We start from the raw sequence: 72,089 nt of genomic DNA, 5'->3' as shown, positions 1-72,089 counted from the left end.
TTGGAGAAGACTGTTGGGCCAAACCGGAAGGATTGGAGCTTGCGTTTAGATGATGCACTGTATGTATATCGCACTGCCTATAAAACACCTCTAGGGATGTCTCCATTTCTACTAATCTACGGCAAGCCGTGTCCCCTACCTGTGGAACTGGAGCACAAAGCGCACTGAGCTGTGAAAACATTCAATTTGGACTTAGATGCTGCTGGGATGAATATGAAGCTCCAACTGAATGAACTTGAGGAGATACAGAATGAAGCCTATGAGAATGCGCGAATTTACAAGGAGAAAATGAAGGCATTTCATGACAAAATGATTCGGGGAAAAATATTCTCAATTGGACAGAAAGTGCTACTATTCAATTCCCGTCTACGATTGTTCCCTGGTAAGTTACGGTCTAAGTGGATTGGGCCATTTGTTGTCACTAATGTTTTTCCCCATGGTGCAGTCCAAGTTAAAAGCTTAAGGAACGGCGACGAATTCAAAGTGAACGGGCATCGTTTGAAGCTATACTATGAGAGTGATGTGGGGCAGATTGTGGAAAAAATCTCACTCAGTGCCATGGGCCCTATCCAAGCTTAGAAGGAAGTTTCTTTCGGCTACAAGACGTTAAAGCAAGCGCTTCTTGGGAGGCAACCCATGTTTTGCGTTCTTAAAAACCTTCCCTTTTCTGCAATTTTATTTTACCATGATTGTCATTTTTATTTGTTGCTTGTTTAACTGTTTTTTGTGTGGGTTTATTTTTGAAACATTGACATATATGCAAGGTATTTTACATTAAAATTCGTTGAAAATGAACAGGAGGCAGAAAAATACAAGAGAGAGCCTTCACAAAAGCTGCTTAGGATAAGTCTCAGTAGTCGGCGGAGCATCAGCAGTCGGCGGAGCCACAGAAGGAGGAGGTATTGGAGGTTGATCATTTGGAGCTTCACTATGCGGTACAGCCCCAGAAGACAAATGCAAATGCTGTTGGAACAAACCCACAAACCTCTAAAGATCAAGTAAAATCTGACCATCAGATTCCTGCATCTGGTCAATCTTCCTCTTCATGTTTGTAGCATAGTTATGTGCAAGCCTGTGCAACTTTTTATTCTCATGCTTGAGCCATCTAATCTCATGTTTGAGACTCATCACTTCAGCTGCCAATGATTCAACTTGATGGGTTCGAGCAAATAGACGTTGGGCCATATTAGACATAGAACCTGCACACTGCACACTGAGAGCTAGAGAATCCTTAACAGCCAACTCATCAGACCGTTTGGAAAGTAGTCTGTTATCTTTGGGAGTGACAAGGTTCCAGGCCACCACCGCAGCGGTCATATCATTCTTCATCATCGAATCCCCAACGGTAAGAAGACCAGTAGGGGATATGAAAGATAGGCACCATATGTTGTTTGGAAAAGGCATGGATGCCTCTTCACCAAGGTTCAAGTCAAAACGACGGTCGGAGGGGCCAGACATTTTCAAAGGTGTTGAAGAAAGAAGAGGTCGGACAAATCGAGATCTTAGAAGTGCAATGAAGGGAGTTTCTACGAGCAGAAATTCAAGTGTACTTTGAAACGAACTGCTTATCCTCTATAAAAATCAGCACTCGACGGGATTTCAGAGATCGAAAAGGCGAGCTCAGAAATCGAAGAGGCCAATTCAAAAATCGAAGAGGCGCTAGCTTTCTCAAAAGCTGGGCTTGCTTAGAAACCACGGGCTGTCATCTATTCCAGATTTGTCCGCACTTATCACATGCAACCTCTGCACTCGACGGAGCTCAGAAATCGAAGGGGCAAGCTCAGAAATCGGAGAGGCATTTGCTTTTTCAGACGTGTCAGCATCTGTCACATGCACACTCAACTTGCAGAAATCACGGGTAATTTGTCGAAGCGCCGATTTCAGATATCGAAGAGGCATTTGCTTTTCCAAACGTGTCAGCATCTGTCACATGCACACTCAGCCTTGCAGAAATTACGGGCAATCTCTCGAAAATTTCTGGTGACATAGAAAACACGTGAAAATTACTATTCAATCATCCAACGGTTGCCAACAAGAGTGAAAGAATAGTACCGGTTATTAATTCATATAAATGTCGACCTTCACCCTCCATTGCAAGGCAGACATACATAACCCTTCTTCATCTCCGAGAATGCCTTCCCAACAAAGCCTCTCAAGTCACTCAGTGTTCCTTATTCCCTGGGATACCTCTGCAAACAACCCATCAAAAGAAAAATTATTTCATATCATGAAGGTTGAAAGCAAGAGTATCTCATATCATGCTTTCTCCCTGTCCTTCTCTTTGTCGTTGTTTTTCACCTGTGGGACAAGGAGAAAGAGAGCAATCAGCCAGCACTTGGTATCAATCTTCCGATCTGGAACTGACTGCCTGGAACCCCTTCATGATTGCTTACCTAGCCTTGCTCTCGAGTACTCATTTTCAACATCTTATGCTTCTTTAAGCTACCACATCTGCCTGAGGAACAGATAAGGGAAGTGAAAATGATACCTCGAAGCATGTGGAGACAATGTGCTAATTCATCCTCAGCTAGGGACAAGGAGAAAGAAAGCAAATGGTTGGCACTTGGAAAGATTGAAAAAAGAAACGGACCATCACCTCTACCTCGTGCTTGCCTGCCGTGCAGAAGAAACAAGCAGAGAAGAATGCAGACTGCATAACCAAGGAGCTCTAATATCCCTCGCTCAGAATTCCAAACCAATTCGAGATCAAAGCTGTGGAAAGTCAACAAGATCATCTATCTCCAAAACCAGATTTGCGTTCTTACACTCTACTCTGTCTGGTTTTTACTTTGCTATACTTGTCATGTTTATTCGTTGTTTGTTTGTTTGCTTGTTTTTGTGTGAGTTTATGCTTGAAACATTGAGGACAATGTTTGATTTAAATGGGGGGGTAACCAAGTTGTTTTGCATAAAATTCGTAGGAGTTTATCACCCATTACTTCTAGTGTTGTTCCTTGCTGTTTTTAAGTGTTTTTAAGCTGTTTTGGAGTGTTTTAGTGTGTTTTGACATAAAAATCCGAAAATCTCATAAAAATTTGAAAAATTGTTTTGAAAAACCCAAAATGAGTTGTTTTTGTATGTTTGTTTGTGTCTTAGGGTACCTTCCAACACAATGATGAGGATTTGGTTTTTAATTACATGACTGTTAAAGAGTGTTATGAACATGGATGAAAATTTGATTTACACTTTGGGTATGCTTGGTTGTGGTTATAATTTATGAATCACATGCAATCATAAAGGAAAAATCAGTTTTTGTAACATGCTTAAAGGAAGGAACTCAAATGGACGCTACAACCTTGTGAGACTTGAGCCTAAACGTTTATTTGGAGAGTTAATAATCTGTGCACCATTGTGTTCTAAAGTCGTTGTATGATCTCATTATTCTTTGCTTGATTGCTACTTAGAAGGCATTTCATCATTTAGTTCCAAATGCTAGAACTCATGCCTATTTCATTCAAATCATGCTATTGATTTGCATAACACATATTCAAGATGAAGTTGTGTAGTGACCACCAAAGTCAAATTGCCGTGCCCCTATTTCATTATATGTTTAAGTTTAACCCCGTTGAGCCTTGTTAAGCCTATGCTTTTTGTTAACCCACACTATCCTTACCTAGCCTAGTTTTAGGACCATCCATACCCTTATTCTTAAAGCATAGTAAAGCATGACTTAAAATGAACTCATTTTTTATCAATGTATTGCAGAAAGCAAGTGTGGGGGAAGTGATTCTTGTGTGTGTGTGTGTGCCAAAGTCCTTAATAAGGCACAGGTAGAAAAGAAAAAAGAAAAAGAATTGAAAAGAGTAAAAAAAAAAGAAAAAAAGCTCTAAAGTGTTGTTTGTTAAAGAAAGGGTCCAAAACATTGAATTTGGCCCTAAGTGTTGCATGAATCTTCCCTTTGTATTTAAAAGTTGATTCTGCATTCTAAAGTGATTTCCAAGTGTCTATTTCATTGCTTTGCTTGCTATCGCTTTAAGAACGTTTGTTATTCCCATCCTTTCTTTGTTAGCCATTACCCCCAAACCCTGTTACAACCCTTGACTTCAATCTTGAGTATTGTGTGGTTCAATTTGTGGAGTTCGAAATTGTTATGAGCATATGGTGTCACTGGTTCTCGCATCTAAGTAGTAGCATTCCATTCATGAGATCATATCTAAACATGCTTAATAACTCCAGAAAATTGCTTTCTTTGTTATAACATATGTGAGTCCTAGTCTTTCATGTTTACATCAATCTTCTCACATATACTAGTGTAAGGTGTGTAGTCAGAAAATGTGCGTGAAAATAGAGAGTATCTTGTAAGGAATTGAGCAAATTCTCTAAGGCATGTTACTACATTCAAAACATTGTTTTAATTGGTTAATTGTGAACTAGTAAGTGGTGACTGTGATTAAGTGTGTGCTGAAGTGTAAAGATGACCAAAATCTGTAGGAATGATGATTTTTAACATGTCATGTTTCATTAAAAATCCCTGAGGCAAAGGTTGGAAGGTCTAGGTTGTGTTTTGTTTGTTTTGTTTGTTTTGTTTTGCTCGAGGACTAGCAAAAGCTAAGTGTGGGGGAATTTGATAGGAGCATATTTATGCGACTGAGTTAGCTTGTTCTCATGCATTTATGTTGTGATAGGAGCATATTTATGCGACTGAGTTAGCTTGTTATCATGCATTTATGTTGTTATTTCTTAGTTAATTATGTATTTTAAGTTATTTTCGTGTGTTTGTAGGTCCATAGGCCTTATAAAGCAATAAGATGCATTTTGGTGCATTTTGGAGCAGTTTTGGGCTTGGAATGGATAGCACATGCATGGAGCAAGGTGGATGGACAAAATTGAAGACTAAAGAGGCTAGGAATGTGTTAAAGAGAAAGAGGAATTAATGTAAAAAGGACAAAGAGCTCAGCCACAAAGGGGTGTCACTCCACCATTCACCTTTCCATCATGCCATGCACCACCCTTGTCTCCTTCATTATTTCTGATTTCATGCATTAAAACATTGAATCATTGCACTCAATTGCTGCACATTTCTTGTCCCCTTCACCCATCAGATTTTATACAACTTTTACCTCCACTACATGCACTCATTGATGCATCATCCACCACATTTGGAATCCCATGCCTTGCATCATGAGTCTTGTTGTACCTTTGACTCATTTCTGCACCATTCCACCTCCCTTTCCTTTCTCTACCATGTGCACAATCATTCATGTTCCCTAGCTGTAACATCACTCCATTTTACCCCCCATGCTTTGCATCATCACTTCACTTTCACCTTTGAATCATTTCAAACACCACTCAATGCACTCATTGCTGCAACACTACTCCATTTTATCCCCCATGCTTTGCATCATTACTTCATTTTCACCCTTCAATCATTTCAAACACCATCAATTTCCCTCCATTGCCGTGCACTTCCTCTATAAAAGGAAGTGTGTGGCAGCCATATAGCTTAGTTTTTGCTTGATCATTCATCCCCATTTCAATACAACCTTCATCAAAACACATCCATTCATCTTTATATCCATTCCTCCATACAAATAAACCTTCAAACACTCACCAACACCTTGTGCCGTAGCAAAGCAAGGGAAGGAAAGTGCTTGGACGTGCTTGCTGTCCAACTTGGATTGTTGGAGCATTTAGGTGTTTTCTTTCTTTTGTTTCTAATGTTTAAATTCATTTCCTTTCGTTTTTTTATAAATATGAGTGCCTAAACCCCTCTTGGCTAGGGGTGATTTCAAAGCCATGATTATGTGTGCAATATAATTTGATAAATTCCAGTTATGAACTCTTGAATCATGAATGCAATTGGCTTAACTATTTGATTGATAACTTATTTGAATTTGTTAATTAATGGTCGACACTTAATTGACACGCATAAATCCGTTGCTAGAATATAAGGAAGTTTCACATAATCGTTACAAACTTATATTCACATGTAGTGAAGGTCACTTATAAACGATCGCGTTAAGTTCAATTCCTAGCATGAGTGATATGATGTCATAGTTGCAAGTGCTTTGTCAATGCTTATGATTTTCATTAAACGTAATGATCTTTGATTGTATCTCTATTATGATGTCATGTAGGGAACTTTTAAAGAATGTTTTGGGTTGTCGAATGATGTCATCCAATCCAATAAAACAAGGAAAATCTGAGATTTAACTAGTGATGTCACGGTTAATTTGGCGCATTGTCATTCATAATTCAATGAAGTAGTAACTGGAAATCAAGTTATTTGCATACATGTCATGTGTGGAGAAAAAGCCTCTAGCTAGCCCATCCATCATCTTATTTCTCAAATTTATTTTACAATCTATCTAATTTTTCATACTTGTTTGTTTATTTCAACTTCATCCAAATCAAAACCCCCCTTTTAGTTTCTTGTTTCAAAGTGTTTCAAATCTGTTTTAGTTTGTGTTTTTAAGTGTTTTGATTCAAGTAAAAGTCAATTTTCATCCAAAATCATTCCTAGTGTCTAGTTTAAGTTTATTTGGTTGTTTTAAGCTATTTTGAATATTTTAAGTTTGATTTGAGTCTTGTGAGTCTTGTTAAGTGTTTTTAAGTTTAGTTTTATGTTTTTGAGTCAGTTTAGAGGTTATTAGCAAGCCCTCTTAATCCCCAGTCCAGAACGATCCCTACTTACATTTATACAACAATTTGACAACAAGAGGGTTTAATTTGTGTGTTAAGATAATTTTCGCATCAATGACTAGTTATCAAATCACATCTCAGAGTTCATACCAATAAAATACATAATTTACATAAAACACATTCCTACGTAATTCGATTCGGAAGATTCGCATCACGGATTTCGATTCGTTGCTTACAAAGATGCACATTATACTTCTAGAACAACATCCTAAAGTCCCATTATGATCCAACAGTCGGATCTCTGACAATTGCCAAAACCAAGTGGCGGTTAACCTTTTATTTTATGAACTTACAAATCCAATTCGGAAAGATCCGTATATCAAATTCCATATCCGGAAGTTCCTACATTCTTCAAATATTATGTACTAAAATGTAACAAAGTTTGGTGACGATCCAACGGTTGGATCGTCGATTCACCTGAATACCTAATAACATATCGTAGCGAATTTAGGTTCCAATGATCAACCTACATCATTCAAATATCAAAGTTGAATTCAAGACATTTAACATAGCCTAAAAATATTATTGGCAGCCCCCTGGCCACGCGCCGCCATGGATGGCGGTCGCCCGTCCCGACTCGCCGGAAATTTCAACTATTTCTAAAAATTACCAAAATTTATAGAATTGTAGGTCTCACTGAGTGGAGCAACTTTCATACCTGTGACCAAGGCCAATTAGGCCAGGAATAGTTTCAATTTCATTCAAACCCGTCGGCACCCTAGAAGTGGGTGGTTCTTGATTTGACTCCATACAAGCTCCGACGTCTCCAAGGTTGATTGGGCTTTGTTTCTGGGTTCATGGAGGGTCTATTGGTGGTGGCGATCTAAGGAAATTGTTTCACAAATAGTGATTCGAAGCCAAGAATCACCCAGACCCGTTGGTGGGTTTTCTCCAATATTGGGACTAAAACTCGTCGATTTTGGTTACAATTAGCTGCTAGGATGTTGTGATGAGGCTTGGTGGTGATGGGAGGTTGAAGAAATCTAGAAATTTGGGCGGAAAACCATCAGAAAACACTAAGGGAACCGGGTCATCGTGCTGGTCAAAGGAACCCGGCCCGTTCCCCTCATTTTTCTTCTCCCTCATTTCCCTCCTTTCTCTGGTTCCTCATTCGTCACCTCATTTCTCTCTCCTTCTCCCCTTGGCCGAGTCTTTCCCCTTTCTGTCCAGAAACTCTTCTCTTCCTCCCTTTCATTTGCTGCCCTCAGGCAGCTTCCATCCCTCATTTCTCTTTTTTTTTAATTTTTTAATTTTTTATAACCTTATATAATAATATAGTTTGAATGCAAAAATATAAAGAAAGATATGAAATAGTAACATACCCACCTTGGATCGTTATAGAAATATTTCGTACATGTCACTAAACGTTGGTCCACGAAGGTCAATACCCTCACCTCTAAGGTCTTTTTTGTAAAATCACGCTTCTAAAATTTATGAAAATGTAAAATTTGGGACGGGATGTCACATGCAACTATAAAAAGAAGATGGTGGGACCATCTTAATTAAAATCGTGCAATTAAAATGATGTTGGGAATAGAATTGTCTTCTTCCTCGCAAGAGGTGCCGCTGCAACAAAAGATTTCCAAATTGGGGGCCCTAGGTAGGCGCCTACTCTGGCTACCAACAAAAGATTTCCAAAGTACATAGTATCTAAGTTGGCTATAAAACTTAAATTGCTTTGAAAATATCAAATTTCTGTGGATAAAATATGTTTGGAAACAAATCCATACTGTTTTGGTAAAATATAATTCAACAGGGTATTGAAATTTTAGTGCAGTTAATTTCATATCCGGCTTAGATATACTGTATTTAGTCATTTCAAATTCAACTCAAACACATTTTGCATTTTATTTACGGGTTTTTTTTTTCATATAATCAACACACTTCTATGAAAGAAAAAGTTGGTAGTCTATTTGGGTTATAGAAGAGCTCACAAGTGATATGTTTTATTCAGAAAGCACTTGAAATTTGAAACAAAATTTGGACTTGCCTGTAGTTAAAGTGATTCTTATAAGGATGCGGATGAGCAAAGGTTCTCTCTAGAAAAGCATTTCTAAGAGCAAGTCCACCCCTAAGGACTTTGCGCCAGCACCCAGAGCATTTATCCACTCAAGTGAACAGTAACATACTCCAATGAACAGTAATAGGCCAAGGCATCTCCACCCCTAAAAAAATTGGCTGGCACCTAGTGAAAAAATGCGCTGGCACAAACGATCTCCATCCCTACAAAATGCGCTGGCACAAAGCCCATTTAAAATATTTTTAAATTTTTTCTAAAAGAATAAAAAAATAAAATAGTTTTAATTTCGAATAGGATTTTTAACCAATCTCGTCACACCACGTGTCATTATCTAAACGTACTATTTTGTGAATAGATTTCCGCTAAGATTTTCAACCAATCCCGACACGCCACGTGTCACTTCAGTTTTACAATAATTTAGCCAAGATTTCAATAAGATTTTCAACCAATCACGTCATGCCACGTGTCATTATCCGAACGTACTATATTGAAATGTGGTGTAAAGGTGGAAGATGAGGGTTAGGTATTTATAGGAAAAAAATTAACATTTTTCAAAATTTTCTGTAATTTTTTTAAAATTTTATGTATTTTTTAATAATTTTTCTGTATTTTTTAATAATTTTTAATGAATTTTAATATAGTTAATTAATCTGGACCGTTGGATTTGAAAAATATTCAAATACAAGAGCCAGGGAGTTGCCACGTGGCCAACGGTCATATTTCTGACCGTTGGGCCTTTTTTTTTTTTTTTTTTACTTTTTTGTGAAAAAAATGTGGACCGTTGATCTTTGATCCAACTGTCTATTTTAGAAGTAAAATTTAAATTTTTTTTACCGTTGGAAATCCAACGGAAGAAAGGGAACCACGTCGCCAACTCGGGGGGGGGACTGAGTGCGCCTGCACGCTAGCCCGCGCTCTGCATTCCTGTCGGGCACTCGCGCCACGCCTCCGTGAAGCGTACCGCCAGGCAAACAGCCCAGCTTCTTGCTCAGTCTCTTTTAGGCTGGTCCAGAGCCCAGCTCGGGCTGGGTACTAGTCAACTTGAGGGGGTGGACTTGGTTGACAGGGTGCTGGCCTTGTTTTTGTGCTGGGTCCTGGGCAAAGTCCACTCCGGTCGACTTGCTCTAAACGAGTATGTCGTTTCAAAACTTCAATTAATAATCGTAATGGTACCTACCCCAATTTTTACTCTAATATGTCACTGTTGTTGTAAATAGTGGGTATGTTTGCCCACATGTGTATAGTAATGTGTATAGTAAATATTCACAAGTAGGCCTGGCAATTCCTGACACGACACGACACGACACGAAATTAACAGGTGTTCGGGTCGACACGATAACGAAACGGGTCGTTATCGGGTAACCCGATAAGCACCTATTAAGATAACGGGTAGGTTCGGGTATACACGTGGGTAACACGATACATGATAAGCAGAATATTAATTTAATAATTTTATAACCCTAAAATACTATAATAATTATATATATTAATTTAACAATTTTATACCCCTAAAAACTATAATAATTATATATATATATATATATATATATTAAATTAACTATAATAATTATACCCCCAAAATATTACTATAATAGTTATATATATATATATATATATATATATATTAAATTTTAAATTAAATTTTATACCCCTAAAAACTATAATAATTATACATACAAAATAAATAGATTTAAATCTCCTTAATAAATAAATATATATACACACACACACACATCATTGAACTTCATGGGATACGAATTATACGAAACTAATTTCAACGATTCAACCGTCAAACTTGTTTGTATATGCTTTGAGATCACATCAGCAAAAAATTACAAAAAACAAACATTCACAGATCAAGTAACGAGACAAAACTTTTCGACGATTCTAAACGAAAAATCACGATTTAACGGTTATTTTAACTCCGATTTTGATAATTTTTTACAGCTACACTCCTTGACCCTATATGAATACAATGAATGAATTCAATCTTCAATTTAAAATATTTACAATAGGGGATACCACAAAATCTTATGTTATACTAGATGAAAGTATGAATAAACTTTTAAGTGTTAGTGAATCTATTGTTTTGATAGGATACGCATTCTACGAAACTAGTTTCAACGATCCAACTGTCAAACATATTTGTATATACTTCGAGATTGCATATGCCAAATTTGCAAAAAACAAACATTTAGAGATCAAGTAACGAGACAAAACCTTTCGACGGTTATAAACGAAAAATCACGATTTAACGGTTATTTTAACTCTGATTTTGATAATTTTTTACAGCTACACTCCTTGACCCTATATGAATACAATGAATGAATTCGATCTTCAATTTAAAATATTTACACTAGTGGATACTACAAAATCTTATGTTATACTTAATGAAAATATGAATAAACTCTTAAGTGTTAGTGAATTTATTGTTTTGATGAGATACGCATTTTGTAAAACTAGTTTCAACGATCCAACCGTCAAACTTGTTTGTAATAGTTATATATATATATATATATATATATATATATATTAAATTTTAAATTAAATTTTATACCCCTAAAAACTATAATAATTATACATACAAAATAAATAGATTTAAATCTCCTTAATAAATAAATATATACACACACACACACACACCATTGAACTTCATGGGATACGAATTATACGAAACTAATTTCAACGATCCAACCGTCAAATTTGTTTGTATATGCTTCGAGATCGCATATACCAAAAATTGCAAAAAAAAAAACATTCAAAGATCAAGTAACGGGACAAAACTTATCGACGGTTATAAACGAAAAATCACTATTTAACGGTTATTTTAACTCCGATTTTGATGATTTTTTATAGCTACACTCCTTGACCCTATATAAATACAATGAATGAATTCGATCTTCAATTTAAAATATTTACACTAGTGAATACCACAAAATCTTATGTTATACTTGATGAAAGTATGAATAAAATCTTTAAGTGTTAGTGAATCTATTGTTTTGATGGGATACGCATTCTACGAAACTAGTTTCAACAATCCAACCGTCAAACATGTTTGTATATACTTCGAGATTGCATATGCCAAATTTGCAAAAAACAAACATTTAGAGATCAAGTAACGAGACAAAACCTTTCGACGGTTATAAACGAAAAATCACGATTTAACGGTTATTTTAACTCTGATTTTGATAATTTTTTACAGCTACACTCCTTGACCCTATATGAATACAATGAATGAATTCGATCTTCAATTTAAAATATTTACACTAGTAGATACCACAAAATCTTATGTTATACTTAATGAAAATATGAATAAACTCTTAAGTGTTAGTGAATTTATTGTTTTGATGAGATACGCATTTTGTAAAACTAGTTTCAACGATCCAACCGTCAAACTTGTTTGTATATGCTTTGAGATCGCATACGCCAAAAATTGCAAAAAACAAACCTTCAAAGATCAAGTAACGGGACAAAAAATTTCGACGGTTATAAACGAAAAATCACGATTTAACGGTTATTTTAACTCCAATTTTGATGATTTTTTACATCTACACTCCTTGACCCTATATGAATACAATGAATGAATTCGATCTTCAATTTAAAATATTTACACTAGTGGATACCACAAAATCTTATATTATACTTGATGAAAATATGAATAAACTTTAAGTGTTAGTGAATCTATTGTTTTGATAGGATACGCATTCTACGAAACTAGTTTCAATGATCCAACCATCAAACATATTTGTATATACGTCGAGATCGCATACGCCAAAAATTGCAAAAAAACAAACATTCAGAGATCAAGTAACGAGACAAAACTTTTCGACGGTTATAAACGAAAAATCACGATTTAATAGTTATTTTAACTCCGATTTTGATAATTTTTTACAGTTACACTCCTTGACCCTATATGAATACAATGAATGAATTCAATCTTCAATTTAAAATATTTACACTAGTGGATATCACAAAATCTTATGTTATACTTAATGAAAATATTAATAAACTCTTAAGTGTTAGTGAATATATTGTTTTGATGAGATACGTACTTTGCGAAACTAAGTTCAACGATCCAACCGTCAAATTTTTTTGTATATGCTTCAAGATCGCATATGCCAAAAATTGCAAAAAACAAACATTCAGAGATCAAGTAACGGGACAAAACTTATCAACGGTTATAAACAAAAAATCACGATATAACGGTTATTTTAACTCCGATTTTGATGATTTTTTACAGCTACACTCCTTGACCCTATATAAATACAAGGAATGAATTTGATCTTCAATTTAAAATATTTACACTAGTGGATACCATAAAATCTTATGTTATACTTGATGAAAGTATGAATAAAATCTTTAAGTGTTAGTGAATCTATTGTTTTGATGAGATACGCATTTTACGAAACTAGTTTCAACGATCCAACCGTCAAATTTGTTTGTATATGCTTCGAGATCGCATATACCAAAAATTGCAAAAAAACAAACATTCAAAGATCAAGTAACGGGACAAAACTTATCGACGGTTATAAACGAAAAATCACTATTTAACGGTTATTTTAACTCCGATTTTGATGATTTTTTATAGCTACACTCCTTGACCCTATATAAATACAATGAATGAATTCGATCTTCAATTTAAAATATTTACACTAGTGAATACCACAAAATCTTATGTTATACTTGATGAAAGTATGAATAAAATCTTTAAGTGTTAGTGAATCTATTGTTTTGATGGGATACGCATTCTACGAAACTAGTTTCAACGATCCAACCGTCAAACATGTTTGTATATACTTCGAGATTGCATATGCCAAATTTGCAAAAAACAAACATTTAGAGATCAAGTAACGAGACAAAACCTTTCGACGGTTATAAACGAAAAATCACGATTTAACGGTTATTTTAACTCTGATTTTGATAATTTTTTACAGCTACACTCCTTGACCCTATATGAATACAATGAATGAATTCGATCTTCAATTTAAAATATTTACACTAGTGGATACCACAAAATCTTATGTTATACTTAATGAAAATATGAATAAACTCTTAAGTGTTAGTGAATTTATTGTTTTGATGAGATACGCATTTTGTAAAACTAGTTTCAACGATCCAACCGTCAAACTTGTTTGTATATGCTTTGAGATCGCATACGCCAAAAATTGCAAAAAACAAACCTTCAAAGATCAAGTAACGGGACAAAAAATTTCGACGGTTATAAACGAAAAATCACGATTTAACGGTTATTTTAACTCCGATTTTGATGATTTTTTACATCTACACTCCTTGACCCTATATGAATACAATGAATGAATTCGATCTTCAATTTAAAATATTTACACTAGTGGATACCACAAAATCTTATATTATACTTGATGAAAATATGAATAAACTTTAAGTGTTAGTGAATCTATTGTTTTGATAGGATACGCATTCTACGAAACTAGTTTCAATGATCCAACCATCAAACATATTTGTATATACTTCGAGATCGCATACGCCAAAAATTGCAAAAAAACAAACATTCAGAGATCAAGTAACGAGACAAAACTTTTCGACGGTTATAAACGAAAAATCACGATTTAATGGTTATTTTAACTCCGATTTTGATAATTTTTTACAGTTACACTCCTTGACCCTATATGAATTCAATGAATGAATTCAATCTTCAATTTAAAATATTTACACTAGTGGATATCACAAAATCTTATGTTATACTTAATGAAAATATTAATAAACTCTTAAGTGTTAGTGAATATATTGTTTTGATGAGATACGTACTTTGCGAAACTAAGTTCAACGATCCAACCGTCAAATTTTTTTGTATATGCTTCAAGATCGCATATGCCAAAAATTGCAAAAAACAAACATTCAGAGATCAAGTAACGGGACAAAACTTATCAACGGTTATAAACAAAAAATCACGATATAACGGTTATTTTAACTCCGATTTTGATGATTTTTTACAGCTACACTCCTTGACCCTATATAAATACAAGGAATGAATTTGATCTTCAATTTAAAATATTTACACTAGTGGATACCACAAAATCTTATGTTATACTTGATGAAAGTATGAATAAAATCTTTAAGTGTTAGTGAATCTATTGTTTTGATGAGATACGCATTTTACGAAACTAGTTTCAACGATCCAACCGTCAAATTTGTTTGTATATGCTTCGAGATCGCATATACCAAAAATTGCAAAAAAACAAACATTCAAAGATCAAGTAACGGGACAAAACTTATCGACGGTTATAAACGAAAAATCACTATTTAACGGTTATTTTAACTCCGATTTTGATGATTTTTTATAGCTACACTCCTTGACCCTATATAAATACAATGAATGAATTCGATCTTCAATTTAAAATATTTACACTAGTGAATACCACAAAATCTTATGTTATACTTGATGAAAGTATGAATAAAATCTTTAAGTGTTAGTGAATCTATTGTTTTGATGGGATACGCATTCTACGAAACTAGTTTCAACGATCCAACCGTCAAACATGTTTGTATATACTTCGAGATTGCATATGCCAAATTTGCAAAAAACAAACATTTAGAGATCAAGTAATGAGACAAAACCTTTCGACGGTTATAAACGAAAAATCACGATTTAACGGTTATTTTAACTCTGATTTTGATAATTTTTTACAGCTACACTCCTTGACCCTATATGAATACAATGAATGAATTCGATCTTTAATTTAAAATATTTACACTAGTGGATACCACAAAATCTTATGTTATACTTAATGAAAGTAAGAATAAACTCTTAAGTGTTAGTGAATCTATTGTTTTGATGAGATACGCATTCTACGAAACTAGTTTCAACGATCTAACCGTCATACTTGTTTGTATATGCTTCGAGATCGCATACGCCAAAAATTGCAAAAACAAACATTTAAAGATTAAGTAACGGGACAAAACTTTTAGACAGTTATAAACGAAAAATCACAATTTAACGGTTATTTTAACTCCGATTTTGATGATTTTTTACAAATACACTCCTTGACCCTATATGAATCCAATGAATGAATTCGATCTTCAATTTAAAATATTTACACTAGTGGATACCACAAAATTTTATGTTATACTTAATGAAAGTACGAATAAACACTCTAGTGGGTCAGTTTCATTAAGCTTTAAGTTCCATTGGCAAGGTTTAAACTTTTGAGAAATGCTTCACAACCTTGAAAACAAAAACGCTTTCATTTTGCATATCCTTGCACATTTAATATTTGTAAAAGATTAGTAGTGTATGAATGTATTTTTTCTGAGACTCTTATTTTCGAGTGTAGATGTAGTACTTAAACGACAAATGTGTTTTAATGTTTTGAAGTAATATTTATGTGACACGACACGACCCGTTAAGATAACAGGTGTTACACCAAAACGACACGAACATGACTGACATGACCCGTTTGCCAGGCCTACTCACAAGCATATAGTAAGCCTTTCACTATGTTGCTTATGATTTGCTTCTATAAAAGCAAGTCTTATGGAACACAACAAAAAAAAGGAAAAGAGAAGATGAAATTGAGAGGTTCATGGGAGAGATAGGAAGGAAGAAAAGAAAGAGAGAAAAGAGAGGAAGAGGAGATGAGATAATAGATAGAGTTATCTTTGTACTCTTATTATTTTATATTATAATAAAAGCACCACTGCTGCCTCGAGGACGTACTCCAATCACACTGACTGTAGAGGAACCTCGTAAATTTTATGTCTTGTTTATTTATTCCACTGCACACGCCGTCGATTTTATAACACGTTATTAGCACGAGAAGTTCTCATGTCAGTGGAAAGCACAACGCCACAAATCCTGTTTACCTTTGTCGCCTGGAATCTCACAGATAAGAAAATCTTCTCATTTCATCTTAAAATCTTTGTACTACTGATTTTCATGAAGCAAATATATATATATATATATATATATATATTGTTGTATGACTGTATATCATCCTTTGCAGAAGCAAAAGAGTACAGACTCAAAATTCATAGAGAATTTAACAGCCATGTAAACAACCTCGGAACTCCAACTTGTGGACCTCGGATTGAAATAATTTCTTCTTAAAAGTTGTTCATCCGCTCAATATCTATAACAAATCAAAATTTCAGAAAACGTTAACGGTGCGATAGTCGCAGATGTCTGAAATACCAAACCAGTTTCTAATTTCTGTAGAAAACTGGACGGCCACATTATGAGTACCAAAACTCCATTTTGGTAGCTCAGATCGAAATTGTTTCTTCACGAAAGTTATTTGGTATCCTCTTATCCATATCATACTAAAATTTGAGCTAAATCTAACGGTTTGATCTTTTCATAAGTTGCAGACACTCTTGACTCCAAAACTTATGAGAACCGTTCCGACTTTTTCGAAACTCACCGGAGGAGGAACACCAATTGGAACCTATTGTTACTATTATTTCCTGAGTAACCAAAATGACTTCAAAACTGTGAAATAAAAAAAAAAGGAATCAAACAAAAGAAGTGGCAGACCAAGAAAAAGAAAAAGCAAAAGATGAGGACTTAATCATTGCATTTTCTGTTTTAGCATATTTATGTGCATGGTGTTGGTTTAAATCTCATGTCACAAGTTCTATTTATTTAAAGCAATTTATTTACAGTGGGTAGAATTATTACCCTTTGCTTCAAAGCTTTGATATTTATGTGCATGGTGTTGTTTAAAGCCCATGTCACAAGTTCTATTTATTTAAAGCAATTTATTTACAGTGGGTAAAATTATTACCCTTTGCTTTAAAGCTTTGATATTTATGTGAATGGTGCTGAATCAAAGCCTTTGTCACAAGTTTTATTTACTTTAAAGCAATTTATTTACCATGGACGATTTTACCGCCTATGGCTTTAAGTTTTGATGGTGCTGAATTAAAGCCCTTGTCACAAGCTTTATTTACTTAAATGCAATTTATTCATTATGGCTGGAATTACCGCTTATTGCTTTAATTTATTTATTGCACTTATCTTTTGTTACAATGAGTATATATAAGACCTAAAGTTTATTGATTAGATCAGAACCTGCAATTTCTTAATCCTCATCATATAAAAATGATTGGACCTGAAGTTCCATCACGCAAAAAAGATCAGGTATGAAGTCCCTTGATCATGAAGATCAGGACATGAAGTTCCTAGATGAGTACCGTAAGTTTGAAGTGCCGCAATGCCTTAACTTAATTGTAATAAAAGCCATAAGAGTCTCAGTTTACAGACTAATAAATAAGGACCAGAAGTTTTTTATGTCCATACTCAAAATGGTTTAGCAGAAGCCTTTATTAAGCGAATGAAATTAATTTCCCGCGCTCTGCTCATGAAAACGAAATTGCCAGTTTTCTACATGGGGACATGTAAACTTTACATGATGCATTATTAATTCGGTTGAGACATGTTACTAAAGACATGTTACCAACCATCAATACTTATCAGTACAACTCGGGTTTGGGGACCAGCCAAACATTATACATTTACGAGTTTTTGGTTGTGTAATTTATGTGCCTATTGCACTGCCACAACGTATTGAAATGAGGCATCATCGTGGATTAGGCATTGAAGTTGAACATCATCTATCATTCAATATTTAGAACCCTTGATTGGGGATATGTTTACTGCATGGTTTACGGACTGTTATTTTGATAAGACAATTTTCCCGCAGTTAGGGGGAGAAAATATCGTTCTAGAAGAATGATGAGAAAATACCGTTCCAGAAGAACGAAGAGAATTTGTCTTATTTTGATTTACGAAGCAATCAATGAGAAAATGAAATAGATGAATGATGCAACGAAAGTGATGAAATCATATATACTTGATGCAAATGTGCCTACAAGAATTGATGTCCCTATTGGACAAAATAATATGGCAGCAAATGATTTATCTGTTGCACGCCTGAGCGTGGCAAACCCTTAGACTCAAAAGGTTCAGTTCTTCGAAATAAGAAGAATATTGCATTACTGAACTATTGCATTTCCGAAGCATAATTATTGCATGCCAGAAGCATGACAGTCGCCGAATGGATATAGTCTCAGAAAGGACGATCCGTGGACATGGGAATGTTGATGTCTCATGCATGGAGCATAATAGACATATAGGTTCCAACGACCCAACTCCCCGGAAGTGGAGATTAAAATCCAAGCTCTATAACGCTTAAGAGGAGGTTATGATCCACATTCTCTAAATTATGACTATCTTGGAAGAGATAGTGTCATGCCCTTGAAGAGGCAATGGATATCCAAAGAAATGAAAAACTTTTATGCATACGTATGCACATGAGAATATGGGATCACTGATTGATGATAACCAATGGTAATTTTGGTTTTTACAAGTAGCTACTAAATTCATCAATGAGCTGTATTAATATTGAGTCACGTTCTTTTGTTCGTCGACAAAAGGAAAATTATTGGCCAAAATGGAGAAAGTCAATTCCATTACAATTTTGTAAGGATGTGGGAAATGAACCTATATATTTGAATACAATAAAAGTAGCCAAAAGATGTTGAACCAAAGAGGTTACATATGGGCATTTGTAATACAGTGAAATACACTCACATGATATGACACAAGGTTACTAATTGAAACTTGAAATTATACTCTTGTAAACGAGTTCATATAAATGGAGAATTATGTACGAAGGGTTGTGAGTCACCCACATCATATCTCCATAAGTAAATCCCTCAAGTATACATGGGAGCAAATTGCTCTGTATAAATTCCAAAGGAAAATGTGTCATGAAGTGTAGAAAATCCCTGAAGGATTCAAATTGCTTGAAGTAAGCCCCTGAAGGGTAAAGCATAAAATATGTACTCAATACCAATGGATGGTATAAATTGCCTTAGTGAGTACTATCATTATGATATTGTTACAACATACTAAAATCTCTTGCAAGAGTCAATTACATTAAATTAGAACTCCTAAACAATTGATGATATTAAATTGAGACTCCTGAAGAGTCAAGAAAGATTATAAAGTGTTGAAAGAATTATTGTCTCGAGCTGCAGATCGAACAATCTACCAACACGAATCTTATCCATGATGTTTATGATATTAAAAGAACCATATGGATTGAAGATTATGACTTGAATACTCAAATGATGTAGACACCAAGAATAATCATTTATCTTCGTGAGGGTAAAGATAAATTAATATTTGGTCCAGAAGTACCACATCTTAATGAAATATATGCTTTATTGTATTTGGCACAATACATTAAATGAAATAAAGCTTATCTATTAATATCTCCAAGAAATTACAGATATGTACATACATATAAGTTAAAACAATCAAATAGGATGAAGCCTTTACAAAGGTGGCTCATGTGAAGTCTCAATACTCGGAAGTACCCCAGAAGGCGAAGGCACTGGAGATTGATCACGTGGCACCCCAGTACTTAGCAAAACACCAGAAGGGGAAGGCATCAGTTGCTTTTGGAATCTAGCAACGAACCTCTGGCGATCACTTTGAATCTAACTTTCGGATTCCTGCAGCTGGTCGAGCTTTCTTTTCATGCTCGTAGAGTAATTATTCGCAAGCACGTGTAACACTCTATTCTCGTGCTTGAGCCATATGATCTCTTGTTTAAGACTTGTCACCTTAGTCATCAATGATTCAACATGGCGAGTTTGAGCAAGTAGGCGTTGGCCCATATTGGATACAAAACCTGCATATTGAACATTGAGAGCCAATGAGTCTTGAACGGCCAACTCATCAGACCGTTTTGAAAGGATTCTATTATCCTTTGGAGTGAGAAGATTCCTAGCTACCACAGTATCAGTTATGTTATTCTTCATCACAGAGTCCCCAACCGTAAAATGACCATTAGAAGATAAGAAGGACGGGCGCCATATATTATCCTGACGTTGTTCGTCTGTATCACTCTTAAGACTCAAATCTAAGCAAATGTTAGATAGGCAAGTCATTTTCAAAAATGATGAAGGAAAAATGAGGTTAAATAAAATTTCAGAAGTGCAAGAAAGGGGAAATTTCTCAGGCAGCAACTTTCTGAGCATACTCTTGAACACAATTGATGTCTCTATAAAAGAAGAGGCAACAGAGCCACTTGTTCAAAGATCGAAGTGGCACGGCTCTCCGAATTTCAAAAGCCAGATTTTCCTGAATAAAGTTCATTGGCATTTTTCAGACGCAATCTCAGCTTTTTCTGATATCGCGTGCAACTCTGTCAAAGATCTCTGACAAAGTTGAAAACGCGTAAATCTTACTATTCTAAATTACACCACAGTTGCTGACAAGAGTAAAGGCACAACACCACCACTTGCTATTGGGAAATCTCTATATATGTCGACCTCTGTTCTCTATAACAAGGCAGATCTGCAAGAATACCTAATTCTTCCTCATCTCCCAGAATGCATCTTCAACAAAGCATCTCGAAATACTCAGTTTTCTTCTTCTTCGAAAATACCTCTTCAAAACAAGTCACACCAGAGCAAGAGTATCTCATATCTTCAGGGACGAGAGCAAAAGTAGCTTATATCATGCAATCTCCCTGTCATTTCCTTTGTCCTTGTTCTTACCTACAAAGACAAGGATAAAGAAAGCAATATGTCGGAACCTCCACTCAAATTTCTGGTAAAGAATCGACTGTCTGGAACCTTTCCTGATTGCTTACCTAGTATTGCTCTTGAGTAGTCATCTTCAACTGTTGTTGGAGCTGGGTCTCCAGTCACCAAGAAGTGATGAACCAACCAAATGCAAGGGTTGCATTCCACTCCTGCATCAGAAGGCAAATACTGCAAGAGAATATGCCAAACATGCATGGGGAAAAACCAGGGAAAATACTACTTAAGTAAGGGGAGCAAGTAAGGCAGGTGAAAATGATACATTGAAGCATGTGGAGACAAGCGCAACAAACACATGTTGATTCATCCCCGACAAAACTGAAGATCACTTGCCACATGAAGCTCCTCACGGTACAACTTCATTCAAGATCAAGCCTCGAAGGTCCTTGAAGAAATCACAAGTTTGATTCAAGATCAAGTGTCCACCACCCTTGAATTAAATTTAGCTCCAGATAAAAGAAGTAAATTCAGACATTTGGAGCAGGTCTAGCAGAAGGCCCTCTAGCCTAGTTCAAGAACAAGCATGTCAAAAGTTAACAACAAGTAAAACACATCTTTCGGTAACTCTTCTTACTAAGAGACTGAAGTAGAATGATCAACGATCAGCCTAAATGATTTGAAATCAGGGGGAGATACTCATCAGGGGAGCATCCAAAAAAGATCAAGATCTTAACGAGTCAATTAAAGACTTATGTGGGCATCCAAGGGGGAGTGTTGTAAATGGTGGGTATGTTTGCCCACATGTGTATAGTAATGTGCATAATAAATACTCACATGCATGTAGTAAGCCTTTCACTATGTTGCTTGTGATTTGCTTCTATAAAAGCAAGTCTTATGGAACACAACAAAAAAAGGAAAAGAGAAGATGAAATTGAGAGGTTCATGGGAGAGATAGGAAGGAAGAAAAAAAAGAGAGAAAAGAGAGGAAAAGGAGAGGAGATAATAGAGAGAGTTATCTTTGTACTTTTATTATTTCAGATTATAATGAAAGCACCACTACTGCCCCGATGACGTACTCCAGTCACACTGACTGTAGAGGAACCTCGTAAATTTTGTCTCTTATTTATTTATTCAACTGCACACGCCGTCGATTTTATAACAACAGTCATACTATGAAGCTAGTTGTGTTTTTTTTTTTTTAAATGATCAGCTAGTAGCTTCACCACAGTAGTTCACTCTTCCGAGAGCCAGGAAAACTCACGGAGGCATCATTTCAATCTCCCCCTAACAACCATCATGTGATTCACCAACGGCAATAATCGAACCCAGGACATGCCGTGTAAAGTACAACTCTGAAATTTGTCCCAAACCACTAGATCATCCTGTAGTAGTTAACTAGTTATTTTTTTTCTTGTTGAACTAGCATATTACTTGCCACATCATTTTGAATTAAAGTTTTGAAATAATAGTTGTTGTCAAAATACTACTATTAAATTGAATTAGTTGCAAGAATAATCTAAGGGGTGTGTTATCCACACACCCTATTTTACTTCTCACACACCCCTTGATGATTTCTGTCCATTGATCTTCTTCAATTCATCCGATCCGACGGCCGAAAATTAAAAAGATGTGTGAGAAGTAAAATGGGGTGTGTGAATATCACACCCCTAATATAAATATAGATACAACGCTTCAAAGTTGAATTTGGACTGGCTCATACATCTTCAATTTTTTATTTTTAAATCCAGAACATCTAAGTTAGATATGCAGTCGGCTGCTTTCTATGTATTGAAGGTCCAATAGCATATGAGATATGAGCTATACCAAGGGAGCTGGTTTCCACGTCCTTTCTAGCTTCTTACATTTTATTTTATTTATTTATTTATTTTCGAACATCAGATTAAATATATAATTAATCTCCGTTTACTATAATGAAAATAAAAAAAATTTAGAATAGTAAACTGAAATTAACCCTTAAATATATTAAACGAAAACAGCGAACATGATTAAAAATGGATATATAGGAGAAAAAATATGTGTTATTCTCAAATCTAAATCCATCATTGATCAAAACAAAACAAAAAGAAAAATGTAATTGGGCTTAATTCGAAACCAAATTAGTGGGTTATCAAATTACAACCTACAAACAACTAAAATCAGTATTCATGAGCCTGCGAATATTCCTAAGAGAAACAAGTGTCTTATTTCAAATTGGGCCGAAGAGAGTATTGGCAAGTGGCTGAACCAATCTGTTGTGGATAGCAACTAACATGTTAGTTATTTATCGTAGGAAATTTGATTGAAAGATAATACGATAATTATAGTTACAAATCTTTAATCTTTAATTAATTAATGCTATCATATAGGCACACACAAAGTGTGTGATGAAATTTTTTATTTTTGTTTTTGAAATAGAAGGAGAGAGGAAGAGAGTGATAGAGAATGTGGGAGTGGGAAGTTTTTTTTGTTTTTTATTTTTAATTAGAGATATGTTAGGATTACATGTAGGTGAGGCTTTGAAAAAAAAAAACCAACAAAATTTGGTTGTGTGAAATTACATTTCTGCCCCATATTTCTTTTTCATGTTTTGTTTTAATTAGAGGGTTAAACTGTTAATTTCATAGAGTTTTGGTTGATAATAAGTGTTTGATTAATTAATAGAGATTAGAAAGCTAGAAGTACACATTGGTATCTCAATGTTTTACAAAAAATAATTGGACTGAAAAGCCTCTAAAACAAAAAAATTTCAAACTAATTGAATTTGATACATGAAAAAAATGCAAGGGCAATTCTGTAAAAAGGGTCAAATTTAAAATTCGTTTTATTAAAAGTAAAAAAAAGGAAAGGCGTACTGGACTGAGGAGATATTCATTCCCCATCGTGCTTTGGCAGTTAACATAGAACATTCCAACACCCAACGCCCTGTGACCATAACGAAATCGTGTTTCACCATGATCATCCTTCTTCTTCATCCACGTTCTGCTTTGGCAGTTCACAAATCTCACCTCCAACACCATTTATATTTGTAAACAAAACAGTAAAAAAATAGGAATAAATAGGAAAATATAAGAAAAAAGGGGAAAAGCCCGAGGACCTTTTTTCTCCATCAACTGCCCACACGCCAGTTTCTCACACTCATTAACTGCACACTGGTAGTTTGTTTGTAGTTGTGCAAAAATCAATGAGAAGGAGAATGAGGGCGAGCGGGGGGATAAACAAATCGCCAAAGATTCTTCCACGGTACAACTTCTCAACTTTTAATCATAATCTTTTATTCTCAATTCTCAATCTAAACCTTTTTCCTCGGTCTAATCTTTCTGCAAGCTAGCCGGAAACGAAAAGGTCATGAGGAGCAAATCAAGGGGAAAAAAACGATGGACATCTATCAAAATGCCTTCCATTAAACAAAAGCTTTTACTGATCATCTTCTTTTAATTTCCTATCCATCTTAATTTTTTATTTCTCAATCTCAATGTTTTGGTATACAAATGTTGGAGCAATATTAGAAAATATGAAAATAACATAAGATTTCCAGTAATAATAATCTTAAAGAAATTCACAACATCAATTATGTATAAAATTAATATAAACAACTAGGGAGAAAGTTAGAAAAACTGACAAATTTGCAGATTGAGGCTTGCATAAATGCAATGTCCTAAAGATAGAATTTCGCTCCTACTCTTGTGCTTGTAGTTCAGTAGGTGTCCGTCTCTCAAGATTCAACAATTTATAATCCGACGTCGAAGCACTTCAATCTTTGGACTTTGGCGAACTTTATATATTCCGTACTCTCAAGACACAACTCGGAATTTGACAAACAAAGAATGAGAGAAAAAAAGTAGGGAAACCCTATTTCTCAAGAGTAAAAATTCTCTAATTTTCTTGTCTTAATGATGATGGTTTCATGAGTTTATATAGCACCCAAGTACTTCTTGTTAAAGAGATGTAACTTTACATCTATAAGTATACATCATTTGATGGTGTGCACAATCCATCTGATGAATTTATATTTCATATGAGAGTAGTTGTTTCTCAATTTCAAGTCCTCAAGAGTATATATATGTTGGGACTTTTGTAAGTAATTTGCTAACACTAGGAAGTAGACTTCCCCCACATTTAAGGTATTTAAAGAAAGATCTTTAAAGTTTTCTGTACCTTAAAATTGTATATTATCACGTTAGGTACCATGATATCTTAATGATATTTAAGCAACCCCACAATTCTCTCATAATTGTGATTGCTTTAAGGTTGTTGAAGCACTTCTTTTATTGAATTTTGATGTATATTTGATTGATGAAACAATTACAAGATGAAACATATATATAGGGAAGAAAAAGATCATAAGCCTAATTTTGCCTAACTTACCTATCTTGCTTGACTAACCTAACTTGCCTAACTTTGAACAAGAAAGTTGACTAGCCTAATTTCACCATTATTCCAACATGTTTATTTCATGCATTTTAACACTCCCCCTCAAGTTGGAGTGTGAATGTCGATGACACCCAACTTGCTAATTAAGACCTCAAATTGTGCCGAGCTTAGTGGTTTGGTGAACAAGTCTGCAGGTTGATTCGAGGTCCGTATGTAAGCTGTTTGCACCATTCCCATTTGAATCTTCTCACGTACTAGGTGACAGTCTATCTCTATATGCTTCGTTCGTTCATGAAACACTGGGTTCGAAGCAATGTGCATGGCAGCTTGATTATCACAAAACATTGTGACTGGTTGTGCATGATTTACTTGCAAGTCCTTCAAAATGTTTCTTAGCCATATAACTTCACAACAAGTAGTAGCCATAGAACGGTATTCTGCCTCTGCACTAGAACGAGATATTGTGCTTTGTTTCTTCGTTTTCCAAGATATCGGTGCTTGTCCAAGGAAGATACAATAACCGGTTATTGACCTTCTAGTGTCTTTACACCGAGCCCAATCAGCATCACAAAAGGCTTGTAATTGTAGTGAACCTGTAGAAGGCAAAAGAATTCCCTGTCCAGGAGATTGTTTGATGTACCTGAGAACCTTATGCACCGCTTCAAGGTATGGTTGTCGTGGCTTGTCCATGAATTGGCTCAACATATTAACCACATAAGTCAGGTCAGGCCGCGTGATGGTTAAGTAAATCAGCCTCCCTACGAGTCGCCTGTATGAAGAAGGATCATGTAGGAGCGTCTCATCAGTTTGTGTAAGGGACAGGTTTGGTTCCATTGGTAATCGTGAGGGCTTCGCACCAAGGAACCCAGCATCTTCTAGTATCTCCAACGCATATTTGCGTTGGCACAAGGCAATCCCTTGTTTAGATCTTGCAACTTCTATCCCCAAAAAGTATTTGAGTTTTCCCAAATCCTTTAGTTTAAAATGTTGGGAAAGGAAGAGTTTAGTCTCTTCATTTTCTCTCAAATTGTTACCTGCAAGTATCACGTCATCAACATACACAAGTAATGCCATAAAACTGCCTTAACGGTTTCGGACGAACAATGAGTAATCTGACCATGATTGATGAAAACCAGCAGTCTTGAGAGCACTAGACAGCTTGATAAACCATTGTCTCGAGGCCTGTTTTAAACCATAAATGGATTTGTGTAATTTGCATACTCGTGTCTCCCCCTTTCGTCCGAACCCAGGAGGCAAGGACATATAAACCTCCTCGTATAAGTCACCATGCAAAAATGCGTTGTTCACATCAAGTTGATGAAGATGCCAGCCTCGTATGGAGGCAATACTCAGGAGGACGCGGACGGTGGTGAGCTTGGCAACTGGAGCAAAAGTTTCTCGATAATCAAGCCCCTCAATTTGACTGTAGCCTTTAGCAACGAGACGAGCTTTGTAGCGTTCAACACTGCCGTCAGGTTTAAGCTTCACCTTATAGATCCATTTGCAACCGATGGGATGTTTGTGAGGTGGTAAGGGCATAAGAGTCCAAGTGCGATTGTCATGAAGGGCAACAATCTCTTTTTGCATGGCGTCACGCCATTTTGGATCCTGAACAGCTTGCGAAAAACTGGTGGGTTCTTTGATAATGGTGAGGGTGGTGAGAAATGTTTTGTGAGTGGGGGATACATGGTCATAAGATAAATAACGAGATATGGGGTGAGATGTACCTGATGACTGGACCATGCTTGTGGAAGATGTAGGAGCAACACGGGAAGGGAGGGCCACCTCAACATGAAAGTCCTGCAAAAATGTGGAAGTTTTGGTCGGTCGAGTGCTACAACGAAGTGGAGGTGGTTGGTCTGGTGATGGAGTTGTTGGAGGTGGTGAAGATTGTAGGGTATGTGAAGGTGTTGATAAGGTATCTGGTGGTGGAGTTGTAGTAGGTAAAGGAGATGAGAGTGTTGTGATGTCGGCAAGTGTGGGAGAGGTGATGGTTATTTCTTCGGGTGCAAGGCTTGAGTGCGACTCAATGGGAGAGGTCAAGTCAAACGTGATGGGTGAGGGTGTAATGTTTGATGGAGACGGGGCAACGGAAGTGGTATGATTTTGGAATGGAAAATGATCTTCAAAAAAAACAACATCCCTAGAAACAAAAGTCTTATTGTGTTTTATATCAAACAATTTATAACCCTTTTGACCATAAGGATACCCAAGAAAAATGCATTGGATTGCACGGGGGTCGAATTTAGAGGGCCTTTGGGCGTGTGTAGAAGCAAAACATAAACTACCGAAAACCTTTAAATGGGAATAGTTAGGTGCTTTGTGAAACAGTTTTTCGTAAGGTGTTTTACCTTGGAGAAGTGGAGTGGGTGTTCTGTTGATGAGGTAGGCTGAGGTTAAGATTGCATCCCCCCAAAAACGTTTTGGCAAACAAGCTTGAAAGAGCAAAGCCCGAGTAACGTTGAGCAAATGCCGGTGTTTACGTTCGGCAACACCATTTTGTTGTGGTGTGTTGACACAACTAGATTGATGTATGATGCCTTTGAGAGCATAAAATTGCTCAAGCTTAAACTCAGGGCCATTGTCACTTCGTATGATTTGAACTCTGGTATTGAATTGAGTCTCAATCATTTGAATGAATCCGACTAAAATGTCTTTTGTGTCAGATTTATGTTTCATCAAATAAACCCAAGTGCTTCTAGTGTAGTCATCTACGATGGTAAGGAAATACTTGGCACCTGAAATAGAAGCAACTTGATAACCACCCCAAATATCAATATGCAATAATTCAAAACATGATTTGGTAGAAATAGAGCTCAAAGGAAAGGGTGATCTTGTTTGTTTGGCCAATGGGCAAATTAAACATTTTTCCAAATCACAAGCCTTATTGTTAAATAAAGGTAATAACGAAGTGACTTTATGAGATGGGTGTCCTAGGCGTTGGTGCCAAAGCTTTGGTGAGACGGTTTGAATATTGTTGCATGTTCCTTTCTTTGATGGGTCGAGGTAGTAAAGTCCATCCCTTTCAGTTCCTGTCCCAATCATCTTCCCCGAGCGAAGGTCCTGAATGACACAAAATTGGGTGAAGATAATGGTGACATATAAGGAATCATAGGCTAGTTTACTGATAGATATTATATTCAACCTAAAGAACGGCACACATAGGACATTTTCAAGGATAAGATTATGAGAGAAAACAACTTGTCCAATGTGAGTGACTTTGGCAACGGAACCATTTGGCAGTTCAACTGTATGATTTTCAACAGCTCGTGAGTGTGTAAGGAGACTAGGACTGCAAACTATGTGATCCGTGGCACCACTGTCCAGGATCCAAATACTTTTGGTTCCTTTACATGAAAAAGAGAAGGCTTTACCTGAAAGTTCTTCATGACTAGGAAGATTACTGACTTGATTGGCAAATGATGATTTGTTCTTGTTCAACATCTGAAGGATTTGCTTGCAGTCCTCCTGAGAGAACGGGAAATTAGGCACTGTCTCTTGCTTGTTACTTTGTGAAACTTGATTCCCCTTTGAAGAAAAGAGACGATTGGATTCGGTCTCTGTGGCTGCTTTCCGTTTTCGACAGAAATCGAAGGTGTGGCCTTTCCATCCGCAAAAAGTGCACTTGAGATGTGCACGACAATTTTTGGTGATGTGGTTGGTTTTATTGCACTTTCCACATCGCATCTCCTTGTCTTCAGGTGTAGGTTCTCGCGACAGATTCTTCACTGCAAAGACATCAGTTTCTAGTTGTGTGCTTTTCCCATTGGAAACCTCTGCCTGGCGTTCATGTCGAAGGACCAACGCATATGCCTTGTTCACCGTAGGCAGTGGTTCGAGAAGAAGAGTATTGCTTCGAACCGTAGCATACGATTCGTTCAGTCCCATAAGGAACTTCATGGTTTTCTGAGTTTCAACATATGAGTTCATCTCATTCTTTGTTCCACAACTGCATGCTGGAATGGAACACAAAGTATCACGTTCATCCCATAAACTTTTAAGTTTAGTGAAGTAAGAACTTACACTCATATTGCTTTGGACGCAATCATGGATCTCGTTCTCAACATGGAACAGCTGAACTATATTCACATGTGAGAACCTCTCCTGCAGATCGGCCCACATTTGTCGAGCATCCTTGTAGTTGATGACACTCCCTGAAATCTCCTTTGACATGGAGCCTAGTAGCCATGTCTTGACCAAGTTGTTGCAGCGATTCCATTGATGCAACTCCTCAAAATTATCCTCACTTGGTTTGTTGATCGTTCCATCAACAAAACCAAGTTTGTTCTTGACCGTTAAGGCCATACTCATGGATTGAACCCATGTGTTGTAGTTGTCTTCCACCAATGGTTGTGGTACGAGGATTGCACCAGGTTGATCCGAGTGGTGGAGATAGAGCGGGTGGTTGGGATTTTCCCATTTTGAATGAGAGGCCATGCCTAGAATGGTTGACCTCGTGGCTGCTTTAGAGCTGTGTTTTGTGGTTTTTCCCAGATCACAGTTCTGATACCATATTGAATTTTGATGTATATTTGATTGATGAAACAATTACAAGATGAAACATATATATAGGGAAGAAAAAGATCATAAGCCTAATTTTGCCTAACTTACCTATCTTGCTTGACTAACCTAACTTGCCTAACTTTGAACAAGAAAGTTGACTAGCCTAATTTCACCATTATTCCAACATGTTTATTTCATGCATTTTAACATCTTTGGACCTTAGCCTCCTCCATTTATTAATTCAGTTGTCATTTCATTAAGACGAAAGTAACTCATCCATAATGAGTTCAAGCTCTATGATTTGAATATGGTATTGTGTATTGTTATCACAAATGCATTCTTACCATGAACAACCATGCTATAACAAACTCATTGGTTGTCTTTGTTTACCAAATAATCTATATCGCATCTTCTGCAAATGTACAAAAGAACTGTACAAGACCCCCACACTCTCGGCGTCTTATTCTTTTCAAACGAATCGGCAGTTGGCTTCATTCATGGCTAACATGGTCACTGCGCGCCAGATTCTTTATGATGCTTGTCATAATAGTAATTTACTGCCTTCTTTGCTAGTACCAATTAACAGCCTGAAACTGTTTCTTTTTAGCCTTAACACAAATCTCTAATTGACAATATTATCATATTCTTGTAATAACATCATTTAGATGACAACATTAATTATATCCATTTTGTGCAAATAGAACACTAAATCAAAACACCGCTTCAAAACAATATTGCAGTTGCTTTAATTTGTTCATATCTCTTCATTTTACCAACTACTATCGGTAATCGTTTGGCATGGAATTCTTGTCCAAAACACCTAAACAATTCCCAGGTTTTGATCTTGGAAAGCAACTTGCAAACCCATCAAGAACCCTGAGCGGTTTCTAAGTTCCTTCATCAACGCAAATATGCCTCGCATATTTATAGGAACTTCTCATTTATAGATAATACAGATAGTAAACTAATTTAAAAAACCACATGTTCTTATCCACATTTTAATAGCGATGTCTATTTTTCCAAAAGAAGGAATTGAAAACACCGATAATTAGTTATTTAAATTGAATTGCATATGGTCGACATGTATTTCATAGAAACATGCATGTATCCTAGAATCATACTTGTTCTAGATTAATGCATAAATTATAAGGAAAACTAATGAAAAGGGCTTGAAAACTTTGAGTTTTAATGATAAGGACAAAATAAAGGGTAAAATGAATAGTACCAGGATTGACTTTTTAGTGTAAAAGTGTGGTTTTTCGTTAAAGTGAACAATACCGGGTGTTTTTTGTTAAAGTTCCCTAAATTATAACTTTATAATCCTAGATTATAATGCATAATCCTCGTGGCCTGTGTATATGTATGTAATTTTTCCAGAAGATAGTGCATGCACAAAATGAAAAAGGAACTATTATGCATAAACCAAATGCAGTTCAACGCCCTAATTAATTTTGTAATGTATCATCGTACCTTACGACATCAAAGAATAATTAGCAATCACATACTATTGTCAACCCAATTTCATATCATGCAATTCTAACTACCAAATTCACAAGACTTATTTTGCAGTATGATATTTATCATCAATAATTCCCAGAACGATCTTTTGTTGTTTTGTATACTATATATACAATCTACAACCCATCATCTAGCTCAATGATCAAATTAAATATTTCTATTGAAATTGGGAAGATTCATGTCTCAGTTTCATCATTAGATGTAGTGATCTTCCTTCTTGAAGAAGGCTAGGGTTTACGTCTAACACAACATATTCTATTTCCAATATCTAGCCACTGCTTTATGAGAATTGTCATATTTTCTAATTATTGCATAAGTAGATTCTGTCTTTAGATTGTTGGAGCAATATTAGAAAATATGAAAATAACACAAGAATTCCAATAATAATAATCCTAAAGAAATTCACAACATCAATTATATATGAAATTAATATAAACAACTAGGGAGAAAGTTAGAAAAACTGACAAACTTGGAGATTGAGGCCTGCATAAATGCAATGTCCTAAAGATAGAATTTCACCCCTACTCTTGTGCTAGTAGTTCGATATATGCGTCCGTCTTCTAGGATTCAACAATCTATAATCCGATGTCAAAGTACTTCAATCCTCGGACTTTGACGAACATTATATATTCAGTACTCTCAAGACACAACTCGGAATTTGACAAACGAAGAATGAGAGAAATAAAGTGGGGATACCCTATTTCTCAAGAGTAAAAATTCTCTAATTTTCTTATCTTAATGATGATGGTTTCATGAGTTTATATAGCACCCAATTAGTACTTCTGGTTAAAGATATGTAACTTTTCATCTATTATAAGTATACATCATTTGACAAGGGAATGTACCTAAATCACATAACCTTTCTAAGAAATATGGTTAACACTATTTTTCATTCAATTATTAAAATTATATATTACAATATTTTATATTATAATATATAATTTTCAACAGAAAAGAGCAAAACAAGGAGAAGAGAACGAAGGCGAGGCTGTGGATAAAACAGGAAGACATATAGACTTCCTTGGTACAACTTCTTAACTCTCAATCTTTTTCCTCCTATCATACTAATATTTTTGGTTTGTATATCTTTAGATTAATTCAAAAGGTTGTCTATGTTCCTCCTGTCCATGAGTTTATTTTAATTAATTTGGTACAAATTTTTATTTTTGGTTTTTGGGTAATTAAAAGTTTGAAGCTTTGTTATTTGTATAATTAGTTTTGAAGTTGGTTTCACATGGAAAATACGAAAGAAGAAGGAAGATAAATAGCGGAAGAGGAGGGAAGACAAATAATGTTGAGTCATCCTTTTCTGTTTTGGGTTACATATCTTCGTCCCTTTTTGATTTTGCTACTGTCCATTTTTTCAGAATATAGGGAGAATCAAATGTATATACTTTAATGCATAATGTTGAAATGAGTGAAAATGAGTCACTAGCTGTATGTCAATTTGAGTTGCTCTCTGAATTGTTATGTTTACTCGATGATGCAGAAAATTGTTGAGTGTATGAAGTAAGTTGCGAAACTTGACCTTGAGCTGACTGTAGAGGAGAGGGGAATCTTCTTTCTGTGGGATACAAAAATGCCATAGGTGCTCGACAGCCTTCTTGGCTCATCATGTCTTCCATTCAGAGAAAGGAAATGTCTAACTGGAATGAGCAAATGTCAAACTGATCAAGGGTTACCCGTGAAGGTAGAGGAAATCTCAAACATTTGCGAGGCCGCTGTTTTTTACAACAAGATGTGAGTCACATTTTTCCCTAATGATCTACTCCAATGAATTTGATCTGTTGTGCTTATTTAATTGTATGCATGGAATATATTCCAAAAGAGAAAAATTGCATATAGGTTTGAAGAAATTGGGTTCATTGTAATAAATTTGAAGAAAATGGGTTCATTGCCATTTCGTTGTCAGATAGTCATTTCCAAAGTTGTTTTTTTTTTTCGTTGTTGCTTCTTAATATAAATGCAGAATAAACAAGAAGGAAGAGGGAAAGTTTTGATTCATCATTTTTCTTCTGAGTAAGTTTGTTTGATCATTTTCCTACGGTTTAGTCTCTCCTCCCGAAGAAATTCGAAACCATATTTTACGTACAACGTTTTCAAGAAATTCACAGATGAGATAAAAATGGACATAGTAGTACAAAACTTAGGTCAACTGGCCTCGATCCTTTGGATTCCCTCATGATCTTCGCCGAAATCAACAGAGCCATTTTTTATGTGCGCCGCTTATATTTTTGGTTTTATGCAGTATTCTCTCTTTCTATTAATATCCACACAATTATGATTGATTTTTCAGATATCCAAAATGCAGGAACAAAGAAAAAAGAAGGAAGACAGGAAAGTCCTCTTCATGTTAGTTTTCTTTTGCAGGAAAACCCATTTCATGTTAGTTTCCTTTTGCTTTATCTTATTTCTTTCAGCAAATGCAAAATCGTATAAGATTAGGTGCTCTGTGTAATAGCCAAGTTATTAATCCAGCCATTACTTTTAATCTCCAATAGTCACAATTAATTTTAACCTAAACGAGCTCTCTTTAAGGTTCCTCTCAACAAAACTTCCTGGGATTGTATTCAAAATCAATAATGAATGCAATTCATCCAGTGAAACTTAAAAGTAATGGCAACGTGGCTATTATATCCGAAATCAAATCTCATATGAGATTGCATTTAGTTCTGCAATGGTTGTACATTTTTCTTCATGATTTTGGCCAAAAGGTTGTTTGTTATCACGGTACCAAAAAATAAAAATAAAAACCAAACTGCCTGCTTTTAGTTTGATGGACTACCAATACTCTTATCTACCTTTGCAATTGCATCTTTGTTGCGAATCTAATCTGATTTTTATTCTTCTCTTTTGCAGTTTATTGATATAGGCTAACAATGACCAATCTCCATTGCGACAAACAAACATTTTGCATTTTTTAGAAGAAAAAAAAGTGTTGTACGAGTAATCAATAGAGACAAAAGCGACAATTAATAAATGAATCACAATGACTACAAGGTTCAACCCGTGGCCTTGCCTATTATCAAACCGAGTTGAACACAGAAAATGTATATGTACAAGATCTATAGGGGCGCGTAGTGTCCGTCAGAGACAAAAACAACAATTAATAAATGAATCGCAGTGACTACAAGGTTCAACCCGTGGCCTTACCTATTATCAAACCCAATTGAACACAAAAAATGTATATGCACAAGTAGCGCCCATCAGAGACAAAAGCGACAATTAATAAATGAATCGCATTAACTATAAGGTTCAACCTGTCGCCTTGCCTATTATCAAACCCTGTTGAACACAAAAAAGGTAAACGTACAAGATCTATAGGGGCGCATAGCACCCATGATTAAAAAAAAGCCTTGTCGCGAGTGTAGGAAGGCTAGTTATATTATTAACCCTACAAACTAATGAAATTATTTTAACATGTTTATAGATAAAATTGTTATCTTTCCTGACCGTAAAATAATTTTTTTTTTTTTTCAAACCCTCATAGCCAAAAATCATATCATTACCCTAATTTTTTCTTCCAGGTTTTTTTTTGCAAAAGAAAAAAAAAATTGGTTGTTGTGTGTGTGTGTGTGTGTGTTTTTTTTTTTTTTTATAATTTTTTTGAACAACGATATTATTTATACTAAGAGAGTGGGACATTGGGCTAAGCCTCATAATAGGTTAACAATAATGTGGTTCAAGTTCGTCTTTAGCGAAAATCGAACTTAAGACCTCTCACTTACAAGTGAAGAGGATTATTGATAGGATTTTTAGTACCTTCGCAAATAGGGTTAAAATCACTGAAAATACTTGCAAGAATACAAGGTAATTGTAGTATAATCGCTCATGTAACATCGTTGTCCCCAAATATCATTTGACTAATTTGTAATTAAATCAACTCTTAATTAACTATTAAAACAAATTTTTATCAAAGATTTGAGATTTCTAAATTTAAAAAGATTAAATTAACAATAAAAGAAATCTGAAAGTTTGGAAATAATAACAGCAAAGAAGAAAACGTTTTTAAATTAAAATCAATTTAAAGAAAAACTAAGGTTTAGCCCTCACCGTCACAATCATATGCAATTCTATCAATTACTTATGAATTTCCACATACAAGCTTTGAAGGTTAGGTTTTCTTAAGCATATTTTCCTTGTGATGTTCAAGTGAAAACGTATATCTAACATGCAATCCGTCTGTGATGTTCAAATCAAATATAAACATGCAAGACTCATTAAGCTTCTGTTGACCCTAAAAACTACTAAGCCTACGTGGCGCGCAGGCCGAGTAATTAATAAGCTAACTACGTCCTTCAGTTGTGTGCAGGGCATGCCAACTCAACAGTCGAGCTCGGCCGGTGAGTAAAATTTGTTGATGTTGCGTTGGGCTAGCTGCTGACTTCTTAATTTTGCGACTGCGACTGAGGAAAGAACATGTCTCGGCCTTCAGGTTCTAGAGCCTGAAGACAAGACTGCTAGTTTTGCGAAGTTCACAAATCGTCGGCACCAGATTTGGTCATAGTGATTATATTCGTAAAAGTATAAGCACGCCGAATCGACACCAAACTATATGGTCACAAGTACTTAAAGCAAATGTGGGTCTTAATCGTAAACGTAGTTCGGCCGTCAGAATGCCGAACTCTAAATCCCACTTGTAAGTATCCAATCATAAAACAATTCGGCGTTCGATGCGCCGAGCCCAGTAATTTGTAACACCTCACTTCACTTAGAAGGCTAATGAGATGACCTTTACCAATAAGGATTCGAAAATCCTTCTCGACTGAGACTTGGATAGATAATCAGTCGGCCTCGATGCAGTATTGTTTATCCAAATTGAAAGTGCTCCGCGGTCGCCTGATTTTACGGCAACAGTGTTGTTTATCCAAACTGAAGATGTTTGCTGGTTGCCTTCACAGTGGTGTTTATCCAAACTGAAGATGTGTCGCGAAAAATAAAAATCTCAAGGTTGTTGAGAGGTTTCGCGTAGAGCGAGAGTTTGATCAAGGCAGTTTGTGTGTTGAGTTGGAGAGCTCTTCAGCTGCCATTGCACCTGTATTTATAGGACTGATGTATTTGCTTGGCATGGCCTAATCCTCAAGTAGAGTCCAATTTCGAACTCCCATGTGTTTGATATGACTTGATCTTCATAGGATTGTATTTGATCTTTGGTGACGTGGCTTTACCACATGCTTTCCTCCATCCACACGTAATCAAAGCCAAACACCTCATTTGACACTTCATTATTGCACAACACTTGAACCACATGCACATAACTAACCCGAGAAACATTCATTAGGATATAATCCCCCATATTGCATAATTCTCTAGTAAATGGCACGTTTGGAATTATCCCCTTGCAATTAAAAACTTCAAAAAGCTATCTATACTAGATGCATGCGATTTGACATCAAACTTTGAAAATAAATCCCCACAACCAGTCGAGCCTTATCTTTGATCTTCTAATCCGATAGCATTTTAATCTTTTGGACTCTTTAATTACCTCTGCAATTTTAGAAATAAATTTCAATAATTCCTCAGATAACATCATGATTATTAAAATCATAATAATATCTAGATAAATTATTAATCAATCATCTTAATCCTCTTCCAATCCAATGGCTCAAAATTTTACTCATTCTACAGCCTCGATTACTCGGGCCGATACTGTAAAATCAGGTCCAAACAGCTTCATGAAAACCCTTTGAAAAACCATGCAACCTTTAAGAGCGTGATGTTCACCTTAAGTGAACTTACAATTACTAATCACAAGAAGCCCTCCTCAATTTCACGATGATGTTCCAATAGAAATTGCATCCAATTACTTGTCTAAATATCCTAATGGTGATCAATCATTAAAATATATAGATAGTTTTAATCACGATGATTAAATAATTCAAAGCAAGCATGCATCCATTCATAAGCAAATTGATAAAATTACATATTCATGCTAAGGCTCATGGTCTAACCCTAGCAAATGAATTAGTTATGCATATTCATAATTAAAATCATAGAAATTATTATTAGAATAAATAAGAATGAAAACACCTTGAAATAGAAAATCTGAAAACCTTTGAAAAACACTAGCAATTCTTCTATCTCCAAAGTTGCATAAAAGAAAGTGTAAAATAAACTAGGGCCGACCATAACCCTTAAATCCCATCCTAGACATCGCACATTCCCTAAAACCAAGTCTTTTATTCCAACTAGGAAACTAAATAATAATAAGACATCTTAGAAAATAAAGTCCTAATTAAGCTAGGAAAACTGCCAAGTAACTGTTCAGCCACGTTTTAGCCTCAAATATCCTCTAAATCCAGCCCAAGATAGCTTGTTTTGAAGATCGGAACGTTCTGAACACCATCTCTTGAAGGCCACGAACCCATCAAACATCATCTTGGGCTCCAAAAACGTATTTCAAGCCCAAAAACATCACTTTCCAGCACTGCTCATCACTCATTTATTTTATTGCCAGAAAATCACCACTAGGTAGACAAATTCCAAATTTTGACACGATCAAGCCAAGTGACTCACGAGCATCCTTCAACTGGAATTACTTCAAAATTTGTCCATTTGACCACGTTTTGCTCTAGAGGAAATCGAAAATCCTATATTGAAAATACAATTCAAAGTATCAAAATTCTTTCAAAATATTAACCAAAATATACTAAGAATAGGATTAAATGTATAATATAAATTCTACTCATCAATTATCATTAGACCATAGTACAAAATGACAAAGGTTAAAAAAGCAAAAAAGAAAATGGTGTTTTACAGAGATTTAGGTACACAGAATCAAGTAAATGATGACAAAATGAAGAAGCTGCATGAATGAGAATAGAATTTCAAAGAGTTGTAGAGAGAGAATCTCTCATTTTACAACTTTGAATCCTAACCATTTATCTAATCAGCCTATGAGCTTTAGACATCTGGTAGCTCCATTTAACAAACTAAAACATAACAAATATTTTTCTACCTTGCATATAAGCCAAGGTATTAAACAGAAATCATTTCAAAATTTATAATTCAACAGTAGTGACGAAATAGTTATCCAGAAACAATTGTTAAAGGTATGAACAACCTATTCAGCAATGAAATCGTTTGAAGTTCGTCACCAAAAAACTTTAGCGACCATTTTATATTCTCTCTTTGTAAATTTTATTTTCAAAGTTTCAATAAGCAGATGCATAGCATGTTGACAATTCATAGTTATGAATTAAGATGGTTACTTGACAAAGTGGAACTTGAGCTTCATTTAAATACCGAACAATAGAATTTGAAAGAAGCTCGTAACACGATTAAGAATATTCCTCCTTGCACCCGAGGCCCTAGAGCAATACCAATATGCTGATAATGTGACTTGTTAAAATAAGCATTTAGAAGTGGTAATCACATACAAATTCCCTACAATCTGTTAAGTTTGTGACCGAACTTTTAACGTGGGACTAACACAAACATTCACTTGCCAAAATACATGAAGCACGAATCGCAATGAAATCAATTAACCAAAACCCATGCCTGGTTTGTTGCAAGAAAGCTACAGAACAAAGCAATGTGTGCGTGCACGGGGTTGGCATTTTTAAATCTCCAAAAAAGTACAATTCATTTGATACTTCAGGAGCCACAAAATCTTTGCTTGCAAAAGTCAGCCATAACGCGAGTACGATGGACAAGAAAATTGATCAGGTGTGACCAGTTGGAAAGAGTTAGAAATTTTGATGATGAGAACCGGAAGACTTGTTCAACCTTACTCCTGGCAAGTACCGGCAGACGAACTCTCGAGCCAGTGCTTGCAGATTTTCACCATCAATGATGAGTTCTTGATCCTCTGAGTTGAAGAGGCTTGACATTTCAGATGATGTATTTGGTGCTTGGAGAGGATCACAATGCATCAATATGTTGGAAGTTGGTACCATATCTGAGGACGATGACGATGTCACGTTAATATTGGACGAGGAATACTGAAGGCTTCTGGTGGGTGGAGGGATTTCGAGCTGAGGTGATTGTGGCGGCAGCGGAAAACGCTGCAAGGTGCCAAGACGGGCTTGAACATAGGCTAACTCTGCTTGCAAATTCACTACCTACCAACCATATATACGAGAGATTAAGTATAGTTTCTTCTTTCTTGGTAATTGTTACATAAATAGAAAATGCAAACGTTATTAGTATGAGATATATATATATATATATATATATATATATATATATATAGCTAGTCTATGCCATATAATAAGCAAAATTTGTTAATTTTTCTTTTCTAATTATATATGTAAAAACAGATATATGATGATATCAGCTCGGTCAAGGTGCAAAGGTTACATGTTTGATATATTTATATCTTAATTAGAATTGTGTGATACTGAAACATTGTCACGTGGTAACGATTATTTTTTTATGTTGCAACCCGTGATTGAATTGCTTAATAGCAAGAACCCGCTCAAAGTGACGAGATCATGTATGACTGAGTTTGGCAGGGGCCTTTGGACGACTAATCAGCTCGGCTTCTCTTTCTGAATCAGATTCACTTCCGACGTGGAGCACACTTGGCTCTACAGGTTATCCTTACAAAGATGTGCCACCGAACTGGTGAAGACTCATTACTATTCGCCGAAGGTTAAGGCTTTCTTAGAGAAGGCGGGATACAACTTCAGGCAGCTTTCATTTTTTTTAATATAATGGTTAGTACTATTATACAATGTATACACCAAAGCATAAATTCGTCATCCATCATTATTATAACACAAGAACAGGTTATATGACTGATATGTATATAAAGTATGCCTTTGCAGCTCTAATTTCATCACTTTCATGTGTAGTCAACCTTACCCAACAGTAGAGGTTTAAGGAATTCTACCAAACCCAAAAGCTAAAGATTACAAGGCTAGCTAGAAATGGCTTTGACTTGTGGAAACTAGAAATCTGATCTTTGTATTGTAGAATTTTTATATGGACAACTTGATACACACACACACTTGCATACCATTGGACATATATAGTTACCATATATAATATATAACATCTAACTAATACCCTTTCAGAAAAATTCTAATTAATACTTATACTCATCAAGCTGAATAAGACTTTATAGTATACCATTCCTACGTACAAGCAAAAGGTTATCACCACGTCAAAGCAAAATATATTATATATAATGCAAAAGAATCATGAAAATAGATACCATATTGTATGTGTGTGTGTGTGTGTGTGTATATATGTGTGTGTGTGTGTATATATATATATATCTCACACTAACAAATCAAGCCATTATTCTTTGTGATTAAGGAAGAAAGTGTAGGTATACAGTAAATCTTAAAACTCGCATAGTTCTGTTAGGGTAATAATAATCATCTTGCTGATATAATGCAAAACATATATATATATATATATATATATATATATAGATATATATATAATTAGGATACGAATAATATGAGAATGGTTAACAAAGTCGAAAATAGGTGTATTAAATATATCTCGAATCACTAAATATGTTTGCTTGGTAGCTCCGGCAAGCAACAAGAACCCCCAAAGTCATCCACCCAATACACCATAGCCACCACCTCTCTCTCTCTCTCTCTCTCTTTTCTATGGAAAAATTTAGAAGGTTAAAAAAAGTAGAAACTCATGTTTATATACATTACGAGTTTCTTAAACTTTGTATTGGAAAAGAAAGACCAATTAATACCACCAGAATAAAAACCTTTACAATTTCTTCATATATACTACGTAGATTAAATTTGCAAATAAAATAATGTGTCACCAATAAGAAATAAGCACGTTAATCAACACTAATAATTTAATCATCAACTTTCACATCATTTAGTTTTCGAAATTTAGTCTACCCATTTGGTCTTTCTAACATTACCCTATAACAAGTGCAAGTTAGCATGGATTTCAAGCAAATTTAATTGAAAATCTAAGACGAATAACACTTCCCAGAAAATAAAGCAAAACCTAGAAAACAAAAAAGTAAAAAATTGCCAGTGATTATACGCAGAAAACAAGCAACTCATGGCGAACGTTTGATATAGGATGGAATGGATGTCTCACAAACTTATGAAACACGCAGTCTTGATCTAGTAGTCTTACAAGTCGGAAGACTTGACAAACGTCTAAAATCACATCCACAGTCATCATACTTGTCAAAGAAATGACAGCTAGATGGAAATACACACCAGGCGCATGCTAGTACAAATATTCACTAACCTGAACTCGACAGAGAACTAGCAATTGCCAATTTTCCACAAAAGAAAAGTACTGCTAGTAGCATTACTCTTTAATTATTTTGTTTTTGATACTCCAAACCAGATATTCACTTTAGACCTCAATACTAGTTGTAGGCTATTAAGAGTATCCGGTGTACACCGTTGACATAATTATGTTTAGCAAATGTGTTACAATTCTAGCTTTGTGCTCGTGGCTAGGTGAACTAGAAGTTAAATTGCAGGCAATAGATCTCAAGAAAATCAGTGATAACTGATAAGTTAGCTCGTTCTAACCAGTTTCTTGAAAAACCTATAATTTAAATTAAAATTGATCTACGTAAGAAGCATGAAAAATTAAACTCAGAAAATGGTCAATAAATTTGAGCTTAAAGGGGTCAAAGAAATTAAAGAAACAAGTCAAGGATTTGAGTGCGTAATTAGGTGATTATAGTTAATAGGATCACCTGCTGTTGGAGAGTGAAGATGTGAGAAACACAGCCATAGACAGGGTCTCTAACCCTAGCAAGAGCCTCATAGCTAAGGGTGACGACAGCATCGAGCCGCTTGTGTGGTGGTATGCGCAACAGAAGCTTTGAGGCGTTGCTCGCACCAAACACTTTGTGCACCGCAGCAAAGTGCGCCGTGCCTTGCTCTGCGTCGAAGTACGGCGCAAATATGCACCCTTTTATGCACTTTCTCCTCAGGAACTTGCAAGCACCACAAGGACCGCCTCCTCCTCCATTATTGTTGTTTCCATTTGATGACGATTCACTCATTTCTCCTCTCTCTCTCTCTCTCTCTCTCTCTCTCTCTCTCTCTCTCTCGCTATAGATTAATTAGCTGCTCTTCTTCTCAGGCCAGTTTAATTAGTTTGTGGGGTCTGGGAGATAATATATAAAGAGGATGAGAGAGAGAGATGCAAGTATTCAGAAGAGAGTGACAGGGCGTTGGGTTTGATTTCTATATTCATTTATTGATAGAAACTGTGGAAGCTTTGGTGGTGGCTGGTGGGTCACTAGAGAGGACTGGTGGTTCCATTTTTATTTGGATAATGCTTGCATTCTCTATGGGAGATGAGTTCATTTCATTAATTGCAAATAACGTATGTACTTTTATCGTAAAAATTTTATAATCAGAACCGTTCAATTTCTTAATTTTAGTTTGAAGATCATTCTTACAAAAAATTCCTACGAAAAATTATGCGAATCGCATATTGTTTAGTCATCTAAATGTGTGAAATAAATCAACGGTTCATTATGAATATGCTACTTGGGTATCTATACTGTTAGTTTATTTAATACATTTGGATGACTCAGTGATATCTAAATCGAATGATTTTTTGTCGAGATGGTCTTCAAATGAAGATTAAGTGATTGAATGGTTCCGATTATATTTTTACGATAAAAATACGTTATTTGTAAGTGAGAAAGTAAGCTCATCTCCGATTCAAGCATTATCCTTTTAATTTTCAACAGTTGTATTTTTGTTACGCAGCCAAGTAAAACAAAACAAACACAACTGTCACGTTAATATTTTGTATGATGAGTTAGTGATGATATAAGCCAGAGCCAGTAACATATTCATATCAGAAGTTTCCAAAAACACATTGTAGGTAACTTAATACTGCATAAATCACCTATTAAACTTGTTTTAGCATATAATTTCACTATCCAAACAACTTATCACAGGTACCAAAGTCTGGCAAAGTGGAAATGATCACTTTGAAGATAAACATCCACTAGCTACTGATATCCAATTGTCCATATTTAAATATGTTTATAGGGACAGATGACTGTGGGGTCAAAATTTCTAAGAACAATGTAACTACAATTTTGTCATCTAAGAACAAAGTAAATGTGATAAATAATTACTCATTTCTGATTTTTTAACATAGTTTAGTCATCTGAGAACAAAGTAAATTTGGTCATCTGAGTGACAAATAGCTACTCAATTTTCAATTTTAATGATCTTTTTTCTCATTTAAATCTTCGAAAGAAAGCATTCGAAAGAAAAGGATCGATCAAACTAAGCCTAAAACTCACAAATTTGAGTTGATTAGTGCCTGACATGAGCTTAAGCATAATACGATCGAACATGCCACAACACAACAAGATTATCAGCGTAATTTTCTTAACTAGCGCGACCTAGTCAGAATACTTGACCTTAGGATGAGGGGATTGTTATCATTATATATGTTAGCTATAAATATGATATCCTTATATTACTAGAGTCCCACTTTTTCAAACTTGGCTTGAATGACTTGCAATCGGACATACTTCAGCGCTAAAATTAAGTAATACATTGAATATAAGCATGCTTTAATTTAGATAATATTCAGAGTGGCATATATTCAATACTCACACGTGTTTATTTTGGTGAGTGAGAGAGAGGGATAGAGGGTGGTGCGTTCGTTTGTGCGAGTGGAGGTGGGAGGAGGGGCTTGATATATATATTTTTGGTTCAAACTTTAAAATCACGTCAAGCAGAGAAGAAGTGGAGTAGTTTGCGTTAAGCAAACAAACAAGGCGGTTATCAGCTTAGCTAGTTGCATAAGTTTAAATACTGTATTCAGACATGATGTGAAGGTCTCTACCATTCACCTTACGAGTTGTATTACTATTCTACTAGTGCACCTGTATACGTGGTCCATGTATATTTTGACAACTGAAAGGAGTTGCTCATATCAACCCTACGAGATGAGATGACTACTAGATATCATCATCAAGAATATTATATGTATCACATTTTGGTTAAAATTGCTTACTAGTAGGTAGTATTCCTCACGGTTTTGTAAAAGATATGGTAAATCTTGAATGTATTACAGAATCGTTCATTGCACTGGAAGACCAATAAAATGAGAACAGTGGTACCAAAATACGTCAATATAGAATATTTTCAACAAACTAGCGAGTTAAGTCATTTTTTACTCAAAATGTTCCCACAAACTTTTGATCCATGAGTCAAATTTAGCATTATGAACGGTGGCTATTAGAAAAAATGGCTTTAGTCAAATCTTTGTTCTCAATCCCTTATGAGGATGCGAAGGAATAATGTCTCACGATAGAAGTTTAATAAAAATTGCAGGTGTTTATAAAAAGTTGGGTAACTTTCTATATTGTCAATAATTTTATGGTGAAAACTCAACTTTCATGGTAACAAAGCCAGATTGTCCTGGATGTAAAGCCAAATGGTCATATGTGCTTCATGTCACCTAATTTGTGTTGTATACATATTAGACTTGAAAATTCGATATACTTGAGGATGTGATCAAATGTCTCAGATTGAAAGTTTACCAAACTTTGTATGTGATTATATAGGGTGAAAGTACTCTTCGTGTTGTCCATTAATTAGTTTTATATGATGGAACTTCAACTTTCTTCAACCCACTTACTAATAACCCTTCAACTCATTTGAAACGCAATCACATATAGCTTCAAACCCAATTCTCAGTTGAAGGAATAATTGAGATTCCACCATAATTAGTAATATTGGAGTAATTCAAATATTTATAAACATATGTAAGGTTTCTTCTTTTCTCGTTGTAAGATTCAATCTCAACACGTTCCCTCACGTGTGTGCGATGAATTTTATAGCCTAATACGTGGGCTGTTGGACTCCACAGATTGACCAACCTGCTCCACTATTATTAATAAAGTATACGAGTTGGTGTGTGAGATTGTGACTCTTGTAATAAGATTAGAGGCTTGGGTTAGATAGTTAGTTAAGCTTGTAATGTAAAAGTATAAATACTCAAATTCCTTGTATTTCTTAACATTATGAAATCTAATCAAGAACATTCGTTCTTTCCTTCTTCTTGTCTTTAAGCTACTTTCTCTCTAGTTTACAATATACATCATCATTCCATAAAGGTTTACATGGTATCAATCACCATTGTTGCCTACCCTTTATCTTCGATCCTTTCTTTGCTATTGCTTGACTTGATTCTATATTCGTCTTCAATAAATTTCACTTTTCGGCTTCTTGAATTCTCTTTGTCTTCTTGAAACTCTACAAATTCTATAGATCTTGCTCTGTCTTTAATCGTTTTTTTATTCTTCGATTCCTTTTCGCAAGGTGTTTGTTATAAATTCTCACTAAGATTTTAAGTTCTCTGCAAAGATGGTGACGATATCTGTTGGAACCAAATTTGTGCACCTAAGTGGAAGTGTGAGCAAGCCTAGGGCAGAGAGAGGGGAAGTGTGTGTCACGGCCAAAGGTTCTCCGACAGTCAAGTTAGTGAATGATTTAGGACTCAAGCAATGTGTAAGAGAATTGAAGTGTTTGGATTACGTTACCATAGAAGAACCCTAGGTGAGTGTATTTATACTGTGGGGAGAGATACATTTTTATGATATAATCCTTGTTCTAAGCCAAAAAAATCTTAGAGGATATCTAGAAGTAGATATTGCATCCTCTTATAAGTTATGATTGCTTACGACGAACTCCAATTCCTAGATTGTAGGAACTCCAAGACTTATAGGATCTGATTCTATCCATATCCGGATCAGATTGCAAGCCTAATGCCCCAGAGTAGAGTGATGGTGGCACTACTACTTAATCTAATACAACTCTGCCTGAAACTAGCGAGTCCATGATCAGACTTCTGAGGTAACTATACTTGGTTCAGTTTTACTTTGGCCCCGGAAAATCATCATAGTTGCCCTTAATTATCCATTTGAGAGGCAACCCGTTCCCTCTGAGGATGGATTATTATCCAAAGACCATGCCTTTCTGAGTAAGCTAGAATCCATACCGTTTATTCTTCTTTCTTCGTTTGGTAACCCAATTCTTAGAGAGTTATAAAGACACTTCAGATTTAGACGTGCGGTCTCGAGTATGCAACGATGAAACTTTGTGTTTGTTGTGCGTCCTTGAAAAAAATGAAATTACCTTTTATTTTCTTCATTGATGTTTGACCGTTAAATTCGTTGATCCAAAAAAGAATGGGTTTGCATTCAGCTAGAATATACTGCTAGACTTATTTTACTCAAATCATTAAGCCGTTAGAGTAAAACACTTGTAACTTTTCATCCTTGACTTTAATCCACAAATCTTTCCGAAGTAAGCTAACTTCAAATTAATGAGTACTAAAGTGCAACACAAGTAAGCTTGTAGGTCAAGGACAGAGCTTAAAAGCCCTATTTGATGACGTTGATTTGGAAAAACATCACCTCCCAAACTTAGTATTTATAAAGATTCCCATTGCGATATATGGAGTACCACCTTACTCTAGTACTAGTTATTAAATATAAAAATCCATGAAAAACATTTACCCCAGACTCACGGTAATGCATTGATCAGATTAAGGATGAGAAAGTGTCGGATCATACTCAGAATGGCCTCTAGATTTCAATGTTGGTCTGACATGTTTGAGTTGTCTTTTTCTTAGTGATTATGTTTATTCTTTCAACTTGCCACATTCCATTTGTTATTCTTCTACTGTAAGAGTTTATTTTTGCAAATTAAGATATTGTAATTCTTGCTCTAAATGGCTTGCCTCCTGAGTACAACACATTTAGGTGTGTTATTAGGGATCGTGAAAATTTCATTACTCTAAAAGAATTTAGGTCTCAGTTGCTTGCTGAAGAGGCTATTGTTGAAAACTCTTCCACTGCACCATTTGTTACTTCAATGGTTGCTTATAATAACTCAAATGCTTTAAAAGGTTCATCTTTTTCATCATCATCTTTCAATCCTACATCTGGTCAATCCAATATCATTTCTAAGGGTTATAAACCTTACAATGGTAACACGAATAAGGGCACGGGTAGATTCAATCAAGGCTCAAGGTTTTTTACTCCTAAGAAGATATATCCCACTCAAACACATGTGCTTTCTACACCACATCCAAGAGTTCTTGGCTAATCATTAGTACAATACTATGGCAATCCCAATGCACCTCAAATTGTCACATTTGTGGTAAAAACAATTATAATACCTGGTACTATTACTACTAAGGGACCAAATTATGTTGGTTCTAGTGATGTGTTTCATCATTCTCAGATGTTATCTACATCTTTTGGTTCTTCTTCTGCATTGTCAATCTATCATGTCTCATTTCAGCAACCTTAAATGACATCTCATCAATTTCATTCTCAACAAAATTCTATGTCAGCAATGTATGTCGTGGTGCCTCAACCATCTCCACCACCATTTACATCTCAATTTGATCCTCAAGTGTGGCTTACTGATTTAGGAGCTGCTAATCATATAACAGCTGGTTTGAGCAATCTCCTTTTAGCATCTCTTTATCCTACAAATGAAACAATTACAATGCTAATGGTGAAGGTCCGAAAGTATCTCATATCGGTGGTACAGTTTTTAACACACTTGTGCATCTAATCAAGTTGAATTATGTGATATATGTTCCCCAAGTTGAGTAAAAACTTGTTGTAAGTACATAGGATTTGTCTGGATAATAATTGCTGGCTTATATTTGATGTTTTTTGTTTTTAGATTCAGGACAAGGCCACATGAAGTATTCTCTACAAAGGAATGTGCAGTATTAGAGTTTCCCCCATTCCCTATATTACTTCCTCTCATCCTGGACTGTCAAAAGGCAACCTCCAGGCTAAAGCATTTCTTGGTCAGCTTGTTCATTATACTATTTGGCATAATAGATTAGGGCATCCATCTAATAATATTGTTTTTATGATGTTGGATAAAGCTAATGTTACTTTTGTAAAGGCTTTTATGTTTTAATGTGTCAAAGTTGCTTGGAAGGCAAGTTTTGTAAACTATTATTTCAATCTAGTATTAATGTATGTACATCCTTTTGAAATTGTGCACAATGATCTTTGAGGTCCTGCACCTTGTGTTTCCATTAATGGATATACGTATTATGTGACCTTTATTTATGAATGTTGTGAAGTTAAGACTTTTAGGTTTGGCTTTTCTTGTCGAATATTGAAACTCACACATGCTTAATACAGCTTTAGGATATACTCTAATTATGGGTTGTTGCTGTTGGAGTTAATGATCAAGATGTGGCACATTTTACCTCAAGAGGTTTGTTCATGCATGTGCATTTCATATAATGTATACCATATGAATTGTTCAATGCACAACATCCATTACATGTGATTACAACAAATAATGTTGTATCACCTATCTCTACTACTACATCATCCACATCATTTGTTTATGCCTATACATCATGCATCAACAGTTTCTCACTTATCCAATGTATCATTATCACCTTCACTACCATCACCACCTTCTCATTATTTCAATTCATCTTCTCAGTAGATTACTGGTACATCCAATTCCTCTCTTCAAGTTTATATGACACTTGTCATCAGTTATGATATTCCTTCAATACATTCCTACTTTACTCATGACACTTTACAAGTGGTGTTAGATATTCCACCACCGCATCCAATGCAAACTAGGAGTAAGAGTGGAATTGTAAATAAGAAATCCTTGGTTACTACTCTACAAGACTTTAGGGGTGTTGATATGTTTTTAGTATAACCAACTTCTTATAAGTTAGCTATCAAGATTTTAGAATGGTTATAAGCTATGTAAGAAAAGGTAGGTGCACTGCATAAACAGGGAACTTGGAGTTGGTACATTACCTACAAATTAAAATTTGGTGGGATGCAAGTGGATTTTCAAGCCTAAAACACATTTTGATGGTACAATTGCTAGACATAAAGCCAGATTAAATGGCTAAGGGGTTTAGTCAAGAACCTAGACTTGATTATGGAGAGACATTTAGTCATGTAGTCAATCCTACAATTGTGAGATAGTGTTGGCTCTTGCTGCTCACTTCAATTGGTCCCTTAGGCAATTAGATGTAAAAAGAAAAGTCTTCTTACTTGGCATTTTATAGGAAGAGATATATATGGCACAACCTCCAGGTTTTGAGGATGCTAATCATCCTAATATAGTGTGTTATTTCTACATATCTTTGTATGGCTTGAAACAAGCTCCTGGAGTTTGAAACGATAGGTTTAATGTTGGTTTTTTTTTTTTTTATAATTTTTTTTTTGTTGCCAAAATGGGGATTATAAAACTCATATTGTGAATCATCTTTGTTTGTGAAAAGAGTGAATTTTGTAATTGTGGTTCTTTCTTATACTGTGTGGATGATATTATAATTACAAGAAGTGCAACTGATGTTGTCAAACAAGTCATCATTGATCATACCATTGAGTTTGATATTAAGGACCTTGGTCTTCACCATTACATTCTGGGCATCCAAATTACTAGAAATGAATATGGTTTTCCAAGTCAAAGTATGTTCATGATTTGTTATCTAAGACTAAGATGCTTGAGTCCAAAGCCTGTGAAACTCCTTAACTGCCATACAACAGACTGCTTAAGGATAATGGCGAGCCTTATGGAAAACTAGCTTTGCATAAAAGTGTTGTTGATGCATGGCAGTACTTGTTGGAGTAAATGTAGAAATATAGAGGAAAATCCGAAGGATGACTTTGAGGTACGACTCGAATCGTTTCCTTAAAGTGTTATTTGCCCCCACTCAAATGAGTTTGTTAAAGGGTTCTTGGTAAATCACTTACAGGATACAACAAAGTATGGATTATTCGATTAGCAAAACCGAATTATATTCCCTTAGAAATAACTAGAAAGAAATTGTATGAATGTGATGGAGAGATAAGAGAGCTAGGAATGTAGAAACAAATTTCGGAAAATTGTGTGTGAAATATTATGCCACAATAACTATTTATAGACAATAAAGCACTTGTTCATCGAGCTCTTTCATTTTAGTTGAAGATATACAATCCTTTTTAATAGTGTTGACCCAAAAGACATGTCTTCTATTTAGAATTTTCAGAAAATAAATATTGACTAATTATATCTTTTAATTATACTCATACAATTTGAGTAAGCATCATGTCTTTTAACCAAAAGTTGTTGTTCAACCAAAAGGTACAAGGTTGAATTAAATTCAACATTTTTGTACTATTATTTTTTGTACACGCACATGCTACACAATGCAGCATAGACACACACACACACACACATATATATGTATGTTATATATAGTCGTTATATATTATTGAAACTAATAGCTGCAATGCTTCACTCGAAGAGAAGCAACTGTTGGGCAAATACCCAACTTTCCAGCCAACATGAATATATAAATATATTCTTGGAATATTTAACAATCCTTCCCTATTTTAAGAATAAGGTAAATAATATTATAATAATTCTCTCTTTGTAAATAATCACAAGCACGCTAATATAATCATGCATATTTTGAATTAAACCTTTAATTAGTGTAAGTAATTCAAAGTTATAACGAATATGATGGTGACTTAAGTTTAAACCAACTATTCTTATGTTAAAACCGGAATCACTACACACATGACTATGTCTTATTTCCTTAAAGAAATTTATGAACTAATTAAGCACTATTATGGCCTTGTACTTCATCCTGGTTTCATGAACATTTACAAGTGAAAACCCAACTCTTGGTAGAAGTGGCACCACTTCTTATGTTCATATAGGTGAGGTTTCTTTACATGTCCCTGCTACTATAAAGATAACTACAAATAACCTCATTAAGAGATAAAACTCATCCTCCTAAACGTAGCAGTCTTGCACTGATCATCCTGGAATGAGCTATATATTAATTTTCAGTGCCTTCACAACCACTTATAAATAACTTGTTATTACCCATTAAACTTTTAAAGTAGTGAAGTTCTAGAAAAAGTTGGGTTACCATTATTAGTGACTAATTTTCAATAAAGGGTTTTAGCCCCATTCCACTAGATGTACTAACTACCAAAGCTCTTGAAAGTGCTTTCGTTAATGGATTCGTCAAGTTATTACTTGATTTAACATAAATAATATTAATAACTCCATCAGTTATTAATTGCTTGACATATACATGTCTCTAGCTAATATGTCTAGATTTTCCATTGTATACCTTATTGTATGCTCTAGACAAAGTAGCTCACATTATAAAGAAATGGATGACATTCGTTGTGACCACAATAACAAATTTCTAATCCATTCCGCTTCTTTACCTGCTGCCGCTAATGCTATAAATTCATATTCCATAGTTGAATGTGTTATACATGTTTGCTTCTTTGAAGCCCAAGAATTGCTCTTTTTGCAATTGTAAAAATCCACCCTAATGTAGATTTATTATCATTAGCACTTGTTATCCAACTTTCCTATGAATATCCTTTAAGTACTACTGGAAACTCAGAGTAAGTTAAATTCAGGTTAATAGTTCTTTTAAGATAACCAAAAACTCTATTTATTGTTTTCCAATGAGCAGTACCTAGATGGCTAGTGTATCTAGAAGGTTTGCTTACTGCAAATGTAATATCTGGCCTGGTACAATGCATGACATACATTAAACTTCCTATTACACTAGCATACTCAAGCTGTGCAACATACCTACCAGAATTATTAAGCAAAGTTTCACTAGGGTCATAAGGGGTATTTGCTTCTTTTATTTGTAGATGCTTAAACTTAAGAAGCAATTTTTCTATATAATGTGACTGACACAAAGCGTAACCCCTACTATGCCTCTTTACTTTAATTCCCAAGATAGTATTTACTTCATTGAAGTCCTTAATCTTAAATTTTGAATTTAGATACTCTTTAGTTTCAGATACATCTTTCATGTTTGTACCAAAGATTAGCAAGTCGTCGAGATATAAACATATAACAACACCATAATCATTTGTGAATTTAGAGTATATGCATTTATCAGCACAGTTATGTCTAAATTCATATGATAAAATGACAAAATCAAACTTTTCATGCCATTGTTTTGGTGCTTGCATCAATCCATATAACGACTTTACTAATTTACAAACTTTCTTTTCATTCCCAGGGAGAACAAACCCTTCTGGTTGTTCCATATAGACTTCTTCATCCAAATCACCATTTAAAAATGCTGCTTTCACATTCATTTGATGCAAATGCAAATTATGTAAAGATGTCAATGCAAACAAAATTCTAATTGATGTGAGCCTAGCTATTGGTGAATATGTATCAAAATAGTCTATTCCGTTTTTCTGCTTGAAACCCTTGGCAACTAGTCCGACTTTAAATGTCTGAATAGATTCGTCTGTATTGTATTTTCTTATAAACACCCACTTACAACCTATTGCTTTTGATCCTTGGGGCAAGTCTATTAAAACCCATGTCTGATTAGATATTAATGATTCAAATTCATCATCTATAGCCTCTTTCCAAAAGGTTGCATCTCTTGAAGTCATTGCTTCGCTTAGACTTGTAGGATCATCCTCAATATTCAACAATATGGATATTTTTTTAAGAACATTTTTTTTCTATTGCCTTTGATTAAAAATACAAGAATTGAGACGAAATAAAATCAGACCCTAGTGTCTTTTCTTTTCTTACTCTTTGGCTTTTCCTTGGTTCATTAACAGTTTCAGAGTTTTCTTTTCTCACCTTGAGAATGACTAGTAGCCAGTTAGAGAAAGGTGTATGATCATTCTCTTTTCCAGACATTGAGTAGTCAGTATAAAATTTATTTTCTATAAATTCGACATCTCTAGACTCAACTATTGTATTTGAGTCTAAATTAAGCAACCTATATGCCTTTGAAGTTTTTGCATATCCTACAAATATGTTTTTAATTCCTCTTGGACCCAACTTGGATCTCTTAGGGTCCAATGCCTTATAAATGGTTACACAACCCTATTTATCATTGTAATCATCATTGCAAGCAATTAAACCAAGTGTGCGCATGTATTTTAAAGATCTAAAATTTACATGTGCTAAACGTAAATGCCATGAATGAGAGGAAAATTCAACAATATAAGCAGAAGAACTCACTTTATTATTAATACTTAGTTTGAACATCTCATCACAAGAATACCCCTTCCCAACAAACATCCCATTTTTTGACATTATTAACTTGTCGGACTCTAAAACAGTCTTTTTATCGTTCTTACATAATAAATTGGCAGATACAAGATTCTTTCTAATTTATGGAACATGTAGTACATTAAGCAATGTCAATTTCTTTCCAGAAGTAAATTGAAGTTCAACGGTTCCTTTTCCTAGAACTTTGGCGGAATTATGATTCCCCATTAAAACCTCTTAATTGTTCGTTGATGCTTCATATGTCTTGAATTATGCCTTGTCATTACACACATGTATAGTAACCCCTGAGTCGAGCCACCAATCAAATGATTTTATTGCCGCTGCCATATTTAGTTCGGTAATCATCCCAATATGCATCATTGATATCATTGCAACAATGTTATCAATTCCAAAAATTTTCACCATATTTGCGCTATTGGTCTTATTGTCATGCTCCTCACTTGCTTTTCTTTGTCTACAATCACAAATGTAATGGTCTTTCTTTCCACAATGGTAGCAAACACCATTTGCATTCTTTTGATTATTGTTGGAATTGGTCTTCTTAAACTTCCTTTTGTCAATTTTGACTTTGAAGTTCTTTGTGTATTTGTTTCCTTCGACAATGTGAACTTTGGAGGAATCTTGATTTGCAAAAATCCTTATCACGATTTCGAGTTTCCTCTTCAATTTGAATACCCTTTTAAAAATCCTCCAAACTAATATCTTCCACCATGTGTAGAAGTTTCTTTCTATAGTTATTCCATGCTTGGGGTAATTTTGCCATAATAGCCTCAACTATCATAGGATCCGGAATAACTATTTTAAGTTCACGAAACTTTGAGACCAAGACCAATAATTCATGAACTTGGTCTAGGATGGGCTTGTTATCAAACATAGTGAACTCATAATATTTGAACATTAAGAATTTATTGGTACCTCTTTTCTCCGTTGTGTACTTGTGTTCAAGTGTTTCCCAAATTTCTTTTGGAGATTGAATGTGTGTGTACATGTCATATAAACGATCAGATAATGTGCCCAAGATGTGTCCTCGACATACCAATTCATCTTCTTCATGCTTCCTTCGATGGGCAACTATTTTGTCCATGTCTTTGTCACTTGGTTCACGAATAGGCTCCAATTTCGAGTCCAACACAAAAATGACATTTAGAACAGTAAGCATGAAACACATCTTGTCCTTCAATCGGGTAAAATTTGATCCATCAAATTTGTCTAGCTTGTAGACATCTTGATTGATAATCTTCAAAGCCATGTTACCAGACTTGTTCTCTATTTCGAAAATAACACTTTAAGATTGTTGGAGTAAATGTAGAAATATAGAGGATGATCCGAAGGATGACTTTGAGGTACGATTTAAATTGTTTCCTTAAAATGTTATTTGCCCCCACTCGAATGAGTTTGCTAAATGGTTATTGGCAAATCACTTCCAGGATACAACAAAGTATGAAATATTCGATTAGCAAAACCGAATTATTTTCCATTAGAAATAACTAAAAAGAAATTGTATGAATGTGATGGAGAAAGAAGAGAGCAAAGAATGTAGAAACAAATTTCTGAAAATTGTGTATGAAACATTATGCCACAATAGCTATTTATAGACAAAAAAGCACCTGTTCATCGAGGCCTTTCATTTTAGTTGAAGATATACAACCCTTTTTAATAGTGTTGACCCAAAAGACATGTCTTCAATTTAGAATTTTTAGAAAATAAATATTGACTAATTATACTTTTTAATTCTACTCATACAATTTGAGTAAGCATCATGTCTTTTAATCAAAAGTTGATGTTCAACCAAAAGGTACAAGGTTGAATTAAATTCAACCTTTCGGTATCATTATTTTTTGCACACACACATGCTGCACAATGCAGCATATATATATATATAGTACGTTATATATTTTTGAAACTAATAATTGCAATGCTTCACTCGAAGAGAAGCAATTGTTGGGCAAATACCCAACTTTCCAGCCAACACGAATATATAAATATCTTCTTGAAATATTTAACAGTACTTGACATTCACTAGGCCAGACATAACATTTTTTGTACAACAAGTTTTTCAATTCATGCAGAATCCTATGGTTTCTCACTTCACTGCTCTAAAAAGAATTTTGAGGAAGTTGAAGGTTACTTTGCATTATGGCATTTCTTATACTAAAGGTTATCTAATGTTGAAAGCTTTTAGTGGTGCTGATTGTGCCAATCTCATGCTTAGACACTCAAAATGAGTTTGAGGGGGTGATAGAGTATAGGTGTTGGTGTGTAAGACTGTGACACTTGTAATAAGATTAGAGGGTTGGTTAGATAGTTAGTTAGTTAAACTTGAAATGTAAATGTATAAATACTCCCATTCCTTGTATTTCTTACATATTAAGAAATCTTATCAAAATCATTCATTATTTCCTTCTTCTTCTCTTTGAGCTATTCTCTCTCTAGTTTATTGTATATAAATAATCATTCTATATAGGTTTACAATTATGAAGGACTTGTAGTTTCACCATAAAACCAATTGACAATTGGAGAATGGCTAGCTAAACTCTTCATAAGCTCATCTACGCTCTATTCATTTTTCGATGTAGAGTTCACTCACAACAGTTTATTACTTCACTCTTAAAAAAAGAAACATTTCTTCTTCTTTTTTTTCCAAAAATAAAATTATTGATCATAATCGAATTGAAATGCATATATCTTTAGCTAAACTATTATTATGATGTCGTGTATTAATAATACAATAGCGTGTAATAAAGAATTTGTATATGACAAGATAAAATATTATTACAGTGTACACTTGTGATGTAAAAAAGAATTTGTATACGACAAGATAAGATATTATAACAATAGTGTGCGCTTGTCATGAAAGTTATTCTTTCCAAACAGAAGTTGTGGCAAGTGAAAGATATTATACCTAGGTAATTTTTTAGTTTCATTCTGCTGAGCATATTAAGAGTATCAACTGGCCTCCAATTTCTACTCCCTGGACGATTTTTCCTATTTTGGCCCAAATCAGGAATCTTCGTCATCGTTTCCAATCCTGCAAGTGGACCTGGATTCCCCGCCAAGAGAATTTCGTGGCCGACTGGGTTGCGTCGCATTTTAAAGGAGGGATGTGCCCGGAAATCTGGATGGCCAGACCTTCCTTCCGCTCTAGTTCAAATCCTATTAAAAAATGGCCTGCCATGTCCACATTAGGTGTTTATTATGGTTATAGGCGGGGAATCCCCTTAGTACTGTGTTTGTTTTCCTTGACCCTTTTTTTAGGTCCCCTTCCCTATAACCATTTCGCGTTCCTGCTTGCTTTTTTTTTTTTCAATTTTTTTTTAATTTTTTTTAATTTTTTCACTTTCATGCTCTGCGGTTTGGGTTTAGCTCGCTGTGCTTTACCCTTCTTTTTTGTTATGTGTTTCTTCTTTGGAGGTTTCCCTCCTATTTTAATGAATATGTTTCCTCGACCAAAAATAAAGAAGTGAAACTCATTGATGGTGAGGTGGACGTGCATGACATGTACAACAGCCTAGTGAGTGAGTGATTCGGTAAAATTAGTCATTCGTCATTTTAGTCATCAGTCAAGCACAAGACACTGACTCTGCTGTCATCCCAATGGTTTATTTTGCAACACAGAAAACCATGCAGTGCAATTCAAAGTTGTTGACGTAAAAGCACCAGAACATACATTGGTACCAAGTTCCACTTGTCCTCATCTTATCAGTCCTCGCTTCGACTCTCGTACGAACACCCTTCCCCTATCTACAAACAGAAGTCAGGAGGCCCGTATGTCATTCGGTGCACTGTTCATCGTGTGTGTCCCTTAGGAAAAGGATCCTCACCGGATTTTTTTATGAGGATCCTAAATATTTTATGATCGTGACTGTTCATTATAAATCATGCGATTAATTTTTGTTATGTACTATTTATATTTAATTTTAAAATTTAAATTTTGAAATAATTTTGATCGCATGACGTACAATGAATGATCACGATCACAAAATCCCTAGAATCCTTAAGAAAAGGATTCCGAGGATCGTTTTCCCATCCCTTAAAACCCTAGCAGTAGTATATATATTTGTTTACTGTGTCACTTACTTTCCTATTCAAATCTAGGATCGGTGATCTGATCTGTTATTATACTACGTTTATATGATTGCCAATTTGCCTTTGGTTATTTGGCTTAATTTACTGTACCAATAAAGTTAATAAACCCTAGTTAAATTTTTATTTCATTTGATATTGTAAAAGATGAGTCTCGTCCTGATAAACCCTTTAGGACGCGTTTATGTAATCATAATCGGAATCAAAACACGAAATTGAATTCGAATTACTGATATACCTTTGTTTACTAAACTTAGGGAGTAAAACAAAAGATGGGACCCACACAAAATTTTGGAATTCAATTCCAAAATTTGGAGGATTTGGATTCCTTAGATTAACATGGTATTTAGATTCCTCATTGATTGGGCAATCGGAATGACACTTTTGTTTCTTTTATGCCCTCACTTACTTTTTTTTTTTAATTTCCAATACTATCATTTATAAACCCATTTTAATTATGCACAACTCCATACTTTTTTTATTTCCATGCTTATTCACATTTTCGCTCTACTTAGCCCTATCCCTCTCTAAGGGTATTTTAATGATAGGTTCTATAGGATCTGGACAATCCTATTTGGTCAAATACCTAGCAACAAACTCCCATGTTCCTTTCATTATAGTATTTATGAACAAGCTTGTGTTTATCCTTTTTTTCAAACCAAAAAGTACCATTCATTTTTAGAATTCAGTAGACAACAGAATTCTTATCTATATTAGAAACGAAAGAAAATTTTGGCTTCAAATTAAAGTAAAACAAATTCAATTTTATATTTGTTTAAATTACGCACAACTCCATGCTCATTCACATTATGCACAATTCCATGCATATGCTGAAGAGAAGAAAACTACAACTTGAGCGAAAAAATTTAAATATTAAAGTAATTACTTAAATTTATAAAAAAAAACAACAAAAACAAAAGCATTTTAGTGTGTCTCTGAAATAAAAAAGCAATTTAATTTTTTTTACTATTATATATTATATCAAATTTTATTAAAAAAAAGTATATAAAATATTTTATTTGGGACAAGGACATTTTAGTAATCATACTGGTTTATATTCCGATTCTGCTAAATTAGTAAACAGCTTTATGGAATTAATGTCATTTCTATTCCGATTCCAGAACATTTAAGTAAACAGTTTCAACATGAATCCGATTCTGACTCTTATCATTCCAACAACTCCTCAATTCAATTCCTCCTATTTTCATTACGGTTATGTAAACGCGTCATTAATTCAATGATGGAGGAGAAAATACAAAACAGTGAGTGACGACAATTTCTTGCGCACTACAATCTAGGAGAACATGACTTTACAGAAGATATAGTAAATAATAATTTAAATTATCCAACATTAGAATGTGAAAATTCAACTATTATTGACATCAAAAGCGAATTGTGTTAAGGCATCTAATTTTACAAATTGTGCCAATTCCAATTTTGATTTGCCAACTACTTGTTTCATGGCTTAAATTTGAGTTGCGGATCCTATCAACCATTAAAGTGTGGAGAGACTGAAGCATATGCATAGATTATCTAGCAATATATATCGTATTAGAATGTAAACGTACTCTATACACACACACACACACACACATACACACAAAGAAAGAAAGAAAGAAAGTCGATGCTTTTAAATTAAAAGGGTAAAGTATTTTTACCAAAATATATGGTGTTCCACTATACTCCGCAGAAAATCACAGAGCTCAAATGTTTGAATTTGTAGGGTATTTGAGAACCTCTTATTTTCTTCCCAACCATACACTTTTTATTTCTGTCCGTTAGATCTTATTTGTGTTAGATCTTATTTGTGTCTCCCTCAAACTTTATTTTGTTTGTCCAAACCGAGATGAACTCAATGTTAGACCAAGTCAGAGTTATCAAAAATCCAACTCATGTTTAAACTCTAAAGTCTGTTATTCAGGAATGCATTCCTTATCCAAGGATAACTCTGATAGGTTTAGATAATTTTTAAATCTTTGAAAGTTTGATTTCACAGATGTTGTATTAGTCAAATTCAAATATTGCCGTCTAAATAGGGTTGATAAACCCTTGATGTAATCTCAAAATTATTATAAATACACGCAACCCATCAGTTGATGGGTATGCACATTCTGAGCTGGAAACCTGAGAGTTCTAAAGTTTTTACACTCAAGTTATGCAAACTCATTTTCTCTAATCTCCTTAAGATCATTGCTAATTAGCTTTAGCCTATAAATTTACCGTTTAGTATCAAACTTAGGTATGATAACTCGAGGTAAATAAATATCCAAATTATAGTCATCAATTAATCTATTTATTGTCTCATGCATTATATCTTGTGAGTGAAACCAATATATTGAACTCATATAGAATCACATTCTTTATAATGATCTGAGAAAATAAATAAATAAATAAAACAAACAATTCTCAGGTAATTTTGATTAGTAATAAGCATGATAGCAATAGTATTATAAGCATAAAACCCATATTGCGTAATTTGTTTTTTGAAACAAAGGTAAGATATTCATTAAGCAAATCAGAATTTGTACAAACTGAGGATAGTGTGTGTTGATGCACAAAATCGGAGGGGTCTTGGAACAACGTAAATCTGACCGTGAATCCGCAAGAAAGTAAAGAACACAAAATGTATCGTGGTTCACCCCAATGTTTGGGCTACGTCCACACTGATATTGTATTTCTCTGTTTGTGAGAGGATTGTGAGGGAGAGAGAGCCTCTGTATGTGAGGATATGAGGCTTGTAATGTGAGAGTAAGGCTTTGGGGATCTCAAGCCCCCTCTTTGTAAGGGTGAGGAGTCCATTTTATAGACTAAGGGCTCCTCACTTATTACATATTTGCCCCTTTATTTATTACATAATTACATTTGAGTCCTCGGAGTATTTATACGAGGTTTAAATACGGAGGCCCTAAGTATGGTACAAACAGTAGTCCCCCAAGTCTTCAGTTAAGAGAGTCTTTTGACTGGAGACTTGAAATTCAGTCCATGTGTGGGCCGAAGTAACTAGATGTCGTCTAGAACTGATACTCGATATGAGGCAGTGCCCAATCTGAAATGATGCTCAACTAGAAGTAGCACATGTTGCGAGGCTGCTCTGCTTGTGGCTTATGTTGCCTTGGTTGGCTTGGCTTGTGGCGTTGAAGGTGAGGAAGTCCCTTTTATGGAACAAGGGCTTGCTCCTTAATACATAAATTATGGGCTAGAGTTATTGCTCGCGGCGAGGCAGTTGCTCAGCAGGCTATGATACTCTCTAATGATGGTGAGGGAGTCCCTTTTATAGAATAAGGGCTCGCTCCTTAGTACATGAATAATGAGTGCTCTGTAATGAAAGTGAGGGAGTCCCTTTTATAAAATAAGGGCTCGCTCCTCAGTACATAAATAATGGGTGCTCTTTAATGAAAGTGAGGGAGTCCCTTTTATAGAATAAGGGTTCGCTCATCAGTATATAAATAATGGGCTAAGTGCCCTAAGTATTTTTTATGAGGCCCAATATATGGTACATAATGTAGTCCCCCAAGTCTTCAGTCAATAGAGTCTGTTGGCTGGAGACTTCAAATTCGAACCATGTATGGGCCGAAGTGGCGGTTGTTTGGAAGTGGTATTTGTATACCGTGCACTAAAGCTTTGTAGGTGAAGCTTTGCAATTGAAGCTTTGAAGCTGGAGCTATTGTAAATGAAGCTTTGAAAGCTGGAGCTCTGTAAATGAAGCTTTCGAAGCTAGAGCTCTGTAGATGAAGCTTTTAAAGCTGATTGACATGAGTGATGCTCATGAATGTTTATATTGATTGACATGAGTGATGCTCATGGATGTTGACATGAGTGATGCTCATGAATGTTTATGTATGATTGACATGAGTGATGCTCATGTATAATTTTGGAGTACTGGACGTACTTTTGATCACCTAGTTGGTGATAATAGTGGCAGGCTACCGAATATTTTTGGAGTACTTGACGTACTTTTGATCACCTGGTTAGTGATAATAACGGCATGCTGCCGAATAATTTTAGAGTACTGGGCGTACTTTTGATCACCTGGTTGGTGATAATAGCGGCAGACTGCTGAATAATTTTGGAGTACTGGGTGTATTTTTGATCACCTGGTTGGTGATAATAGCGGCAGGGTGCCGAATAAATTTGGAGTACTGGACATACTTTGATCACCTGGTTGGTGATAATACCGGCAGGCTGTCGAATAATTTTGGAGTACTAGGCGTACTTTTGATCACCTGGTTGGTGCTAATAGAGGGCCTGGCTCTTTTGGGCATATGGGCCTTCGCCCTCCACATAACATTCCAGCCCATTATTTTGGGCTTGCCATTTTTTATTTTTATTTTTTTTTATTACCCTCTGATGGGGTTATACAAATGTTTCCGAAAGATAAGAAAAATAAATCACATCATTCAAAAACAAGAAAAGTATATCACATCATTCTGGTGGGGTGTTTATTCCTTGTTTTTGCAGTGTGGGTATTCCTTGCTTTTGCAGTGTCCCCATGTGCTCTCGCAGAGGAAAGCCTCCCATTTGCTTTCTGTTTTTTCTCGGTTTTTTCTGCTTTTCTTTCGCTTTTGTTTCTGCTTTCTGCTTTGGATATGTCGCTTGATGACATGATTAAAGGCAATATTCCTTTCTCTAAAGTGACAACTGCTTGGGCAGCCTTTTTGACACCACCCACTTGTATATACACGAATGTGAAGACATCGATCTCCATGAGTTAAGAACCGAAAGGTGCTTGTTTGTGCCGAAAAATGCCAACTGGATTATGATGCTGCAGTCCACAGAGCCGCCATGGTTTTTGCAGCTCGAGGTCTTGAAGGCGCAGTTCTGATTGTTGAGGCAAACAAAGTCAGAGCTCCCTGAACATTTAGAGCACCTATCCTTTTTCCAGTACAAGTTCTGCAGCCTGCCCTTGTTGAACTCAAGCACAAGGGTAAAGGTGGTAACAGTGTAGGTACCATTAGCAACAAAAGTAGGAAGAGACCTTGTAACATAATTTCGCCCAGCAAAAGCAACCATAAACCCATAAGCATCCGGATTGAACGACATGAAACGTATCAATCAGGAGCTCCAAGACCTCTCTGGCCTCAGCCGCCTTTGATCTCTGCTTCAATCCGTTCATCAAAGCCACAAGCGAGTTCTGCACAGAGTCTCTGAACTGCTCGATCTTCTCCCTTAGCTTAACAAGCGGGGCCCCTATACAGATCTTCACCAAAAGCAACCTCATATTCTCCACTTGTCCATCTCTCTTGTAGTAGCTCTAACAAGTTTCTTCGTATTATCAACAAGCTCTTCAACAAGTGCACCAATATCATCGTGAGTAGACAGATCTCGAGAAGCAGGAGAAATGCCGACATTTTCACCAGGAAAAAGGTTGCCTACATTAGAGTATCTGCGATTATCATTGTAGGCAATGCCCTTTTCGACATCGTAGCTGAATCCTAAGCCAACCCCGCATCCAACACCAAGGCCCAAGCCAACTTGCAAGCCAGGAATCCCAGGACCAAATCCTGCGTCGCCGAGGAAGCAGATGCCGAAACCCAAGCCACAGCCAGCGCCGAGGCCAAAGGCGAGACCCTGGGTTCCAAGGATTGGAAGCTTCCACGACAAACCTTTCCCATCTTCTTCATCATTTTCTCTACTCTCCCTGCTGCTCATCATCCCAAATTCTCTATCTTCTCTGATTCTGGTTCTTCTGAATGATGTTTGAATGTGAATGACTGGTGGGTAATATTGGGTGACTCTATATCTATATAGATAGAGGGAGTTTGTCTGTACAGGGGATTGAGAACAGCATCTGGAGTTTAGAGAGAGAGAGAGATAAAGAGATAGTCAAAATGGGGTTGTGTAATGGAGGGGAAGATTGCGGAAGATTCGAGATAAAGAAAAATGGGTTTTTGGAAGTATTTTTTCTTTTTTTAAAACTGCATAGAGACTGCGAAGGTTTTTTGGAAAAGCCCAGAGGGGGAGGTTCTGGGTTCTTACAGATTCACGGCGGAGGTGAAAAAAAATGAAAGAGAACCGACATAGCTTTTCTTGTCGTTTCCCACAGATGGCGCCAAATGTTGACACACAAAATCGGAGGGGTCTTGGAACAACGTAAATCCGACCATGAATCCGCAAGAAAGTAAAGAACACAAGATGTATCATGGTTCACCCCAATGTTTGGGCTACGTCCACACTGATATTGTATTTCTCTGTTCGTGAGAAGATTTTGAGGGAGAGAGAGCCTCTGTATGTGAGGATATGAGGCTTGTAATGTGAGAGTGAGGCTTTGGGGATCTCAGGCCCCCTCTTTGTGAGGGTAAGTAGTCCCTTTTATAGACTAAGGGCTCCTCACTTATTACATATTTGCCCATTTATTTATTACATAATTACATTTGAGTCCCCAGAGTATTTATACGAGGTCTAAATACGGAGGCCCTAAATATGGTACAAACAATGTGCATAATGAGCCTTGATAAAAACCTTACCGGAGATTTCAACCCGGTCGAAGGAAAAGAGTGTCCTGCACAACAATAATCTATCATCAAATGAACAATCAAATTTAAAGTCATTCCTCATAGAGAATATCATGAATCAGATCCAGAGGTTCCTCAAACTAGACCATCTCTTGGATATTAGTAATCCCTATCCGAGCAAGCCGATGTGCCACTGAATTTCCTTCCCGTTGGACATGACTAATCTTCGAATTTGGCCATTCCATAAGAAATCACTGTAAGTCATTTATATGGGACCAAAATTAGAAGAAACAACTCCTTGCCCCCTCATGGTTGACAGAACCAAAGCTGCATTACCTTCAAACTGGACCTGCACATCTACCAAGTATAACCTGTTGACCAGTAGCATTGCTTGTCGAGCTGTCATGAACTCCGCATGCAGTGCAAACGTGATCCTTCCAAAAGGTCTTGCTGCAGCACCGAGAAACGCCTCTGCCTGATTGCATATCACCACTCTAAACCCGCCCTAGTTCAGTCTTTCATTCTATGCACCATCAAAATTTCATTTAATCAGCCCTCGTCAGGTTTCCTCCACCTCCGTAACTCACGGCTGATTTTCTTGGTAGCTGTTTTATGACATTTGTGAAATTCCTGCAACCAACCTTCAGTGTGAAGTACAATCTCTACAGGATCTACGGACTTCCCATTCCATAATATTTCATTCCTATTTTTCCAGAGCGCCCAGATCAACATTAATCCAAGATCAAACCCCGATGCATGCCCCTATAAACAAAAATTGGCTAGCCAATTCATAAAATTGATACCATGCCCGCCATCCACACATAAGCCCAATCCTTGAAACCACATCACTCAAGCTACCTGACAATCCCGCAAAACATGCTCTACAGACTCCACGTTACAACCACACATTACACAACCTTCAACGATTGGCACTCTCCGCTTACAAAGGTTGGATCTTGTAGGCAAAGAGTTTAAGCATGCATGCCACACACAAACATTGAATTTCCTCGGGACACAAGCCGACCACAATTTCGTCCATATCTTCTCCCCACTAATATCAGTAGTCGAATGAGAACTTGCAAGCCCTTCCCCACTAGTTTCAATTATCCCTTGAGCAACATGATAAGCACTCCGCACCGTAAACTTTCCATGTCGATCATAATGCCATACTTTTCTATCGGCAATATTACGTAGGCTAAGTGGGATCCCTTGGATTAGTTCCACTTCCTCATGAGAGAACATCCCATTTAACAATCGCACATTCCACTACTTTGATTCCACCCACAACAATCCCTCCACTGTAGCTTCATTGTTATAATGTACAGGGGGCGGTGTCAAAATCTGAAGACATGTCTCCCTCGGTACCCAATTATCCTTCCATATGCGGATCGTTTTCCTATCACCTACCTGCCACTGAAGTCCTTTTTGGAGTACCGGTGGCGAAGCAGCAATACTATGCCACACATAAGAGCTATTAGCTGTTACCCGAGCGTTTAGAAAATCGATATTAGGAAAATACCGAGCCTTGAACACATGATACACTAGGCCCTTAGTATCTCGCATAAATCGCCAAGCCTGCTTGGCTAAAAGAGCCAAGTTAAAAGCATAAAGGTCTCTAAAACCAAGACCACCATCCATTTTGGGCTTACACAACACCCTCCAGTTGAGCCAATGCATTTTCCTTTTCCCCAGATCACCACTCCACCCAAACTTTGCTTTCATCATGTTCAACTCTTCACAAAACGATTTAGGAAGTAGAGAACTTTGCATGGAATATGTAGGTAAAGCATATGTCACTGTCTTCACCATTAACTCTCGGCCTGCACTGCTCAAAAGTCCACCTTTCCAACTCCGCAACTTTTTCCATACCATATCCTTCACATACGAAAAGGTTTCCTTTTTCGATTTACGAACTAATACCAGTAGACCCAACTATTTATCATGAAATTCCACACGCCGCATCCCAAGACAGTCAGCTAATAATTGCTTGTCATAGTTAGTAAGATTGGGACTGAACGAAACACAACTTTTCTCAAAATTAACAGCTTGTCCAGAAGCCAATTCATACACCCGCAACACTTGTTTAATAGCCTGACACTCACTAATGGTACTTGGGAAAATAGAAAACTGTCACTGGCGAAAAACAAGTGATGGATACCAGGAGCACCTCGACAGACTTTGATCCCCTGTAACTCGCCTTGAAGTTCGGTCTTTGACAATAGGGCCGAGTAGAGGCCCTCTGCACACAAAACAAATAGAAGGGGGGAAAGAGGATCCCATTGATGTATCCCTCTTTCTGGAGACACGTACCCCACTAGATCACCATTCAATTTAAAAGAGTACGTGACCATTGAAACACACAACATGATCATATGGATCCATCTTTCTGAGAACCCCAATCGCTGCATCATGGCCTCTAGAAATTTCTAAAAATTTCATTCTACACTCCTCACAAGTGTAATTTTCTTACTAATTATATACAGTTTGGAGTGCAAAGCGAGATTTTTGAAGTGTCAATAACAATTTTCTTCTTATATATAGATATTACTCTCACTCAAAGTAACATAGAATGCCTAACACAGTACTAAAGACCTATACACGTGGTTTGAAAATTTGACAAAGCGCGTGATTTTGATTAAGTTGATATTTAAACGAGTTTGAAATTGACAGTTTGAAAGTAACATGAATTAAGGCGATGTATGACAAAATAATAAGCTGCCACCACTGTTTATATGATCGATATATATATTATATGTGAATTAATTAATCTTGATATACGCATTGTTATACAATCCACGAATTCTGGGCTGGATTATAGAGCAAACCAACAAAAGATGATCCGGACAAGGACAAGTCAACAATTAGGAAAAGAACTAGATTCTATATATAGAGAGAATTATAACTTGACTACTCAATGAATGAGGGTGAGTTCCTCCTCAATTTACTACGTGATTGACTTACGAATTTCATGTTTATAATTAGAATCGTTTATATTATAAATTATTTTGTAAATATCATATATGAAAAATTAATAAAATATGAGATCATCTAGTCATTGAACTATATAAATACAGGCGGACGAATTCGATAAAGAATTGCAAACTGTTTATCTTTTTACTACAATTAATTGACTAAATGATACTATTTTTCATTATTATTATGTTTTTTTACAGAGATGATCTTTGCAGAGTAATTTATAATATGAACGAATCAGATCATAAGCACAAAGTTTCGTAAATTGATTATAAAGTATCTTAAGGAGGAACTCCTCCTCATCTTAAGAAGCCAAGCCTCTCTCTATATAGAGTATACTACTAGTGTATGAAAATCCCAGATTGAGCGTTATATGACAGAAAGCTAGGCCTTATGTCTTTATATTTTAGTTGAATTGGAGTTTTGGTTCCTCAATTAAAAGACCGTCAATATTTGTTTGTGTACCAATGATCACTAATTGTTTTACTCAAAAGGACACAATATGACAAGTTCATGAATCGATTTTTAATTGAAGGAACAAACCTTCAATTGAGAAAAAAAAGTCAAAAAAACCAATACTATTTTCTCATTATATGAATTGAATCATGAAAGAGTAGGACAGTTGTGATTAATTAGGGTTTAGAATATCTGCTCCCTCATCGAAGGCATAGTCAAAGGAGACCTGCCCCTATTGCCGCACAAGCCTACAACCTACAAGTTTATACTCTGAAATTTTAAGATATGAAAGATTTATACATCTGTCCAACTGTATTACATTAGCATAACATGCAAGTTACCGCATCATTAGTCCTAAACAGTAATTAGAAAATTAGTCAACAATACAGGCTCTTTTATGGTTTGACGAACATACACTCTAAAAGCTTGATAATAATAGTTTCATGATTAGTCTGGTCCAAATTTTTTTGACTACTTTAATTCTTTTGCACTTCAATGAAATAGTTTATTGATCTCTCTTTCTTTATGATGTGTGTTGACTAGTTAATCACTCTTAGGCTTTTAATTAGCAACTAAGTTGCTCCATGATGGGGTGACAGTGTGCAATTTAAAACACATATCAAACTTAAAAGTGGCAAAGCCAATGCTAATATAATCATAAGCGTTTGTACATTCTTAAGATTTTAAGGGTTTGACCGCACGGGTGGGGAACTCGTGGGGCAACGTTGCTGCTAGCAAAAGTTTAGGTAAGCCAATTTGCAAGACACTCCTTAAACATTGAGAGACATTCTAAGCAATTCGAAGACTTCAAACGTGTTATCTTCTAGACATGTGTTTCCAAACACGAACGACCTTTATCAAATATTTTTTAGGGAGACTTTGGATGCGGTCTTTAGTTATGAATATTCTTTGATTAAAACCTTGTTGATTTTTAATTTTTGATCGAGATTCCTGAAATTAATGTGATAATTCATTTCTGTGTATGTTATTATATTTTTTAAATTAAAAGTTAGAAATTTTAGTCGTTTATATAAATGAGATTTTACATAAAAAAACCATAATTTGTGGGATTAAAAATATTAAAATATAAATATACTATTGTGTGTGTGTGTGCGCGTATATAAACATGGGTACATTTGTAACATCCCACATCGTCCAGGGGAGTGGATCTTGTAAGCCTTATATGTATATTCCCATATCTACCTAGCACGAGGCCTTTTGGGATCTCATTGGCTTTGGGTTCCATTGGAACTCCGAAGTTAAGCGAGTTTGTGCGAGAGCAATCCCATGATGGGTGACCCACTGGGAAGTTCTCATATGAGTTTCTAGAAACAAAACCGTGAGGGTGTGATTGGGGCCCAAAGCAGATAATATCGTGCTATGGCGGAGTTGAGCCCAAGATGTGGTGGGGCCCAAGTCGGGATGTGATAATTTGGTATCAGAGCCAATCCCTGGCCGGAAGTGTGCTGACGAGGACGTCGAGTCCCAAAGGGGGGTGGATTGTAGCATCCCACATCGCCCAAGGGAGTGGATCCTATATGCCTTATATGTATATTCTCATCTCTACCTAGCATAAGGCTTTTTGGGAGCTCATTGGATTCGGGTTCCATCGGAACTCCGAAGTTAAGCGAGTTCGCACGAGAGCAATCCCAAGATGAGTGACCCACCGGGAAGTTCTCGTGTGAGTTCCCAGAAACAAAACCGTGAGGGCGTGGTGGAGGCCCAAAGTGTGCTGACGAGGACGTCGAGTCCCAAAGGGGGGTGGATTGTAGCATCCCACATCGGCCAAGGGAGTGGATCCTATAAGCCTTATATGTATATTCTCATCTCTACCTAGCACAAGGCCTTTTAGGACCTCACTGGATTCGGGTTCCATCGAAACTTCGAAGTTAAGCGAGTTCGCACGAGAGCAATCCCAAGATGGGTGACCTACCGGGAAGTTCTCGTGTGAGTTCCCAGAAACAAAACCGTGAGGGCGTGGTGGAGGCCTAAAGTGTGCTGACGAGGACGTCGAGTCCCAAATAGGGATGGATTGTAGCATCCCACATCGCCCAAGGGAGTGGATCATATAAGCCTTATATGTATATTCTCATCTCTACCTAGCATAAGGCCTTTTGGGAGCTCACTGGATTCGGGTTCCATCGGAACTCTGAAGTTAAGCGAGTTCGCACGAGAGCAATCCCAAGATGGGTGACCCACTGGGAAGTTCTCGTGTGAGTTCCCAGAAACAAAACCGTGAGGGCGTGGTGGGGGCCCAAAGTGGAGAATATTGTGCTACAGTGGAGTCAAGCCCTAGATGTGGTAGGGGCTCGGGCCGGGATGTGACAACATTCATCAAAATTGACCAAAAAAATTATAAGTAAATTACATAGAAACCCCTCAGGTTTGAGATCTATTACAACCTCATACAACATCTTTAAAATATTTCACTTTCATACCTCACGTACTATTTTATTTCAAAACAACACCTCTGTTAGATTTTCCATCCAATGGTCTGTTAAATATTGACGTGACTGCCACATTTGTGCTGATGTGGCTGCCACATGGCAAACTTTTTTTTTTTTATACATTAACAATATTATAATATTAACCCTAAAAAAAAAAAACCAGAAAAACCGAACCCAGATCCCCTTCCCCACAACCCCACATCTCACCCCCACCCCCTTACCCATCTCTTCCTTCCCGTCCGTCCGTCCCCACCCCCTTACCCATCTCTCCCACTCTTCTTCTTCCTCCACACCAACCCCAACACACTCCCTGACACCCTTTTTTCAACTCCTTCATTCCCTCTCATTCTCTAGGGTTTGAACTTCGAATTCCACCCGTCTCCCACCTCTTCCCCCGTCACCCTCTGCCTCCACGCGTCTCCTTCCCCCAAAACCCATATCCCCCTCCACCTCTCCAACCTCAAAGCCCCCACCTTTAATCACTTATCTGCTTTTTTTTTTTCCACTAGTTTTCTTAGAAACCCCTGCAACCTAAATACCTGCAACCCACTACCTGCAAAACCACAACTCGCAACCCACTACCTGCAAAACCACAACCCACAACCCACAACCCAAATACCTGCAACCGTCGCCCGGGGGGGGGAGGGGTCGCGAGCTTATCATCGACGGGAAGGGCAGAGGTGCCTAGGTGGGTCGTCGCGGAGGGGGGGTCATGGTAGGTGGGTCGTCGCGCCGGGGGGGTGTTCATAACAGGTGGGTCGTCGCGGGGGGGGGGAGGTCATGGCAGGTGGGCCGTTGCGCCGGGGGGGGGGGGTGGGTCACGACAGATGGGTAGTCGCGCCGGGGGGGGGGTGTTCATAGCAGGTGGGTCGTTGTGAGGGGGTCACGGCATGTGGGTCGTTGCGTTGGGGGTGGGTGGGTCATGGCAGATGGGTCGTCGTGCGGGGGGGGGTTTCACAGCAAGTGGGTCGTCGCGAGGGGGGAAAGGCAATTGGGTCTTCGGCGGGAGGGGGAGGGGTTTGGTCTCTTCTTCTTCTGGGGGAGTTACAGATAGGTGGGGGAAATAAAGGGGATTGGGTTCGGGTTTTTCTTGTTTTTTTTTTTTTTTTTTAAATAGGGTTAATATTATAATATTGTTAATGTATAAAAAATTATTATTTTTGCCATGTGGCAGTCACATCAATACAAATATGACAGCCACGTCAGCATTTAACAGACCATTGGATGGAAAATCTAACGGAGGTGTTGTTTTGAATAAAATAGTACATGAGGTATGAAAGTGAAATGTTTTAAAGTTGTTGTATGAGGTTGTAATAAACCTCAATACCTGAGGGGCTACTGTGTAATTTACCCAAAAATTATTGTATCAAAACATGGGTACATTCTTCAAAATCACAAAAAAAAAAAAAAAGATATTAAGCTTAATAACATTAGTAAATTTCTTCGATTAAACTTGACATGGATACATTTTAAAATCAAAGAAAAAAAATGTACTCATATAAGTTTAAAAATGGATTAGAAAAAAATTGAATAGATTTTATATTAAAAAAAATGGTACGTTTTACATATAACAAATTGGTATATTTAAGAATGATTACATTTTAAGATTAAAAAGTTTTACATGAATGGGTACATATAATTAGTATGGGAACATTTAGCAAAATAAAAAGTACAAATAAAAAAAATATATGGGTACAAATACAAATAAACTTTAAAAAATATGGGCACAAAAAGAAATTAATATATGGGTACAAACTAAAACTAAAAATATATGATGAAAAATTTAGTCATAAATATAAATATACTAATTGTAACATTTTTAACATTAAATGAATATATTTAGGAATAAAAAATATTTTATTATAAAAATAATTAATGATGTTATTAATACCCAATGACCTTGATTAAAACTTGAAAAGGAATAAGATTTTAATCAATGGAGTAGCAAAATGAAGGATAAGAACCTAATTTCTCGTATTTTTTATTTGGGTGCTATACTTCGTGACCGCATGATTAAAAATTATTAATAATGACATTTGACTTGTTAATTTTCATTTACATACGC

General features: G+C 35.9%; 5 protein-coding genes and 1 long non-coding RNA gene across 7 annotated transcripts; 1 reads left to right on the top strand and 5 right to left on the bottom strand.

The window, feature by feature from the left end:
• Nucleotides 1–28,281: 28,281 nt before the first annotated feature.
• LOC126586581 (uncharacterized) lies at nt 28,282–30,082 on the bottom strand. The gene is made up of 2 exons (XM_050251466.1): nt 28,939–30,082; nt 28,282–28,627 (listed from the first exon to the last, which is right to left on the bottom strand). Exons 1-2 carry the CDS (start codon nt 29,999–30,001, stop codon nt 28,590–28,592), a joined length of 1,101 nt encoding a protein of 366 aa, XP_050107423.1. The 5' UTR covers nt 30,002–30,082; the 3' UTR covers nt 28,282–28,589.
• A 3,283-nt stretch (nt 30,083–33,365) lies between these two features.
• On the top strand, nt 33,366–34,549 carry LOC126584654 (uncharacterized). Of its 2 annotated transcripts, XR_007610055.1 has the most exons (3): nt 33,366–33,604; nt 33,882–33,970; nt 34,445–34,549. It is a non-coding gene; the product is annotated as an uncharacterized LOC126584654 (long non-coding RNA). The 2 variants fall into 2 exon arrangements; XR_007610057.1 differs by lacking the exon at nt 34,445–34,549 and having other exon boundaries at nt 33,882–34,078.
• Nucleotides 34,550–38,912: 4,363 nt separating this feature from the next.
• Nucleotides 38,913–42,651, bottom strand: LOC126611073 (LOB domain-containing protein 19). The gene is made up of 2 exons (XM_050279256.1): nt 42,237–42,651; nt 38,913–39,648 (listed from the first exon to the last, which is right to left on the bottom strand). The coding sequence occupies exons 1-2, from the start codon at nt 42,546–42,548 to the stop codon at nt 39,274–39,276; spliced, it is 687 nt and encodes a 228-aa protein (XP_050135213.1). The 5' UTR covers nt 42,549–42,651; the 3' UTR covers nt 38,913–39,273.
• A 19,671-nt stretch (nt 42,652–62,322) lies between these two features.
• On the bottom strand, nt 62,323–62,736 carry LOC126602002 (uncharacterized). Its single transcript, XM_050268803.1, has one exon. The coding sequence runs from the start codon at nt 62,734–62,736 to the stop codon at nt 62,323–62,325; it is 414 nt and encodes a 137-aa protein (XP_050124760.1).
• Nucleotides 62,737–62,910: 174 nt separating this feature from the next.
• LOC126601999 (uncharacterized) lies at nt 62,911–63,348 on the bottom strand. Its single transcript, XM_050268798.1, has one exon. It carries the CDS (start codon nt 63,346–63,348, stop codon nt 62,911–62,913), a length of 438 nt encoding a protein of 145 aa, XP_050124755.1.
• Nucleotides 63,349–65,414: 2,066 nt separating this feature from the next.
• Nucleotides 65,415–65,957, bottom strand: LOC126601997 (uncharacterized mitochondrial protein AtMg00310-like). Its single transcript, XM_050268783.1, has one exon. The coding sequence runs from the start codon at nt 65,955–65,957 to the stop codon at nt 65,415–65,417; it is 543 nt and encodes a 180-aa protein (XP_050124740.1).
• Between the last annotated feature and the right edge of the window lie 6,132 nt (nt 65,958–72,089).

This window comes from Malus sylvestris, chromosome 2 (assembly GCF_916048215.2).
Source record: "Malus sylvestris chromosome 2, drMalSylv7.2, whole genome shotgun sequence".
NCBI lineage: Eukaryota > Viridiplantae > Streptophyta > Magnoliopsida > Rosales > Rosaceae > Malus > Malus sylvestris.
Note: the sequence above shows the minus strand (reverse complement) of the source record. Positions and strands in the feature narration are given on the sequence as shown.

Coding starts and splice junctions, on each gene's coding strand:
- LOC126611073 (XM_050279256.1), bottom strand. CDS start 42,548: ATGAGTGAATCGTCATCAAATGGAAACAACAATAATGGAGGAGGAGGC. Junction 39,649..42,236: donor TCTTCACTCTCCAACAGCAG/GTGATCCTATTA, acceptor TATGGTTGGTAG/GTAGTGAATTTGCAAGCAGA.
- LOC126601997 (XM_050268783.1), bottom strand. CDS start 65,957: ATGGTGAAGACAGTGACATATGCTTTACCTACATATTCCATGCAAAGT.
- LOC126601999 (XM_050268798.1), bottom strand. CDS start 63,348: ATGATGAGCAGCAGGGAGAGTAGAGAAAATGATGAAGAAGATGGGAAA.
- LOC126602002 (XM_050268803.1), bottom strand. CDS start 62,736: ATGTCGTTCAATCCGGATGCTTATGGGTTTATGGTTGCTTTTGCTGGG.
- LOC126586581 (XM_050251466.1), bottom strand. CDS start 30,001: ATGGCCTCTCATTCAAAATGGGAAAATCCCAACCACCCGCTCTATCTC. Junction 28,628..28,938: donor TAGTCATGAAGAACTTTCAG/GTAAAGCCTTCT, acceptor TGTGTCATTCAG/GACCTTCGCTCGGGGAAGAT.